The sequence below is a fragment of the Pieris brassicae genome, chromosome 4 (assembly GCF_905147105.1).
Source record: "Pieris brassicae chromosome 4, ilPieBrab1.1, whole genome shotgun sequence".
NCBI lineage: Eukaryota > Metazoa > Arthropoda > Insecta > Lepidoptera > Pieridae > Pieris > Pieris brassicae.
The window spans coordinates 19,662,301-19,734,389 of NC_059668.1; the positions used below are offsets into that span (position 1 = coordinate 19,662,301).

Here is a 72,089-nt window from a genome sequence, read left to right on the forward strand (position 1 = left end):
TATATGTATTTTATTTGAGGGCCCTACACTCCTTTGTTGCTGTGAGGCCTTTAGACTTCCAAATCCGGCATTGACAAAACTATGATGTACCAATTTGTAAATGAGCGCCAATGTACCGATAAGCACACACAAGTACCTCATTAAATTAAACAATAAATATTAATAATTCGGCCAGAAATATTCGTTGGGTTCTTTTAAAACGTCGGCTTTGTCATCAAGTGCAACATCGCTACTACCTTTTAAATAATTATTATTTATTTCGACAAGCGTTTTAATAAACCTATAATATTTAAGTTGACGATCGAACTTTTTTGTTGCGTTTTTCTTGTTGTACTTTTTCATATAATCCTTGTATAGTTCTTCCGCTTGATCTAAATCATACAATTCAGCTTTCTTAATTTCTTTGTTTTTAGCTCGTCCAAGATACTCAGCATCATTTTTATTTGATACTTTAAAATCTGAAATAAATAGTCCCAATAATATTTGATGTAAATATAATAAATTTAGTGTTACAAAATTTTGAGTGTTTTTTTACATTCCTTAAGTATAAATAAATATTGAAAATAAAGCTCACTTATAGACGCATTTTATTTAATCTTGCAGTAGGGTAAACTATACACATAATACAATAATTAATACATAACGCCGTGCTTTAATTTTTTTTTAATATTACACTTTATAAACTTACATGGTTTGACGTTGATTGCATAATGCTGACTTACCTCTTTTGGATCTAAGTCAGCATATTGATTAATAATATAAAGAGTATTCCTATCTTCAGTTACTTCGTTTAAATGAGCCACTTTATTTAAGTTTAATACAAAGTTTTCTAGTCCCACACGTTCTTCGGAAGCGTTATTATATATTTTGTTATATTTTTCTTTAAAATATTCAAAAATTTCAGTGGCGTTGTCGATATTATAAATTACGGTAATACTAAATGGTAAATTAAAAAGTATCATTAAACACATATGCAGTAAGGAAATCATATTTAAACTTTAAACCTGCGGGAATTTCGTATGTTCTTTTTCTCTACGTGTGAATTGAGAAATAAAAAGTAGGGTACTTCTTTTAAAATCTCTTCTTATCTACCATAGACAATGCGCTTTGATGATAAACGTTAACACGTTCGCTGCATTGCGAGATCTATCAGATATATCTTGCAGAACTTTTGTAATTTGCGTTGAACATAATCGTGTTTTTTCGAAAATATATATATCTACTACACCGACTATACCTACCTGATCCTAGGACACCTACTCGTTGGTTTTGTGGTACTGTTTCTCTTAAACGAATTGCTACAATTTGCGCGCAATGCAAGCAATCAATGTGCTTACCATCTCTTAATGAATAGAATATAAGATATTATTTTATTCTCATCACTATTTACTACACATACTATCATCGGTTGCGGTACGACATACAATCCATATCAATAATTTTTTGTATTTTTAGTTAATTACAAAGTCATAACTGCGTGCGAACCTAGCAAAATATAAAGCAATAGGCACTTGCACTCACAAAACTTCAAAATGCGTCATAGTTTTTTTGAAAGATATAAATTATTTTCAAAACTTGGTCTCAAACGCACTAAATGGTTGGTTTGTTTCGAGATCCTTTTGGTCACCAAACCACCAGCTGAAAGTTCTTTGAAAATGATGGCGCAGCGAACGTGTTAATTAAACATAGGCAGATTGATTATTTTGCATGAAATTTAATTACACGGAATAGCAAATTATTATTTTTAAAGACGGTAATGCACACATTTAACAGATAAAATATTTCATAGACCGAAGATATATTAGGTCCTTACATATGAAATTGGCGTTTTGTATGGGAGGAACAAAAAGTCGAATATTTTTAAATATAATATATTTAATTAATCCAAGTATGAACTATTGTTTTCTATGCACTTTTGCCATCTCATAGGTAGTCATTGATATAGCATAGGGCATTGATCCCTTTACTAAAAAAAACAGTCGGGACGGGAATCAATAAAATCTTTGAAGGCGATTTGGACTGCTCCATCAGAGTTAAATTTTTTCCCTTGCAAGAAGTTGTCCAAATTTCGAAAAAAAAGGTAATCTGTTGTAGCAAGGTCCGGGGACTACGGAGGATGTCTTAGACATTCCAATGGAAGCTCTTCTAATTTGGTAGCCGTCTGTTGTGCAGTGTCAGTGGTCTAGCGTTGTTGTGAAGTAGCAGTGGCGTGGAGCGATTGACCAGCCTAGGTTGTTTAGCCGCTAGCTTTTCCATTATGGTTTGAAATTGCTGACAATAGACATCACCCGTAATAGTCTGGCCAGATTTGAGAAAACTGCAATGAACAATACCGGCAATAGTCCACCAAACGCTTACAAGTAACTTTTTTTGGGGTTAATTTTCGCTTGGGGCAGGATTTGGCTGGCTGGCCAGAATCCAACCATTGCGCTGAGCGCTTCCGATTATCGTAAAGAGTTCATTTTTCATCACAGGTAATGATTCGGTTTGAAATATCTTCATTATTGTGCCGGTTCAGTAATGCAACGCAGCAGTCGACGCGCGTTTGCCGGTTTGCTTCAGTCAATTCGTGAGGTTTACCTTTCAAGCTTTTTAATCTTCCTAATTTGCTTCAAGTGAATTAAAACAGTTTTATCACTAACACCGCAGCCTGCAGCGTGCGTAACTCGGACGTGGTTTGCGATGGATCCGCTTCCACAATAACCTTCAATACTTCATTATCAACTTGGGTCTCAGGCCGTCCACGGGGCTTGTTCTGCAGGTCGAAATTTCCAGAACGAAAACGTTGGAACCAAAAACGAACTGTGTTTTCTTTTGCAACATGACCGCCATACACATCATTCACCCTTCGAGTCGTTTCCACAGCCCTAATGCCACGGCGGAACTCGTATTCGTAAATAATGCGATACTTTAAGTTTTCCATTTTATAAAATGAGTGACGCAAATAGAAAAAAGCAGAAGAAAAAAACAAATGAATGACGGTCATCGAAGCACAAATACATGAGTAAATAGCTATACAAATTTGAATTTGGAATTCCTTACCAAAGAGGAGAACATCGCGATTAAAGTGGCCAGTACAATATACGCCAATTTCACCTAATATTTAGTTTTTTTTGTGTTAACATTATGCAAAATATTATATAAAAATTAAAAAATAAGTGTTCTGTCTTAGCTAATGCTACGATCGAGATATCTATGACAGCTAAAAAAGAGATACTTCCATAGAATACTAAGCACTAACACTAATACTACCTTTATAATCTATCTACGCTATAGTTCTAGACATGTTCAAGTTCAAGTTTGACAACGTCAAATATTTTCTGACGTTTCATGATGTTTTGTCAAGCATCGTAACTTGGTACATTTTCCATCATCAGTCATCAGTCGTCAGTGTAATTTCTTATTTCATAAAAGCTAGCACTTTTTTGAATCTCAAAAAAACTCGCTTTTTGTTTTCTCAACATTCTTAAAAAAACGTATATGTTTAAATACTTTATACGAAAAATCAAAGGAAAATATTAGTTAATTCGTTAATTATAAAATGTTTTGTGATACTAAAAGTTGTATTTTAATTAAATAAGAATAAAACTTGGGAAGCTTACTGTAGAAAGAAAAAGTTACGAATTATACATTAAAGAAGGTATGTACCATGTCTTTCGCGTAATTTAATTTGATTAAATTTTTTTAAACTATGTTACAATTTTACACTTAAAATATGAAAATACAATTTTACACTTAAAATATGTATATTCAATTTTAAGGCTGAATGATAATTTGTTGATTGCTTTCATATATACAGTAGGTATTTATCAAACAACCAATAAAATATATTTTTAATCAAAAATTATGTTTTTTTATTAAATCATTATGGTGAATTGTGTAAGATATTTGTCACATTAACAAACAATTTATAACAACTAAAATTAAAAGACAACCTATCGTAAATAGTTTTGTCTGATTGCAACATAAAATTGAATATTCTATTGGTATTAATATATATTAGTTTATGGTATAGAATCATATTTTATATAAATTGTAATATTATGCTTAGTGAGTTGTAGTTGTCCTGACCTTATGCAGGATGTAGACCTCAGGATTGGCACAGTATTGTTGACATCCCTTAGTGAAGTTTTTCATACTCTACTCTAAATCAGTTACTCTTTACACTTTGCTTGTCTTATTCTGAAGCACTTTATTAATTACAAACAAATAAATATTTTTTCTCTCTGTAAGTGGAGGTTCAATAATTAATTGAAACTAAATAAATACATACCATTTAAAGTACATAAAAAAAAAAACTGGTATGAGACTAACTGACTGGTAAAAGACATCTGTGTAAATTAAAAACATATTTTTTAGTTATAAAAATATTGCTTTTCAATTAATTTCATAACTACTATTGATGTTAATAAATCTCCAATTCTGATAATATTTTAATTAAAAAAAGGATAAACAATGTTTTATTATGCTAGAAATATTATTAATTGATTTTGTCTATGTCTACATTTTCTGGAAATAAATAAATTCCTTAAGAACTGGCAAAAAACTCTTAACAAGTAAGTTCGAAAGCTCAATATTTGGCTCCAGAGTGTTTTGTTACAGATAAAGACTTCATTTTATGTTGTTTGAAATATATTTGTGTCTATGCCTTAGTCGCTTACTGACTTTGATTTCTAGAGAAACTTATTCAAACTAACATTGTGTACAATAAACCAAAATCAGCTATTTGACCGTTGGCCCTAACCATTGCATGTAATACACTGCATAGACAGATAATTTTTCTGCTAGAAGATGATCGCCACCTACATTGAAAATTGTAATCTACATAATTTTATGTAACCAAATTAAGCTACAGTAAAAATAGAAAAGTGGCGAATAACATATCTAATATTTTATTTTCACTTGAACTCAAATTTATTGCAAGTTATATTTCATTTGAGTAACTGTTACATGCTTCATTAGTTAAATTTTTATTAATTTTTAAGGTATTGTTGTCACTGACACAGTGTATGTATGAAGTGAAATCAGTTTCCATCTTTAGATGCGACTTCTGCTTTCATTTGTCATTGGTAATTTTTATCTATACCAATAAAGTTACTTAAATGTTTGTAATACCTTGTAATAAAATCCGGTTGTTTATTAACCAACCATTAGATTTATGAAATTTATTTAAATACATAACTATTATGGCCTTGCGAAGAAATCCTACCTTCAATTAATAGGCTGGCCTACAATTGTAATTCATAGAATGTTTTTGGTTTCGAATATTTGCGTGACTTTTCATAATTCTATAATTGTTTCATGGTTAGTTTGAGCTAAAGTGTAATTTGAATGTTAACTTTACGGTTGGCTACGCCGTACTAGTCAAATAGACAAGGATGTTGAATAGTTTCCTAACCTTTCATTATTTCTCTACCTACTATTGGTTATGACTTGAAAATTTCATGTGTTTGTAACGAACGGCACGACAAGGCTCGTTGACGCCGTAATCTGGTAAACTAAATATCTATGTGCGTAATCTTAAGATGGGATTTATCAATTATATATTAATGTGTATATGCCTTCATACAGCGTGATACTTATAGTTAAATATCGTGTGTCAGGAACATAAAAATGTTCACTTACTTACCTATAAGAACAATCGAAGTCAGAAGAAATATACAGTAAATACATCTCATTTTACATTTACTGCCAGTTCTCAAATCAAGGGCGTAGAACGGAAGAGAAGAACTGGCAATATACTCTCCGCCACTCTTTTTAATCGCCAAGTTTTTTTTGACAATGATTAAGACAACAAGACAAAGCTGTTCAAAGTGTGTGTCACTGAATTTGTATTATTCATACCGTATATCGTGAATCAAATCAAACATTTATCCCCGGAAATTATTAGTATACTGTAGGGTATTTCAATACGTTCTATTGTATAAAACATTTACACAGGTACTCGGTAATTTCATTAGTATTACATTTAAGCGTGATTTGCAAACATTCTCTCATAGCATTTAATTACAGGTGATGTGATGGCGTCTCCGTCCAAGCATAGAATGAAGAGGCAATCGTGGTATATTCGGCTTATGCACAAGAGATTGCCTATCACGAAATGGCTGCCCGAATATAATTCCCAGAAAGCCCTGGCCGACGTTATTGCCGGTATTACAGTGGGACTAACAGTAATTCCACAGGCTCTAGCTTATGCGACGCTGGCTGGATTACCACCTCAGGTAATTTGAATCGTTAACTTTTATGCGAATTTTGTTTCAGCTCTATTTAAAATAAGGCTTTTTTTTGCTAAAAGCAATTTTGATAATTTAATGAAATTCTAGTACTTTCTTTCTGTGTGCAAAGATTAATTTTCTTTATTTAAGGTAAATTATTTTTGAAGTGAAACTTCTTTATCGGCATTGTAAAAAAATCAAACGCACCTTTTTCCGTTACGCGCCATATTTTTCTTGTCCCTACCACAGTTGATTCGAAGCCATTAATAACAAAAATATATAATAACGATAACAAACATAATACTAATTCTATTACAATTAATGAAATTCTGTAATAATCTTAGTAGTAATATGGTAAAATGAAATACTTGTATTATTTTCATTCATGTCTATGATAATAAAAGCCTTTTGTTAAACTTTATCTTATTTAACCAATTTCTGTAAAGTTGCATATAGTAGATCATTTTTCAAAAAATAAGGTCTTAAGAAGTGAAACTTTTTTATGTGTACACGCACACATTTTTATTTTATCCTTTACATAGAACAATTGTACTTCATGAATTAAATTTTGTTACGTCACTTCTGTGTATAATTGTATTTACAATTTTCTAAAGCTAAATTCTTTATTTTACCATAATATTATACATTATATATATTATATAGAATGTATATTTAAATAGTATTATGTTTATGTGGGTGCCTTTGAGACAAATACCCACATTTTTCAAAGGTAGAAAACTTTCTTGATAATTAACTGTAAAAACAAAAACTAGCACTAGTAATGCAGTTGTATCATTATAATTCCTGTCGAACAGGTTTACAAAAATGTCGACATGTCTCTCAGGATTCAAGAATTTGATGACAAATAGAAAATTATAATGTTCAAAACATTAGAACGGCTTTTGCAAAACTAGCATGTATTAAAATGCCAAGGCTTCGAATACTATGCCACTATTGAATTGTTATATGTCGTTTCCTTCATTCGTTTTAGGTTTTATACCGACATATACAAAAAAAATGTTTTTTGTTTCCTATCGCAAAACTTCTGAACATTTATTTAAAAGCTTGAATATTTCGTCTACGTAGTTGTAATAGTTAAGAGCAGTGTTGGTCTAGAGGCTTCAGTGTGCCCGTCATCCCTGAGGTCGTAGGTTCGATCCCCGGCTGTGCACAAATGTCTATGGGGGCATTTAACATTAACAACACACAGGAGGCTGATCACCTACTTGCCTACTAGATTGACAAATGATCATGAAACAGATACAAAAATCTGAGGCCCAGGCCTTTTTTTTATGTAATAGGAGGCAAACGGGCAGGAGGCTCACCTGATGTTAAGTGATACCGTCGGCCATGTACACTCGCATTGTCAGAAAGCTCGCAAATGCGTTGACGGCCTTTCAAGAATTGCTACGCTCTTTTGATGAAGGACTCTAAGTCGAATTGGTTCGGTAAATACTTCAGTGGGCAGCTGGTTCCACATAGTGATGGTGCGCGGCAAAAACTAAAGATAAGAATATAACGCCACCGATTTTTTTTATTTTAATTGTAGTTTGTAATATTTATGCTTATCCCGCTCGCCGATGTGTTCACTGACAAACGGGGTTAATTATAAGATGGAGACTTTAAAATATGTTATGACATGTGGTAGGCATTTTACCAATTCTTAAAAGGCCGGCAACGCGCGAGCCCTCTGGCATTGAGAGTGTCCTTGGGCGACGGTATCACTTAACAGCAGATGAGCCTCCTGCCCGTTTGCCCCCGTTCTATAAAAAAAGTAATTTCATGCTAATTTGTCTCTGAATGTAACCCTTAGTGATAACTGTGACTTGGGTATGTCAAAAACGTATTTGCTTTCGACGGGAGTCAAGTCTGAATCTATCTAATTCTCCACCCCAAACTTAATCAAAGGCTTTCAACATTAATTGAGCAATTTGTTTCAGTATGGCCTCTATTCATCGTTTGTGGGTTGTTTCATGTATATTGTGTTAGGTTCTTGCAAGGATATAACCCTGGGACCAACTGCATTACTTGCTCTAATGACGTATGAACAGATACAAGGTCGCAACTTCGATTATGCCGTCCTACTGTGCTTCCTTACTGGCATTGTGCAGCTCATCATGGGATTATTACATCTAGGTAATATATTAAAGTCTTTTTGTTGAGAATGCATTCTGAATTTTCTTGAATGTGGATTAATATGTTATTAATTAATCTTAATAATGTTAAAATTGGTAGCCTTTTCTTTATTATACATTACTTGTTTAGTAACATAGATATTTGGGGATTTATCTTTCTATCATTGGACACGCAATGAAATATGTTTTGAATGACCTAGTTTTAATTTTCCGGTAGGCAAATGATGCCTTTGTTTCAGATAATATATTAGTTTAATGTATTATAATATAAAACTAAACAAAGATAACTAAACAAGCTCGACGGTTTAATTAATAGATATTTAGATAGATATAATATATAGATAGATAGATAGAAATAATATGTTATTGAAATCAAATTCCATATTATTTTCCTTCCTGATAGCTCTGAATACATTTTTATTCAATGTGATTCATACAGATTAAAAAGAATATTCTTAATATACTCTTCTGTATTTATATAAAATTCTCATGTCACAATGTTCGTTCCCATACTCCTCCGAAACGGTTCGACCGATGCTTATAAACTTTTTATGCATATTCAGCAAGTCCGATTATCTGTTACTATATATCTTTCAAACCCTTAAGTGGTCCTTACCACCCCAATTTTTATTTTTTAGATGTTTTTTTTGTTATTTTTTTTACGATACTGCATACAAAAATACATACAACCCTCAATTGTTAACCCTTACTTTATTATAGTAGATAGGTTATTTTTATTGGACTTAAAAAAATGTTTCCTGGAAATAATATACATGGCAAAACGACGTTTGTCGGGTCAGATAGTATTATATAAAACTATCAAAAACTATATTGTTTAAAGCACCTGTAATTTAAAAAAAATAACTCTCTCCATAGTAGCTTATGATTAAAAAAAATACTCACAACTACACGCAATACTCGTCGAGCGAGTTTGCTTATCTTGCCGAAGCCGCGCACAAATTATTTGAAGAGGTCAATTTGGTATGAGGGTGTGCATTTATTTAATCAATTATCTAAAATTCGCAATATTAGTGCGTTTAACAAATTCAAAAGCGCTTTAAAGATACATGTCAAAGTGAATCTACCAGACTGAAATTGGGACGTGTATTTTGCTCGTATATACATAATGTTAAGTTACTCGTGTAAATAAAATATAATTTTGTAATGAAAAATAAAGTTCTTTAAACTTATTTGTTATAAATATTCAAATTTAAATAAATTGCATTTTAACTGTATAAAAACAATTGAATACGCCATACATACATACGACATACAGCTGTTCAAATTAGTGTTATCGTGTTTCGACATAGTAAATTTAAATTGTACTTATGGTTCATCGAGGAATTTTAATTGCTTTAATTAGCTCTTATCGGAAGCAGACTAGAACATTGATACGGAAAATAATATTGACATGTAGTTCGCGTACAACCAACTTTATCGTATGATACTGTCACACTATAATTACAGTGTTGTAAACTGTGAAAAAATAAATTCGGAAAATACTTTTAATTATTGTTAACTAGCTTCGTCGCTAGCCCGCGAACTTAATGTTTTTTGTACTTAGCCTCTTTTTAGTACCTACGTAACAGTATATGGAACATTTTACCCTGCTATGCCATAGACACATGTTCGCTTGTCCGAAATAAAAACTTAAGTACTAATTTTTTCCATTTTTTTAATTTAATTTTTTTAACTCAATTTCAAAATATCTCGTTGGTCCAGACGTCGAGTTGTGCGTTTTTTTAACGTAGTTTATAATTCATTTTCATTTACATGGCTTAAGTACAGATTAACTTTTGATTGATAAAATAAAATATTGCTAATTGTATATGCTTTATTTGGTGGTGTATCTTTTGAAAGTACCTACAAACTGTAGCCCGTGATTTCACCTGCCTTTATTCGAACGTAGGAGGCATGCACTGTTGGCTGAAGTCCCGTCGTTTGATAACGCAAACCTCCAACAGGATTAGGAATGGTAGTGGAAGAATATATGCGATTAACATATAAGTAGTAAGACCACAAAAGCCACGGGCTGACGCGCTGACGGACACGAAGTAATGCAAATAATAACCAAGCTAGGCTAGGTGTATAATACTAAACAAAACTAACACCCATTTGATTAGTAGATTGTACAGTATGGAGTTAAACTGGCTTTATTATTATTATTATTAGATAAATATAGTTTAAGTAAAATGTATGCTAATACTAATCGAATATCACTATCGAATCCAAAACAAAGGGACGTTGACCTTAACTTCTTAACGAGAAAAAACGCGGATTCTATATTTATATAACTCATTCCAGTGCTTTTTCATTATACCATTCGTATAGTATATATATTAGGGTGGGTAAAAATATATTTTTTTTAATTAATTGATTTATAATAGCGAAAATATGTTGTAGTTAGGTATCGTAATAAACCGCTTAAAGTATTATTGAATTATTTTAAGTGGAACAGCCCGCGTAACGCCGTTGAAGTTTTGAAAAAAAAGCAGGTGATAATTAAAAATAGCCGTAACAAATAGCCTGCGTGTGCAGAAATTGTAACGCAGAAAGTTGAAGGAGTATGGAAAAAGGCATCAATCCCTGTAGTCTCGCATACAAGAGTAATTCAGCTCCTGAAAGAAAATCATTCCAAATGCATAAATGTTTGTTCGAAAGCAAGCTTCAACAAAAATCTGTCTGAAGAGCGATAAAAACCCATCAAAAGTGCCAGAACAGGAATTAATGTTATCAACAAGTAGTGATTCTAATACAAGTGTTTTATTTCCGGAAAAGATACACAAAAATATACAAGAGCCCTTACCTTCTACCTCAGTAACTATGGAAAATTTGAAATGCGTGAAAAGTTTACCGGTATCCGACAGAGCTGGTGCTGCGATTGCTTCTGCGGTTTTATACCAACTTTCTTCAGATATCGTAATAGATAAATCAAAACTGCGAAGAGAAAGAAGGAAAACACGTGATGCGCTTCTGAAGAATCAAGCGCCTTTAAACTTGCCTGTCTTATATTTTTATCGGCGGAAAGATAAAACCCTGAAGATAATCGAAAAGGGAACCAAAAGGTACAAGCGACTAGTTATTGAAGAACACGTTTCTGTAATTAAAGAACCATTACAAGGAACTGCAAAGGCCATTGAGATATCAATAAAAGCTCTTCTTTTTGCCAAAAATATAAGTGCTGTTGACCTCCTGGCGATTGGATACGATGGAACAGTGACAAATACAGGTAAATTTAGTGGTGTCTTAAAGCTATTTGAAAAAAGACTTCAGATACCTTTGCAATGGATAATTTGCTTGCTTCATTAAAATGAACTCCCCAAAATGAACTAAAAAATGAAGTCATTTGTTTGATTATATGGATGGTAAAATTTTTGGTCCATCTATGTACTATGGTCCTATTGGTAAGTTGCTGGATAAGTGTGAAATGCAGCTCGCGTAGTTGAATTTGAGTCAATAACCAACGCTAAAACCTGATGACTTAAGCACAGACCAAAAATATTTGTATGAAATTACCTTAGCAGTCATTATTTGAAGTTGTTCACAGGACTTAGCAAATCAATCCCCTGGGAAAATGTCATATGCTCGTTGGTTGATCAATTACTTTAATAATTTTGGCTCAATACATTGTAAAAGTATAGGCCCCTGTGTAGTTCCAAATAAACACTCATCATGCAAAGACGTATCACGGCACCTCTGGAAATTGAATGAAATTTCGCGATTTTTATCAAGTGCATTAAAAGCAGTCATAGATCCTGTTATATAACGAAACGCATATTTTGCTCACCCTGAAAGTCTACTATTAGCGATGTTAACTGATGGAGAAAATTATATAAGAGAACCTGCAACTAGAATTCTACCCACTAAACCCCTCCAACCAATCAGGTCACTGTTGGGGTAACTTGGGGTCGCGGAAGCATTCTACCAAGAGACCCCGTGACTGGCTGCTAAAGCATCTTTCATTACATTGCATTCGCCTTACAAGTCTTTACAGTAGGGTTGCAATTTCTTGCACCCAATGCGTGATTCGCCGGCATAAATGTTACATTGATCTAATAAACTGGAAGAAAACAATTTTATCCACCTATTCTAAGAAATCAAACGAATGACGAACTTATTCAGATAATAGAGAAAAAAGGTGACGAAAGAATGTTGTTTATAAGGCTGCCTTGCTTCAAGGAAAGTTATGACGAAATTCGATATGCAGGATTTTGTGTATAAAAAAAGATAACCTTTATGTGCATTTGTTTAAGTTTATTGTTTTAAACGTTAATATATGTATTTCACTAAATATTTGTAATGTTTCAATAGTAGTTTAAGTAATTTCTAATAAAGTATTATGCCACTTTGTAATATATGTTTTTCTCAAAAACTAATAATTTTGAAGCCCATGCGCGGGCTGAAGATGTATGTTTCATTATCGGTTTTTTAGCTAAAACTACTTTTTATAGTACACTACAGCATAATATTACTATTAGAATTTGATTCATCAATTATAATTTTTTTCCTAACTAGAGTGATCCACCCTAATATATATATTTAAAGCCTTGAATAATCACAGTTATTTAAACTATATAATTTCATAGTATTTAGAGAATGTTGCTTTCTTCTGGTCGTGAAAAATTCAAGGAGTAAGTCCTATTTCACAAATTACCTCTATATATAAATAATCTTCTAACTGAACACACTTGGTGGCACGAGAAAACCAGATAGAACGGTGGTGTGATGGAGGTGTCAAGGACCTCGAAACAAGCCCGTGATCGATTGCAATTACGAGAGGTTCTTACAGCGGCTAAGGTCCGTAGGGACTGTACAGCTCTCTAAATGCCACTTGATTCTCTACCTTTCCGCTCGAAGCTTCTATTGCCCATTTACAGCTAAATAGTTTTCTCGACTCCTCGTCGGAGACGCGACCTAATTGTGAAGCGTACTTAGAAAATGTTAATGTATAGCAATTGTTTTCTAAGTACGCTTCATACATCACTTAATTGTGTAATATTTTTAGTTAAAATTTGGCCATACATAAACCGTTCCACTATATTTAAAAATTAAATTCATCCATTTCAATCATACTTATAATTTTTATAATACAACAAGATAAGTAAGAAGTAACTAAATGTTGTTATTGTCAACAGGTGTTTTAATAGATTTCATCTCTGTGCCCGTAACGGTCGGTTTCACATCGGCGACTTCAGTCATAATAGCCGTGTCACAACTCAAGGGCTTGTTAGGTCTGCAGTTCAAGTCCAGAGGATTCATAGATACAGTCAAGAAGGTATATATTTCAATTTAAATAGAGTCGGAGAAAACCTATAGAAAGTCAGTGAGTTGTATGCGATGATGGAACTTAGAATATTGAACCCGGATATAATTATAATAACATAATGATTATATAAATAGTATTAAATGTCTCTACTTTAAATATTTATAAATCTTATATTATACCTTTTTGTTGGTATGTATTTTGAAACTAATTTGTTAAAGGAACCTTTGTTGAGTTTTTTTGGCCTTTAAAAAAACGTAGAGATGATTTTATACAAAATTTTACACGTAATTCTGATTTTTAGGTGATTGTGAACATTCCGAACGCGAAACTAGCCGACAGCCTTCTGGGGCTGACTTGTATAGTCATACTACTTTTAATGAGAGTGAGTTTTTAGTCTTAATCATTTCATTACTTGATATAACTCTATTGTTCTTGTGTTAGCTATGGTATTTGCATTGACATTTCCTGTAACAAAGAAACCAGAGCGGTGACATAAACAACAGACAAACGATAGAACTGTGCGTTGATTGACACGCATTCGAGAAGAGGTCTCACTTGACCAATCAATATAACGTACTCGTTGTCTCTATTTTTCAGTTCACGTTTCAGCCCTCAGTACTTACATACGTTTCATTCACAATAAAACTAAAAATGTACTTAAAATCGTTTAGGAAGGAAATCTACGTTTCTCTCCTTATATAAATCTAAAGAAAAACTTAGAAAAAATTTGCAGTGTTATCGACAATTATTTTAATGTTTTATATTTATTTGTAAATCATATATCCATTATAAATCTCGCTTTCTATAGATTGATAAATTAATGTTATCTTAAGTACCGCAATACTATTAATGTAACTGGTACTATGAGGATTTAAATGAGGAAATGTTTAAAATTAAAGGAAATGCTAATTTAGCAAAACAGTATGTTTACTTATATAATAATGGGAATTTTTAACAAATAAACTCAATTCTGCACGACTAATTTCACAAATCCTTTTACCATTAGATTGATAGTCTCAGCAACATTAATTTATTAGCCTTATATAGATTATATTTATATAATATATATTTACATAATGTTTTAAAACAAAGATATGTGAAGCTGAGACCCTCCGCAATTATGTTTTGAGTCAGACAAAAATATTTATAATTATTCAGATGTAGTTCTATAACCGAAACCAACCAACTGAAAATTGACGTCAATTGTGTATTCAAACCATGTTCTTTCATCAGAACCAGTGTCAGTTATTTCCTACTATCATGTACATTACAAAATATGATTCTGGTTTGAATAAGGCCCAAAATGGGTGAATTTATCTATTAAGAATATTGTATTTTAAGTAAGATAATTAAAATTAGGCCTCAGGTGGGCGGGCACACATCATTCCGTGTATCAACAAAAGTCCGTTCGAAATTAAGCAGTACAAAAACCTTTCAGAAAATCAAGGATCTAGACTTGCCTCCTCATAGAAGAGGCCTCAAAAGAGCTGTATGGCTGTTCTCTACGTCGAGGAATGCAATAGTCGTTCTAGTCTGCTCGATAATGGCATTTATATGGGAAAATAATTCGGAATCACCATTCAAACTTACTGGCACTGTTAAGTATGTTTTATCAATGATAATTTTATTCAATACTTTCGCTTTTAATGTGTGATATGATGATTCCGCTCAGAACCAGATAGGAAGGTTATGTAAATATTTTTGTTCTACCCTCTTATAAGACCAATTTAGAAATTCTAAATCTTCATTTGCTATCTACGTTACTGTTCCTATATTCGATATTTAAATCAATATTCATGTTGTATTTGCGTTATTTACATAAATTTGTTTTTTCATAATGAATACTAAGCGATACAAAAAGATGTAAATTAAATATTTTAATTTATTTGTTTAGTGGAACAGGAAACTAAACCAGATTTTAAATACAACTATTTAATAATTATGTTTTATTGTTTTTTCGATAGACTTTTTTTGGACATTATCTGTTAGTCTTGTATATAGACCGATTGTCAAATTTCCTAAAGTATGTTTGTATTTTTGGCCAGAAATTCTAAATGTACATTTCAAAGTTTAAAGTTTCATTAAAATCAGTTCTGTAGTTTTTAGTATGGATATCCTTTCGCTTCCTGAAGGATTCTTTATAGCCAGATATTTTGATTCAGAACAATTTTTGTATATATTTGTGGCTTCCGGGATCTAATTAAATAAGGGTGGAGCTAAGTAGAAATGTTTTGTAGAGAAGGTCTACCGCCACTCAGTCTACCCCCATTTGGCACAATGGTGGATGGGAGGAATGTGACCTTGCTGGAGATGTGTGCGGATCTGGGATCATCCATTGTTCTGGTTCCCATCATTGGAGTGCTGGGGAATGTCGCTATTGCAAAAGCTTTTGGTAGGACATTTATTTATAGAACATTGTATTAAACACGAATAGTATTTACTATGACAAATATAATTAAAAGAAACAAGTGGGCTACAACTTATTTAGGATTGCTGTTTCGTGATTTTTTTTAAACCAAGTAGGTAATTAGCTTTCTGTGCCTAACATTCCATCCACTGTGGTCTAAGGCATGCCGGTTTTCTCGCGATGTTTTCCTCCACCGTAAGACCGAGTGTTAATTACGGACATAAGTATATTGTTGCTCAGCTGTCGATCGAACTTACGACCCCAGAGATGAGTCCCATGCTGAAGCCAGTCCAGCACTACTTCAATAAAAATTGTTTATGTAATAATATTGTTAATATGCAACGGAGTTACGACTTTACGCTAGAATTTCTGAGCCAATTTTGGTTAAGTAATATATTATATAATTATCAATGTTTATTTAAACGTACTCGCGTAAATTATTATAAATTAGTGCCAATTAACATGGGTAAATATATTGTTATTTCAGCAAGCGGTGAATCGGTTGACGCGACGCAGGAGTTGATAACGCTCTCGTTCGCGAACATTCTCGGATCGTTCCTTAGTGCGATGCCGATCACTGGATCATTCTCCCGTAGCGCTGTCAACCACGCCAGTGGAGTCGCTACACAATTTGGAAGTCTTTATACAGGTATATTTTTCATCCGAACCTCACTCCTGTCTTCAATAAGTAAGATGGTGATACCTGTAGGGACCATTATTTGATAGGTCCAGCTAGTAGGGGATCGGACACGAGGTCTACGTAAAGGAAGCGATAGGTTTTTATGTGCAGGGCAGCGCTTTTGGAACTTGAAGCTCGTAGATGGTAATAAAATTTAAAAAAAATATATATATATAAATATATATATATATATATTTATATATATATATATATATATATAAATTGTTTAATGTCTATTTTAGAAATTTATATATGACAGTATTTGACATAACAATGTCAAATTAGCATCCATGTCACTGAGTTTATGATAGCTATTTGCCGAAAGTATTTCCGATGATTGGCTGATCTTATAAATTTCTCAGTTAAACAGACGCAGATATGTTCTCTACAGTTTCGGCTTCGAGAAAAACTGTTTTTAAAGTTTAAAAAACTGAAGAAGTTGTTGAACTGTGTTCCTACAAATATCTTAGAGTAAAAATTCTAGCTGAATATGGGATGATACATTTTTTTTTTAATTTGTGCGACCTTGTACCTAATAATTTAACTAATATTTTAAATTATCACGTGTTTAGATTACGTGGACGCGTGATTTACCGCCATAGACTATGACGTGGCGTGTTGTGACGTTAGAATTCTACAGTTACCAGTTTCTTTTTTATTTTTCATCGGAATTTAATATCGTTTAATGTTTGTTGATGGCAGCTATTTTTAAATGATTTTTTTGCTTTTATCAAAGTCCAAGGTCTTTATATTAAACTTTTTACGAAGCATTTTTGAGTAGGTTTATTGATTACATAGGACAAAGGTTCATATTTAATATTAAACATTTATAAAAATGTACATACGGCACAGACAATATACACCAACACAAAATTCAGTACATTTCTTGTAGATTGGTTAAACTACAAGAATATTAAAGTATTTATAGCACAGAATTTGTTAAATTTATTAACAAATACACTATACAGTAATATTAATAATGTTAGCGCGGGATGGCCACAGTTATTTATTCAACATTATTTATTATTTACGGCTTAACCCAAAAAACGTCGAATATTTACGGGTATGTTTGTAACTAGGGCAGTGTTGGCCTAGTGGACTTTCTTTCTATGGGCGCATTTAACATTCGCTCGAACGGTGATGGAAATAATCGTGAGAAAACCGGCTGACCACCTATTTGCCTGTTAGATTGCTAAATGAAATAAGGCCCAGACCTCAAGTTGTAGCTTTAGTAATCAAAGTTACATTAAAAGCACAATATACCAACAAAATATCAAATTAGATCCTGCAGTAATATGGTTAAACTGGTAAAAACATTACACAAGAATTGTACTTATGTTTTAGACTTTAAATCTTAGATTTTAAGTTTTAAACTACTACTACTTGAATTAACACTTCCTTTTCTTAAAGTACATAAAAATTATCATAGAAAATTATCGAATTTATAATTAATAAAACGTATTTTACATTTATATGAATAACACGATGACAAATCTACGGCAAAAAAAATACATTGTTCCAAATTTACATAATTTTTTGTGAATTCTTCTAAAATTCACAAAAAATTATGCGTAATTAACGCGCGTTCTTATCTCTCTCTCTCGTTTTTGAGATGATACTACTATCCTACCATCCATGAAATAGGAAACATATACTCCATTTACAAATGATATGTTTTAATGGAACAACAATGTTACAAAATTAAAATTGTAGGTACATTATTACGTAGGTACTAAGACCCTTACATTCTCTAAATTATTTATAAAAGTAGCGCTACTAAAAATTAAAAGAATTAACCTTATTGTAATTTTCAACAATATTAAGAAAATTGATGTTAATAAATATGTGTGGCAGAATATTGATCGGTGAGGTAAAGCAACTGTTGTTGTGTCCTATATGTTGAGAGACGTGATTAACATAATTAAATTGTAATATTTTATGGAATTTATTACTAAAGCTTTCTTTCAAATTTTCGTAAAAAAGACATTTTTAAATTGACCTTGAAAAGTTAGTAAAATAGAATGTGCAAGTACGTCGTTTGGCTATTAATAGTACCAACGACAGAAAGACTCATACATGGATAACGTTTTATGACGTTATAAAAGTTGTCATTAAATGGAAAGAAGAAAAACGTACAGATAATCCATGACTCCTACTTAATAGTCATGGTCTATAACAGTCTACACGTGCAAGCAATCCCAATTTTAAACAAAAGAACAAATTTCTTAGAAAGTTCGTATGCATGATGCCGATAGTCGAGTTTATTGCGGGCTAGGATTATGAGCGTACAGCGCAGTTTTTATAATTTAGCAACTTTAAAAGAACTTTATTACTCAATTGTTGACGTTATTGAGAGTGGGTCTAATGCTATGTAGAGTGTATCATTGTATGGAAGACAAGCTAAACCAACCAAAGCCAAATGATTTCGACGCTTCAGGGAATGTATCGTAAAATCGAGGGAAGTTACATGGACTTTACACTGTATATTAATTGGTGATTAGATCTTTATTTTCTATTATTTCAGTAAATTAATACTAATACAATACTTATTAATACAAAAATTACACTGGGAGAGGAAACATAACAACAACAAACAATAATAAAACGTTTTTCTAATAAAAAATGAATAATAATTTGTGGATTCACTAGAACAGTCTCACGTTCAATACTATTGAGGTCCGCAATAATGTTATTAAAGTAATAAAACTTAAATAAACAGAAATATACCTGTTTCATTTTATTTAGGCTCTCGAACATCACATATGTCAATATGAGAACAATCGAACACTTATGTAAATATGTTAAAAAAGGCTTTTTGTATTATAGAAGTCGCATAACAAAGCAAAAGAAAATAATAATCGTAAATAATTAACAATGCAAAGTCGATAAACGGCTTGGAGAAATCTGTGGTATATAATATGTGCAAAGACAAAATAATTATAAAGATTTAAACGTGAAGGAAGTCTAAGGAATAGGGATTTTTCGAATTTGTATGTTATTTCTAGATTCAGTGTTAAAATATCACACTTTTCTTACGTTAACGTAAGTTTATTGTCGTTTGATTAGTGCTCAGAGTTTCATGAATTTATATTAGCCTGCGTGGTGGTTTGGGCAATCAAACCGTTGAATGCAGTATCGCATAAATTACAAAAAAATTAATTAAAATGCCAAATTTTTTATATACACATAACAAATACATTCAGAGCACCAGTTTTTTTATTCAGTTTATGTTTTGACGAATTCCAATTGTTTCCAAAAATCCTTTGTGCGCATACTTCAACATGGCTTTTATCCTATTGTATATTTTTCAGGTATATTGGTACTACTAGCCCTAAGTCTTCTTACTCCATACTTCTATTTCATTCCGAAGGCATCGCTGGCTGCCGTCATCATTTGCGCTGTGATATTTATGATTGAGTATGAGGTAATATCATTATTCAATATATTTTTTTAAAAACTTGTATTTTTTACGACTATATATTCCAAATTCACAAATTTAGTACCATATTAGAGAACCTTTCAAGTGCTTCGCAGCAGTCTTTTGAACAAGGCTTTATATAAAAATAAAATTAATTTTATATTTGTAGTAATTTAAGTAAATTATCTGTTTAGGTAGTGAAACCAATGTGGCGTTCGCGTCGTGCGGACTTAGTGCCCGCTTTTGCGACGTTCGCCCTTTGCCTTGTAGTGGGTGTGGAATTGGGGATCGTAGCTGGGGTTCTACTCAATGTGATACTGCTACTCTACCCCAGTGCCAGGCCGCAGTTGGAAGCCGAAATTGTTACGGTAACTATAGATTTATGAATAGAATTGTTTGAACATGCCTATTTTAAAGTGTCGAGCTTGTGAGACGAGATTATATTTGTTATACTTAACAACGGAAAGATGTGTCTAATTGGTTTTCCTAGAAAAAAATACTATATACAACCTATTTTACCGCTCATATACAAGATTTTAAACTATGCAGTTAATAAAATATTTTCGAAAAATTTAAGCCAAAAATATAATTAATCATATCCTGAATTGTGATAAAAAATATTCTACCCAGAATAACTTTACTTTTAACTTTACAATTAAATAGCTGTAATTAAACACAAAATTACCATAGATATGAGCTGTCTGTCGCTTGACAAACAATTTGTTTCGATTTCGGAATTTAATATAAAATCTCTGCATAAAACCTTTTGGTAAATTCAGGGTAAGGCCAGGTATATTTTGAGCAAAGCCTGTTCGAGATTACGCCATTTGCTATGTCTTGGTCGCTTTGGGTTTGTATCTTTTTTATCGTCATGTCACGAAATTTTTATGGACTCACATATGCCGGCTTATAGCACGCATAAAGAATATGTTTATTATGGAATATAAGATACAGGTATCAATTATTCCACGTCATTAAATTTGTATAACAGACAGCCCTACTCATCGGCAAAGAAGACAGGTGTAGGCCAAGAGAAAAATCTGACGTAAAAAACTCCTTTAAAATATCAAATCAAAATTTGTGACATAAGTGTTTTCTTAATTATAATATTGAATAATAGTGCAACACTACTAAAGTATTTATATATGTTTGGATGAGCGATGAAACGAAGTCCCCGATACATTTGAGTCGAAAGTTTTTGTATGAAATGACTCGCAAGTGAACAACGTATATTATTTCAGAATCACTACGGCCTGAATTACCTCCTAATAACGGTCGGTAATAGCCTCTACTTCCCGGGCGTGGAATACATTCGTCAGTATGTAACGAGAGCTGCGAGCAAACAGTCCGGGAACGTGCCCGTTGTTATCGACTGCAGATACGTATTGGGTTCGTATTTTACAATTTATACAAAAAATGTGTTTGTTATAAGTATGCATTACAATATGTAAGATCCCTTTTTCCCAGCTCTTTCATAACAAAGTCTCCATTACGTGCTTTAATCCAATGTTTTCATTATTCTTTCATAGCTGGTGCGCAATCCCCCCGTAAGATTTGTACATGAAACTGTTCTATGTATGAAAATATTTGTGTGATTAACACGTATATTGCATTTTCCTTTAGCTATTGAATCGGTCCCAGAGGAGATCTTCCCGAGGCGGTACAACCTCGAAGTATATAAACAAAATAGCGTTCTTTTAAAGACCGGCAACGCACCCACTAACCTGTGTCATTTGTCGTCATCGTCCCCCCCATATTATGTAAAAAATAATATGGGGGGGGGTATAATTTCTTGATCCTAAACTGCTGATATTTTATCTTTATACCTTCGTTAAATTTAGATGTTCTGATCTGAGATATCTCTCCAAGTAATTTGGCGACTTCTTGTAAAACCATGAGGTTTACACATGAGTTTAATATACCTTTAATGCCGGTTTACAAGTGACCCAAATATTATTACAATACGGTATAGTATTGACCGAGTTAAAGGAACTTTTATACTGAAACTAATATAAAAATGTTCTTTTAGGGGCAGACTTCACAGCTGCCAAAGGGCTGTGTGCATTATCAAACTCGCTATCTGCTCGTGGCCAGCCATTGTTGCTTCTTTCGCCTCGTGCTAGTGTCGCCTCAGTGTTCAGTGGAGCGGGGTCCAGCGTGCTCGTAGTACTTAACGCTAACGAGCTGGATGTTACACTGCAAGGTACAAAAATAAAATAGTCTTCAGCACTCATGATTGGTCGAAAGGATAACGGAACGTTATCAATATATTTATAATGACCCCTTGTTAACGTTCCGTTAAAAAAAAACTAGGATTTGCACGTACGAGGCCAAATAAGCCTCTGTAACAATGAACAAGTTTTTTTTATGATTTAAGTGTTTTTATTGGAAATATTAATAATAGTACCCCACATTTAAACCATTCTCGAATCTATTAGATCACACAAAAATTTCATCAAAATCGATGAAGCGTTTAGGCGTTTAATTACAAACGCACGTAAAGAAAATTTATACGTGGGTAACACTGAAAATGTTTAGAACTGGCCAGTTAGAAACACTGCTTATGAAAACTTTTTTGGAATTTCAATTTTAGAACTCTTTGGTAACCTAATGTAATATATTGCATTCATTTGTCATTTGTTTTTGTGAATTGGCGGCAAATCTAAAACTCTTGTTACACGTGAAAACTACTATGGGGGGGTATATATGGATATGTTCGGTCAATGATTTATTATGACTTTCGTTGTGGGCTTACTCAGCAACAAAGCTATGATAGGCTGCGATTAGCAGAGGCACAGGCGTCAGAAAGCTTTGTACTAGAGGATTCTCCATACTTTAACCGACGACCAGAAACACCTTCGCATGGACTGGAGAATATTTGACTTTGGCAGGTGTCGAGGTAATGAGTCATCCGCCATACAGTCCTGACCTGGCGCCCAGTGACTTTCATTTACACCCAAGAACTAAATATAAAATTCGAGTTATTGGCTTGACGAGCCCTAAAGATACGCTGAAAGCGTACGAAAATGCCTTAGAAGAGAATTAAGGAAGAATGGGCCCACTGCTTTTCTCAATGGTTCCATCGAATGCGACGATGTGTGGAGAGGAACGGAGATTACTTCGAAAAACAATAAAAGTATTGTCTACTATCTACATTAAGCCATTTTTCATTTTCTAAATATTTTCAGTGTTACCTGGGTATATATAAAGATTACTGTGCTTAAAATATTTTTTTTTAAATTAGTCTATGTAACTATCATATGTTCTATAGATATTTGTTGGTATTATTTTTATTATTTGCTTATTTAATGTATGTGTATGATCGTTTTTATTGCTTATGAAATATCAATTAAAATAAAATAAAATTTATTTTCAGAATTAACAGGGCAAATTGCCCTCCCCGTAATCCCGGATGAGCCAAAACGTCCATACACGTCATTGAAGCAAGATGAGTCACTAGAAGTCATCGTAGCTGATGAAAACGCGTCGCCATTACTAACCACAGTGTATAGAAAGAAAATCAGTGAGGTAGATGACACATAATCACAGTGTATTTAGTTCAGTAAAGTTTTGTAGAGGATTTTTTATAGATTTATAAGAAGTTGTGTAGTCAAATCAGTGAGCCACAGTGCACCACAGTATAAAAATAAGTTACCATAGACAATTGCACAAGAATACTGGTAATAAGCTTTACAGTGCTTACAATAACCCTTTAGAGCTTAAACAATTGTTATACCAGTGATTTTATAGTTTTTATCATATCGCATTTAAAAAATTATATATATCTGACGGATATAAAAACATGACGCCATATCTGTATGTCATGTTATTTCAAAAGATTCTTGCAATGTTGAGTTTTTGTATAACTATTATAATAATGAACCTTCGGCTATTCCGGCCTTTGCCCTTTGCCTTTTATAGCACTATTTGTATTTTTAGCTTATACATTTTTTATTTAACAATGACATGAATTTTTTGTATCATTTCTAGAATTTATAACGGTAAGCTAAAAATAGTTCCTAGCACCTACAGTACCTATATTTTTAAGTCTAATTATTAAACGTGGTATCTGTTATTATGGTTACAGATGTTTATGTGAAAACCATAGTAACAAAAATCTTCTACCCGCGTAAAGATGTAATGGTCTTATTCATAAACGTATTAGGATTGATTACTTAAAGAATATTTTGTCCATATATTACCGAATTGGTGTGAAAGAAAAAATATTCTTCTTTGATAAGTAAATTTTTGAGTGAGTGTAAATTCCATATTCTAATTGGTATAGAGTCACTATTTAGTCTTAAATGCTCTCAAATTTGGGAAACTTCATAGGAAAAGTGGTTTTACTCTAGGTTAAAGGCTTAAAATATTAAGATAACCGTTTTTAGATAGAACAATGAGAAACAATACTGCTAAGAAAATTTTCCAAATTGATAATTGAGAAGCGTATAAATCACAATTTTAGTGTCTCTGCCTTTCTCTTACGTACACGTTAAGCCGGGTGTTATATCATTAAAAACTCGAATAAATAACCGAAACAAATTAAAATATATTAAATTTAGAAAGCTCTCTATGTCCTTAATTCATAATTCAATCAAATTGCCTATTAATAAAAATTAACTTATTCTGTGCAGGCATGACTATTGCGAGTCGAATTAATGTGACAATAGTGGCTTTAAGCTGTCTTTCATTAATGTTTAATATTCATTAATGGTTATCTTAGATCAGCATTTTTTTGCAATATATTTTTTATTTTTACATACTTAATTGAGGGGAAGGGATATCGCTGTGTTACTGCCGTGCCTCAAATCACGCATAGACATGTTTTTTCCTCTCAATCTAACGAATCTCTTGAGAAACTAGTGATTTAAACGTCTAAGCTGTGACTTTAGTTTTCGGAATTTATCTTAATTGATAATCACACGATTCAACTTCTAAATAAATCAAATAACAATAAAACATAAATCGTTTTATATATAAAACATCTTATATTAAAATCATCGCCGCTAATTTGTCCGTTGCGATCTGAGAGTCAAATGAATGTAATTATAATCAAGAACACATTCATCATCTAGATAATTTGTTTTAAAATGTTAAGCACAATATTCGTATATATATTTGTATACTATATAACTACCAGTTTGTATTAATTATGTACTTAATTTGTTCTCTCTTATGTGTTTTGTGCAATTGTTTTTACCATTATAATAAATAGATAAGAATGTTTGAAAATGTGTTTCATATACCTTTAAATTTAATTTTTGTTACAGGTTTAGAGTTGTTTGTATTGTAAAATAGAAAAACTTGCAGTTGTTTTAGTTTTTTAACTTAAATAATTTTTATACACTTAAACCTCAGATGAAACGCCAAGAATAATAAACAGAAACTTTTTGGGACACATTTCCGACCCGAAAAAGTAATTATTTCTCTGGGAATGAACGAATTCCTGATATAATAAAACCTTGTAACTTAGAAATGGAAGTGTTAGAATAAAAAAAATACGTAAAAAATATATTTAATATTTAAAAAAAAACTTAGCACCTTAGTTTACAATAAATGCATTTTTGACTTATATTAAATTATTAATTTTTAAAAACTATTTTATAAATACTAGTCCTTACCAATATACCATAAATAATACGTATTAATGATGATCTATGAATGTCAAATCATTTGAAAAATTATTGAATGATGTGCTTAATGATGATTTAATGATAAGCTTTATAATGAATACGAGATCTAAATGATGGTGACTTGGTAATGAATTTAATGATATGGTTAAATGATAATGAAACGGTGATAAGTGATTTCACTTCGTCCTTGGATGATTAATGATTGTGGAATAATTCAATTGACGTGCTGATTAAGTAGAGATATTGTTAAAAAAAAGTTAAAAATATACTTTAAAGGTCATAAAATACATACATTATCGACTATTTTTACGTTTACATCTTAATGAGTCTTATTGATTGAAAGTATGTTTAATGACATTTCATTATTTAATGACATTTTATTATTTAATGAAATGGGAACTACAGGATAGTAATGATTTGTGATTGATATGATAATGATCCGTGGATGAATATTTATATAATCTTATTGCAATACGATGTCGTTTTGAAGTCGATTCGATGCAGTTTATTTCGAACCCAAGACCCCGAATGAGACTGCATCGAATCAATGAAGATACAATATAGTAATACCTAACTAATAAGCTTTTAAATAGACTATTGCCTTACAACGCCTTGGTGAAGGAACATGGGCTTTGAAGCAGTTCTTAACTTTTCAGAGACAACGTGGGCGATTCTGGCACTCCTCTGCCAAACCAATTCACGTGTTCGCTCGTGGTTGCTGTCGACACGGACCTATGTTAACAAATGAAAAATTTGTTAAAGGATGTCAAATCAATACTAATAAGTTTAAAAAAAATTATGTAAATTGTGCGCTGTTTTGTGTCCGATGAACCTAATATTTATTTTTTTAGATTTACCTAATATTGATGTCTTTAGAGACAAAAAATATAATTGTGCCACAGTACACTGACTGAACCATGTTCGAATTTAATAAGTGCAGACCAACTGACTTATAAAAGTTACACGTTTCATATCTGTATAATTGACAAATTTAACGCCTTTATTAGTATTTAAATTTAATAACGCTTAAATATAACAATGTAATTTATTTATTTATTCATTTAGGAAATAAAACAATAAAGTAAAAAAAACATAAATTAGAAGTATATACCTGTTTGGGCTGCAGAACTTTGATGGAATGTAATGTTGCTACGCCTTGATTGTTGACACGAAGCGTCAATTTACCGTTCATTTCGGCCGTTGTCGCTGTTGCAGATTTGAGCTCCTTCTTAGCACCTCGACCAACCTATTAAACACATTATGATCTTAGGTTTTCACTATACGATCAGCTATCGTATAAAAATATACGTTATAGAGCATGAAGATTTGCACCTATGTCATGGGTGACTAACAGTGATTTGCGACTTTGTCGTAATGGCACGGTTGCACCAGCGAGCAGGTTATAATTCCGCACATAGGTAGAAAAAAATGCAATACATTCTAATTTAATGAATCCCAAAAAAATGTATGAAATGAAACATTTAACTAGATCTATGGACAGCTAAGTAATATTTAAAATGAAATTATTAGCACACATTAAATGTTTGCCTTATACTCGAATAATATTGTCTAAAGCTTGAATTGCACATACCTCCTTTTCGACTCGAAGTATCAAGGGTCCGACCGCGAAATTACTCTTAATGGTTGTATGGTTTGTCATAATGCTAACGGCTACATCACCACTTCTTTTAAGAGATGAAAGGCCATACAATGTACCCTTTGCTCTTGGCTTGCTCTTTTCGCTTTTTACCTTGTTCTTGGTGGGCTTCTTTGTATTTTTTACCGGAGCTTTCGCTGGCGGTTTTGGTTTAGGTTTAGTTGCCTTAGTAGGTTGTTTTGGTTTTGACGATGGCTTTGCTTTTCCACTTTCATTTCCAGATTTCTCCTTTACAGCTCGCATTTCGGTTCTCGCATTTTCACTGTTAGTTTTTTGATCGTTCAAGCTTTCATCGATTTTGTTTTGCTGTATTTCCTCAACTTTTTCTACTGTTTCGTTTTCGTTGACTCCACCGCGCGCTGTGTTTTTCTTTTTGTTTGAAGTTTTTCTGAAATATTTGTGACGTTGTGAATCCGAGTTCGTAGGTTTGAGAAATAACATGAATTTTATCAATACTTACTTTTTGTTACTAGTTTTGGTTTTATCTTTCTTTCCCTTTGTATTTTTGCTCGCATCTATTGGCTGCAGTTTTACGTTCACTGGGTCATAGGAACGTCTTAATATGTCATTCATTTTTTCAAGGATGTTGTCAATGAACTTATTGTATTTGATTATGTACACAGCAGGCACAGGTGCTGGTTTTTTGGGCGGTTCCTCAGACAACGCACCTGTTAGAGGAGACGAAGATATAGTTGGAATTTTTATTAATCTCCTATTTTTTTTTAGTATACAGATACGCTTACCTTTTTATTAATAAGCCGGAAGTTTTAAATTTACTTTTTTTCCATGTTATGCCAAAATAAGTAGAAAATTTATGTTAATAACATAATTAGAATTAATAGATAGGAAATGGTAGTAATAAACGGCTCTAGTGTAGAAAAGTCTCTTCCTATCAAACTAGATAAATATTCTATTATATCTATTTTGATTAAATCTTAAACTTGCATTTTGTCTTTAAAATTTCTCTTCGATCTCAAGATGGTAAAAGCCAATTATACATAAAACATTTTCTAAAATAATTGCACCCCATTTGTTGCTTAATCGTCTATTAAAAGTCAGTCAAGGAAAGTACAGATTTGGAAAAATAGTTTATTTAGTGTCAAGTCATTGTTTTCATAAAGTTGCGAATAAAAGTGACAACTATCAAATTTCTCTCTCAAAATAAATATATGATAAATTACATTATTCATGACATCACGCACTCGGTTGCAGTGTGTAATTAGGTATTCACTAGGCTAATAATTCATACATTCACACGTGCAATTCGAATCACGTATCGGAGGCACGCGAACAACTAACTGTTTAGTCTTCAAGCCTCGCCTGCATTCTAATAGCTTCTAACAATTAATAGGAACAGTCATCCATGGATTTTCTATTTTCTATACATGAAAAAGAAACTGCGTGCCGGAATACTTGCAATCAAAGAAACTATTTACTTATTAGGAAATGAGCCAATATTTATTTTCCGTCAGCAAATTTAATTACAGTTTCGCCTTCATATCAGAATCTGGCATTTCATATAAGTATTTAAATGAAGTCTGAGAGTGGCAGATTTCTATCGAAGAAAGGAAATAGAGACCTCAGACAAGCGAGTCGTTTTAGGCGTAGCCGGTAACAAACTAGTTTAATTTAGGTCGAGTATGACTCCTCGCGGCTCTCCTACAATTTCTCAAACAACTTTGTAAAAATTTCTCTTTTCGCATTTCATTATGTCGTTTTCACTAAAAGTGGACACGCAAATTTTGTGACCGTTTCGTAATTTCGAGAGTGAGTCTGAATCTATTTACTTTCTTTTGATGGAAATTCCTTCAGTTTTGTCAAGGTCAGGTCCTGGATACGGTCATGACAAGGTCAGAGAAAGTGTCAAGGCTATAGAAGAAATCGGATGGGTTCATCGAACTAGGTCCGGATGAGAAAGTAACCGGGCTTGATACCCGTTTTCGACCTCATAACACACATCCAGTTCAAGCTGGTTCCTCATTAATATTCTACAAAGAACTCATCCGATAACTGTCAGTCTTCGTCAATCTATCGTTTATCAGATTAAAAATCTAAGTGCTTTCAATTTTATCGCGTAATGAAATCTCAACCATGGGAGGTATGTTTATATGATAAATGGGATACGTCACGGGAAAGGAAACCAGTTTGTGCGTAAATTACATAGAAGTACATATATCGGTCAAAAAGCTAGTTACTTATATTACTTTTAATATGTACAAATCATACTATGTACTATTATTCTATTAACAGATATATAGATATACGTTGTTAGAAGCATATAAATATCATTTTAACACAGGCATTTATGGATGAGGAATATAAGGAATTTTACATAAATATATTGTTTGACTAGTATATATTTATTTTCTGACAATAATAATTAAATTAAGACTAGATAATGTCACTCTTTACTGACAAAAGTTTACTAGAATTCTGACCGACATGATATCGTTGACGAAGTAGTTATTTTACGCACAATTCGATTGAGAGGTTTTTAAAAAATTTAACACAAATTAAGAACAAACAGTTTTATTTCAAAATACTTTGCCACGGATCTGATGTGACATGATCTAGACATTAATTTAACTTTTACTTTCTCGGGTCCATACTAACACTCACACATCAAGCACACGCACTTAATAAATAAAATAAATTAAATAGAATAAATAAATAGTTAATAAATAGCTAAGCTAAAGGAGGGAGACCCCGGAGGTCTCTCAGGTGGATGCGGGAGCCAGGCTTGCCCGTTCACTGGCGCATTATAACTATCTGAACTTTTTGTGTTCTGGGACTGATGCAGCCGACGTTGCTTTGGTTTTCTTTACTTTAATGTGACTTGTTTTTTTTCCACTCTTTTTTTTGAGCGCCGCAACATTAGCCTTTAATTTTTTAGACTCACGTGATTGTTTGGCAGAAATATTTCTGCTAAAAGCGTCGGAAACGTCGTCTTCGTCGTCATCATCATCGTCTTCTTCCTCGTCATCATCTTCCTCATCATCATCCCCTTCGAGTACGTCTCCAATTTCCTCGTCATCATCATCGTCATCGTCGGCTTCAGCGGCTGCAGCCACTTCGGAGCTAGCCGCGGGAACTTCAACTTCAGCACTAGCGGGTTCTTTTTGCCCAGCTTCAGGTTCGTCACCCTCTGCCACAGCCTCGCCCTCTGCTGCTTCGGTTTCCTCTGAAGCGGCAGCAACTTCTTCTACTGAGGCGGCTGATGCAGCTGGTGCAGGGGCCGCAGCAACTGTATCGACGGCAGCCACAACAGGCTGTGCAGCAGCTGGTTCGTCTTCATCCTCGTCATCTTCACCTCCTGAAATATAAAAGATACGTTAACTTTGTTCAAGAAAAATCGTATGACAAAAAAAGAAGAATTTCAAACTATGGACCTCCTAATATGTCATCAAAGAATCTTTCCAAGTAATCATCATCTTCGTCATCATCTGCTTCATCCTCATCATCATCATCGTCGTCGTCTTCATCTTCGTCGTCTTCGCCTAAAAGAGAGAGTTAAAAATTAAAACATTTGTTTTCCGGTACTGTATTAAATTAGACTAATAGTCGTACTATTAAAAGTAATCGATATTTCTATCCATCTGCAATTATACGTTGTAATTTCAATTAATATAACCTTGCGTGATGTACTAACTTATGAATCTCTAGAAGAAAGCTAAGTAGCACTAATTTCTCTGATTATGTATTTCTTCTAGAATCGATTAACTAACGAGAGCAGTTGTCACGCTGCACGATTCACATTCCGTTTGCTCGCGTCCTGATTAATAGGAATTTGTATTGATAGATCGCCACACTTTCTATATTGTATATTAATATCCAATATTGTAATATGATTTCCCAAATTGATTGTTATAATCTCGTCTCGTAAATGTAGAGTCATTTTTTAACTAAAGATCTCCGGTAAAAACATAGAAAATAAAAACTAAATAGTTTTTAGTTAGTTATAATGAAAACGATTTACCATAAATCAATGTTATCATAAAATAAAACTTTAAATTGTTGAATATAATCGTTAAGTTCAATTTGAATGCTTACAACTCTTTTAATTCCCTAGAAAATATATATGAATATACGTAAATATAACTTCAGTCAATTCACCGTAACGGTAAATTTACTTGTAAACGGTAAATCCTACGCGCTAAAAGATTTATTTACGTAGTGTAAATAAATCATGACACCAAAAGACAAATAATTTGTAATACTTTACTGTAAATATATATACGTTTTTTACTTATTTATTATTATTAGATTTAGGTATTTAGCAATTACCTCCTAGGCCACCAAGAGCATCTTCATCGTCGTCGTCGTCATCGTCATCATCATCATCAGAAGCCGCGGCAGCCGCAGGCTGCTGTGCCGCCTGTCTTCCTACCTCCTTCACCTCACCATCCTCAGACCTGGTGATAGGGCTACAGCTCCCCAAAATAACTAAGCAGCAAACCGCCGCTAATAACAATAACGACCTCATCTCGTATCTGAAACAAACAGAGGCCTTTAATCATCACCGCCAAATTTTCCAACAGAGCCGTCGAGGATCACGATATCACAGCACTAACACAACACCACGTGCACTGGATGTCCTTCACACTTCACCTTTTGACTTTTCACTGTTGAGTCCTAAGGGGCTCTGCGGAAGAGGTTCCGCCCGCGTCCTTCAATGTCGAGGGTCGAGACGCTATGGCCGAGCCTGGCGTGCGGAAACGATATAGCGGCGGCGTCTTCCACGCGCACTCTTTTATACAGTTACGTCACACAGCTCAGGAAGAAAGTAGTGATGGTAGTCGAACGGACATAGATAAACTGACCTGTAGACTTTCTCTGAGCAATTCTAAGATGTATCGTGAATAATATGAACTTTTTATGTATTTTATAACGATCGTAAAACAATATATTTTGTTATTTTATTAATACATAATTCTTTAACTGCCTGTATTTAAGCGGGGAAAGTTTGTATCGTTATGCGTACAAAAATACGTGACGTTATATTTTATACCGAGCGGCAGGTCTGTGTCGCAAACTAATCTATTCGATGTAAAGAGGGGTTGGTGAAGTTCGATTAACTAATTTATTCAACTTATTTGCTGACGCTTGGTGCTTCACTGGAGAAAAGTATGGGCAAGCGTGTGGAATCGGAATTTTAAAATATTTCAAACATTAGTATGTGGTGACCAGAGCCATACTTTCACTTAAGGTTATGTATGCAAACGCGTCTGGTGTAATTGATAAGGTGACGTAAAAAATAATGTCCCATCGAAGGCATATTGCCACCAAGTATTTCAGTATTTATTATAATAACAATGTACGCTACTAAATATTTACTATTATAAAATGAACTTTATATTGTACGAGATTATATTGTATTCTTAGATAGAACATTTTATCACAAAACATTTCAAGGCAATAATATATATAGCAGAGAGTAACGCAATTTTCCCAGGAACCTATTATTAATTGAAATTTGTTAAAGCAGCTTGTTTTTCGTCGAAAACTAACATTGAACATTTCTCTTCTTCGTAGAAATATTTTTTCTTAATTTTATAAAAACTAAAACCAGACATTTGTTTATGGCATGTCACAGATTACAGTAATATTATAAGTTGACTTTTGTAACGGACTGTTTTGTCTATTACATACGTCTAAAGTACGCTTTTAATTCATTTTCAGTGTTGTACTTCAATTTATACACTTACGTAATCAATATCCATACGTTTCTGTATTTTGTCCAAGGCATTGGTTTCAGCGATGCCTTTAGATGTCTATAAAGATGCTTTTTAAATTTATACAGGTTAATATCAAAGCGAGAAAGGTCTAAACCCGTTTTTGGTATTGTAGGCGGGCACAAATATTTGTATGCTGTTTGTGAATGGGTTTCGAGGACTTTCACCACTCCACTTGCGTCCGATGCGATTATAAATATTTTGTGCTACTTTGCGTAACTAATAATGACTTATGTGTTCTTTGGTATTACTTAACGTTACAATACGTTTTAACCTACGCCCTAAATAAAAGAAAAACGTTTTCGTTTGCTTGAGATGAGCGGTTATTGACTTCAGAGTTCATTTTCTATAGAAATATTAAATGGTTAGATATGATCAGATGAGCGCTCATGTTTTGTTTGCGTACTTTACACAACGTGGGTATTATGAAATGTAATCATAGTCAAGACTTAGTAGGAAATAAAACTTCGGTATGTCTACAATACGTTTTTTAAATACGGGATAGTAATATCCATAGTGAATTTTAGTTACATGTGATATGTTTAAGTCAGATACTAATCAAAAGATCAATTCGGTTCTTGAGATTTAATCTTAGATGCTTTGATAAAGACGTCAATATAAATTATCTACATGCGGTTGTCAGGAAGAGATTGCTTATTAGGGCTTTCTCTTGCCTACATTAGACTTTATTACAAAAATTACATTAAAAATTTGACCTGATACCTAAATTTAATGTTACGCAAATTCTATAATTTTATAGTTTTTACTTTAGTACATAAAAGCTGTATTTACAATGTTAGAACGGCTATAAAAAACCGATATAATGATAGAAACGAAAACCCGTCTATCGAGGGTCAATGTTTGCAATTACGATCGCCGAAGATTTCGAGAAATTTAACTTTTACTCAAATATTCGGCTTAATGTTATTCAATTTCGCCAACTATTTGCCATAAAATTAATTTACAAAATGGAAAGTTATACAATCTGCAAAGTTCCGTTAAGATGGTTATGTAATTATTTTCGAAGGATATTGTGTGAACATTTTGACGCTTTTCATAATTATAAGTAAGAACTTTTTTTAAATTTATATAATTAGCTACAAGGTTTTACTATCTGTAGAGCAATGGGCTATCCAACATATGATATATAGAGTGGCTAAAATACATTATAATTTTATGAGGGAATACTGCTGTATAATAGAGGTGCTCTGTAGAACAATCATGGTTGTTATGTCATATTTTAGCATAGTAGGACACTTTTAGGCAAGTTTTACTGTATATTATTCCATTATCTGGCTTCTTCAGACTAACCCTACACTGACCTGCTATCCTGGGAACGTATGGCTTGTGCTTAATTGTTGTAAGTTAAATGTAGAAAAAGGAAAAACGTCAATATTTTATGATAAGCTCACTTTTTGGAAGTAATTTAAATATATTGTAATTTTTTATACATTGTTCAAATAATTAAGTAATAACACGTAATCAACGTTTTATAATTAATTACTTAACACCATTACAAATTATCATAATTAGACGTATAAAGAGTTTTGTATAAATTGACAATTACAATTCGTATTAATTACATTAAATATGAGTTAATTAAATCTTGTAATTAAAATAATTAAAGTCTATCAAATGCTTCGTTGGTTGTTTATGTTAGAACTATTATATATTAAGTGGATGATTTTTAATTCCTTATAAATAAGTGGGATAAAATCATTATTTTGATTCTAGGCTGATTTGAGGCTAGTTCATATCTGGCCATCACTAGTTGGTGTCCCGTCGATTCCAGGATGACGTTCATACTACCTAAGTCGAATTGCTTTTTATTATTGTTAAGCTTTTTTGCTACGAAAAAAAAGGAACACAGTTTTTATCAAAATCAATGAGACAGGCTCAGAATTATTTCTACCCATTATAATTTTTATTATTGCTTCGAGAGGGTTTGGTTTTTGTTGATTTATTTTCTCTCTATTAAATAGAAGTAACGAATTAGATTTTCTACGTATTAATTACAGAAAGTTTATGTTTCGAATTTGGTTTGTTATCGAGCATCGAGAGTTCCAAACTTTCTGGTATTATTGCTTTAATGACTCATATTCATGAATAAAACTGTTATTTTCCAACAAATTTGTGTTGTAATTTTGGTGTAACTCAGATCCTGTCCTACATAATTTGTTTTTTATTCATTTTCCTTAAACGTTTATATTTGCACATTCAATTCTGGAAACAAAAAATATTCTGTTTATTTACTTACAATTTATCGTTTATAATAAGTATTTAGGCGCATATGCACTTCAGTGTATTGTTGTTTCTATTATCACATATGATCTCTTAGGCTACTTGTTCTTGATCTTACGTTTAGATATCCCATTGTTAACTAGATATTAATGCCAACAACCTTCCGTATGCGACTTTAGTATCCATATAATTTTTATTTTATAGTTAGTTAAGTAGAACATTATACTTAATGACAAAATAGAATTTATAAAGTAGAGAAACAAAAAAAAGCTATATCTGACATACGAAGTCTGGACGTTTGACCAAGACGAATAGACAATACAATATTTTCCAAATCGATCTGGTATTACATTGTTTCTTTAATTTTGATTACTAGGTATATTAAATAGCCATAACTAAAATACGTAAATGAAACCAGCCCTGCCAATCTTGATGCAATCGCTTTCTTTTCATTTATTTGTCTTTAATGGCTATTAGAAAGCTTGTTTAAAACGAGTCCGGTCTAAATTGTACTACGGATTATCTTAAAACTACGTTGCTAACTACATACGCTATAATTATCGGATACTCGTAAGCATTACGTATGAAATTTCCAAAAAAGTAGGAGGTTCTATTAAGTACTACGGCTTTTAAACAGCCGACAACGTTCTCGCGAGCCTTCTGGCTTTCTTATAATTACCGAATCTGTATGACGTCTGTTTTCTCATTTTGTTAATATCATTTAGATATTATTACGTAAAACAAATAAAACAGAAATGCATATAGTATCACTGTTTAACTAAGATATAGCCTCGTAAAATTCATTCTTGATGTCCGCTGCAACGGTCGAAATTAGTAATATGTTTATTATTAAAATATATCTGTTTCATATAACGTAATTTAAATAAATATCAAACAGTCAACAGTGACTATAACTGAATCGAAAACCGATTCTAGGCTAACCAGCAAGTATACTATTACTTCAACAAAGATTTTAACGACATCTTAAATGTTCTCTACGTCGAAAAAGTGTGAAATCTCATATTTACGGGTAACCGCCACTGTTATAGATAACACTCAAGGAAGTATAATAATGAATAAATATCAAAATTTCAATAGTTCAACAACAGAGTACCGCTAGGTTCTGACATGACAATTGGGTATGTAATATTAATACCAGCACTAAAAAAAAGCAGCACTAAAAAAAACTGAGCCGTCACGGGACGCCTGGCAGATGTGAAACATCGACATTATTTTGTAAAAGTAATAGCAAGAAAAGAACATATTGTGATAGGAACTAAATATGTCATAATGATAAAATAAAATATTACGATTTTTTCCAGACATCGATGACTATTTATTGAATAAACATTTATTTTCATTAAATACAAAAATTTACGAATTTATTTCAAATCGTGACTACTCAATTAGTTTAATCAGTGACTTCAGTAATAGTTATATTCGATGTTGCCTCTGAGGACGGTATTACTGTGACAATTGGTCGATGGTAACTGAAGTATGTTACAAAAGTATTGGACATAACATTATCAAGATATCTAATAAATACAGCATCTATTGTTGTTCCGCGCTCGAACATGCCAGCGACGCCACGCCAGAAAACGGTTTTACGTGCGGCTATAGATGTTTCACATCAAAAATTGCACGAATCGTACTATTGCTAAAGTAAGCCCTCTCTAGTGACACTACAGTAATATACATTATTAATATCGACACTTTCATATCCTCTTTCTGATATATTTTATATATTTTTAACTTATCTTAGTGTAATAGTTTGGTTTCTGTGTAAGTATCCATTTGCATTGTTATTTTCAAAGCTTCCTTCACTTCATTGAAGTGAATGCAACCCCGAGTCATGAGTTTTATTCCCAGTCTCACGAAAACGTGTTTGTTCCGTTCCGAACTAAACAGTTTATTTATAAGTTAATTTACTATAATATTTCTTCTTTTGTTTAATATAGCATTAGACCAAAACAATGATTCTCAAGCGTAAATGCGTTCGTATCTCCTGAAGCATGAAACATTACAAATGCAACGTGCAATAAAACGTTGAATTAATTATAACTAACGGTTAACCGTTACGTACGTATGTTTTTAAGGAATTAATAAAAATGAAAAAAATATTTGAAAAATCTTAAATTCAAAAGGTTGAATGAGGTAACGAGGCATTTGTCGATATTATTAAAAGTATATTAAATATAAGACCCCAACTATAAGATTCCTATTCTCAATCAAACAAGTGGAAAATGAGCTTATGAGAGTTATGTGTGAAAATAGAAATGTGGACAGACGTAATTACTACTAGAACTACTCAGCTAGGGCAAGATACATTAAAAAATATCTAGAATATTTAGTTATTCGTCTACTTTTGAAGACACTAAGCTAAAAATTTGCTCTTAAGAGATATTATATTAATTTTAATTATAATAAGGAGTAATGTCTATCTATCCGTCTAAGTTTTACACCCGTCCGCGAAGCGTCCGGATATTTATACAAATATCTAATATATACAGTTACAGGTACAGTTGTGTTAAATTATTGCGCTTTATTGCGTTTTATTCTATTAATATATGGTCACACATATGGGGCTCTACTCACTATTGATTTTTAAAGTATTACACTGTACAGGGCAGTTCAAGGAATAATTGAAAAGAAAATAATTTGTCATGTAAAGTGTAAAGGGTTTTAATGTAATAATTATAGTCTAGGAATTTTTAGTATGTGGCAGTGTCACACGTATCAAACGTGTAGTGGAGTGTGGCCCACTAATGCAACCGGTCGGACTTTCTTCGAGCCTTCTCACTTCCGCCTGCGAGCCTCCACGCGTTAAGGACTTAATAACTAGGTGTAACTTCAAACTAAATATTTGCATAAATATTCATATGCCATTACAATTGAATTACGCATCAACTATTAATAAGCTTTGCGTGCACATATTAATTACTGGATCTGTATAAATTATTTGAAGATAAGCTGCGACGAAAAAATAAATAAATTACATGTCAACATTCAAATCTTATAAAGTTCTTTTATATCTCAGGCGTATTTAAAATAAATTATTTAGGTTGTATTAAAACACCCAATAAAATATATAATTATTGTACAATTTATTTAAGAGACATCTATTGGTGTGTTTTGACACTGTTACTAAGTAAATCTCAAGTATTTTACAGGCATATTTATTGAAGTGGTATCCGATAGATGGCGCTGAAAAAATACATTAAATATTGATCGTAACTGCCATCTACGTAATATAAGGCTAAATCTCAATGTATATATAGCGTTTATACACAACTTTCTATACTTCACCTAGATGGCATTGTTCACTTATCAAGAACTGTTTTGTATAAACTTATTTATAAAAATCAGTAAGTGATTCTTTAGTAAAAATTTGATGCGGGCTTTATGCACTAGGAGGGTTCTGATATCTTGGGGTTGCGATAGACATATTAGTTCAGGTAGGCTTCCAATAAGTCTTTTATATAGCAGACCCTGCGAACTTCGAACCACCTAACAGTCAATGAAAGTCGCGTTACAGATTACCTCAAATTATTTTTTTATTTTATGAAAGTAATACAATTAATTATTTTTAATACGTATTTAAAATACGTTCTTTGATCAGAGGGGAGGGTTTATTGTATCGACGGGATGATCATTATATGTTTGATAGTTACAAAACCCATTAACATTTATTAAATTTTTTCGTCAATTTTCCTATAGTTTTAGTAATTGTTCTGCTAATCGAGACAAATACAACAAAACAAAATCCATGAACAACGGTCCTGCCGCACTCAAGTTTCGAATAAACCCGGCTTTGTTTTATATATCAAGGTGGTATGTTGTCGTAACAACGAATTAATTTTTAAGGGGCTATTAGTCTAAATTATAAACAATTACATTTATACAGTCTCAGCCATAACAGTGCCAAACTAGCTACATTAAAAACAAAATACGATGCGCGTTGTTCTTCGAAGTAAATCACGTTTCATATATAAACGTCACTGAACTTAAGAAATGTTTTTTTTTTAGTTTTAACGGCTTCGATTCCTGACAAAAGCCGTTCATTTTTACCATTTTTTATAGCAAATTAAGTATCTGTTAATTGAATACATTAAAAACTGATAGGTTGTTATCCTAACGAAAAAATGGATATTAAGGAAAAAGTATAAGTATAGAACAGGAGTTTACCAAGCGATTCAAAATGTCTGTGAATATATTTGTGTAATAATAAATTAAAACATGATACTTGCGTAATTAAACATTATTTTAGCTAATGGATAAAATCCATAAGCAAATGTTTTACCAGATTACATAAGATTAAGGAGTAATCGTCTCATGTGACGAAGTCATGTGATCACAGACAATAACAGCCTTGACATTTTCCAAGAGGACGCTGAGAGCTTGCCGACCCCAACTTATACTACCTATACTAATTCTTTATATATTTGTATACATACTTCATCTATAATGTGTGAACCTACGTGTTTTAATTTGAGCAAAATAGGATATTTAATCTCTTAAGAAGTAAGGCGATGTACTAATTTAATTTTGGCATAATAAAGTACTATTGTCGTTATAAATAAATATTTAGTTAATAAGCTTAAGAAAGCTTATTTGGTAAACATGTGGTGACAAACCGATTCTATTCCCGGTGAGACCATCGTTATTTTGGCTTGACGAGTACAGACGGCCTATGATTGGTAATAAAAGACAAAAGGTTTTGGAATAAGGCACTTCTTTGTTTTCAGTGTCATTTATTGTTATTACATCTTATCGTTATATATGTAACGTTGGTGTATTGAGGATTTCGTGTTATTTAACTAGTAGAAAATTTGCACCCAAAAATGTATACTAAATATATTTTTATTTTTAATAATATATTTCTTTATGCGTTATTAGTTCAAAGTAAAATATATGAATGCGTTTTTTCGTACGACGACTTATTAATACAAAAGAGTTCAACGCGCCACGCTAACTTTGGTAGTATTATTTATATATACAGTCGTATACGAGACTGATTAACAAGGAAATTAAATTTGAAAGATTTTCGTTAGCTTCCGCTTGATATGGTCCATTTAAATTTAAATTATGTGGCTTAAGTAATCATTAACTCGTAATGCCGAGTTTGTAAAAGTTGAATAATGTGTTTTTTTTACTAGTACCAACAGATATATAAAATTACGTTTGAAAAAGGAAACTTCTTTTTTATAATTGGAGGCAAACGGGAGGATCAGCTGATGCCACTTACATTACCAGAAGGCTCGCAAGTGCGATGCCGGCAATTATCAGCACTAGATGTTTAAACGCCGTAATAGAGACATTAAAACTAGTCCTTTTTTAACGTAACCAATACGCACAATTTAATTAGTATTGTGCAATATTTTGTCAATAAAACACTATACAAAATACGTAACACTAATATTACCCCACTTTAAGTTGTTGCATCCTCAATGTCCTCTAAACGTTTACTCATAGAATTATTACCCTTAATACCATTATTATACAGTCTAGAATTGAATGTGCAAAATTTCGCTACTATTGCAATATAGCGAGTATCGACTAGATTTTAAATTAGATAGGCAATTATGGTCCGTACCCGCTTGTGTTGGGAGTTACAATCGTAGGGCATGTTGTATACGACTTCGACCCCAACGATCACATGACTCCAAGTCACATGCTCCTCCGTTACGGATGCAACACTTTCTCCCGCCATTATACATATACGTACATAAGAAAATGCTTTGTTACTGTAATCATTAATCACATAATTATTTATATCACGAAATTTATTTTCGTTTATATATTAAAATAAAGTAATCGTTAGACGTTATTTAATTATTGCTATTTTGTTTAAAAAAGTTTAAGTTATATGCCGAGCTTGAACATATGAATGTGAAATACTTTAAAAAAAATGTTTTTTACATTCGGCCACCATACTAAACCAGTTTCTTATTATGAATATTGTGTTATTAATAACATTTCATATTAACATAGAATTTGGTGTTTTACCGAATTTATTGGCACAATTGGTGTTTTACCAAATTAATTGGTACATTCGGTGTTTTATCAAATTTATTGGTACATTTGGTATTATACCAAATTAATTGGTACATTTGGTGTTTTATCAAATTAATTGGTACATTTGGTATTATACCAAATTAATTGGTACATTTGGTGTTTTATCAAATTAATTGGTACATTTGGTGTTTTATCAAATTTATTGGTACATTTGGTGTTATACCAAATGAATTGGTACATTTGGTGTTTTATCAAATGAATTGGTACATTTGGTGTTTTATCAAATTTATTGGTACATTTGGTGTTATACCAAATTTATTGGTACATTTGGTGTTTTACCAATTAATTGGTCAACGGATTTATATATGAATGTTAACTAAAACTTATGCAAATTTTCCGTGACTTAGACTTAAACATACATGCTTATAGTAAATTATTTTAATAGTGTACCTCTTACTTCTGCAAAAATTAATGTATTAGTCACATATTTCTGGTCACGTAGGCGTTTGCTATTGCTGTGTTTATAACATTAAATGTAGTTTATAGAACTCGTCATTTTACACTTAAACTGGATTTGACAGTGCTAAGGACGTGATTTGGAATTGGAAGTACTAATTAGAGTTTTGATAGTCGACTCTTTGTATTTTATGATAAAAAGCTTACTGTTTACCTATAGGATAAAAATACAGAATTTCTGTAAGTCTAGTACATTTAAGATAAATATTTAAAAAATAAACATGCCATACTTTTTTGCGAATTTAAAACAGTCGAATCAACAAAAAGTCTTCTTAGTAACAGAAAATCGTTGGATGTAAAAGATGGGTAAAAATAATATCATTCTAAATCTACTGATTTTTAATCATTTTCCTGGAAGAGATTCAACAAATACAACTTCACACGTTGTGTTAAAGATTATACGATTGTCTTTTGGCGGCAATATTAGTCCTCTAGATCCGGTTGGATGAACTCGGAATATTAAAGAGAAACAAAACACATGTTTTAACTTTTTTATGTACATAAATAAAAATTTATCGCAAAATATGTTGCTAAGCGCAGAACTCGACCGATTCGAGTATTCGTTTTTATTTATTGTTTAACTTTAGCATAGCAAAATGTTCCATATGTTGATATGTAGATACGAAATAGGTAGGCTAAGTAAAAAATATCATATTAAAGGAAAACTACTAGGATACAGCGAACTCATGCCTGAGGTCATAGGTTCGATCCCTGGCCGTGTACTACACATCTAACACTCGCTCATACGTTGAAGGATAACATCGTGAGGAACTCGCATGCCTTAGACATAAACAAAACACGGCGTGTATAAGACACAGAAGGCTGATCAAGGCATAAACAAAATACGGCGTGTATAAGACACAGAAGGCTGATCAAGGCATAAACAAAACACGGCGTGTATAAGACACAGAAGGCTGATCAATGCATAAACAAAACACAGCGTGTATAAGACACAGAAGGCTGATCACCTACTTGTCTATGAAATAAAAATAATAACATCCGTTATTTCGATCAAGGCCAAGGACCTATTAGGGTTGTATCTCCACTGTATTATTATATTTATATATAACTGTTATTTGAATTACATAAGACACTACTAATTAGTTAAATAGTAATCAGTCTTTCATGATTTAGCTGAAATAAATCTAATAATCAAAAGTATACAACAAAATACAAACTTCAAAGTAAAACAGACAATTAAAAGTACATAATGAGTCACACACAGTGACAGAGGCAGTGTGAAACTGCAAAAATTGGTTTATACAGGAATCGTAATTAGATTATCCGTTTTGTTAATAGTCCGTACTTCTTCTCAGTATTCTTCATTGCTGAAGGAAACTTTGTTCCGTATATAGCATCCCTTACCACAGCTAGTATCCCCCCATATCCTCACACCAGTGAGTTTTCGATCTGTCCCGCGGCCTTTTGCCTTCCACCTTGCCGACGACAACCGGCTTGTCCAGGTTATCTGATTCACGACGGTCGTTACGACCAAAATAAGTTAGAACGAACTTTGAACTACTAACAGCATTCCTGCCTTGCTCAATTCTTTGGATTGAAACACTCCGAGACTACGACATTGACTTTCACTATAGAAATACCATGTTGGTTTAAGTTTGTGATCAATATGACAGTGCGTACTTAGATAATTGCCCCTAAATGATATTCAATGATTTCTTTATGAAGCATTTATACGTTAACCACAAAAGCTAATTTAGTATAATAATATACCGTATGTAAAGAGGGCAACTGATGGTGCGTGGTCACGATTTGTCTTCGCATCCTTGATACAAACAATAGACCCTTCTCTGTGGACCTTCAATCAATTGGCTATCAAATATTTACATGATCTTCTTTGAAGTAATATTTGATTGTACATCTGTGTGAGACAGCACTAAGATCATGCTTTTAAACCCTAACTGTGCCCCTATTGAGGTCATTACTATGAGACTGGCGTGTCTTAGATTTTAAAACCCAATAAGATTTGACAAGCGTAGATTTATTTATCAGTACTACTACATCATATATTATGCATTTTCTATAGTATAAGTTACAGTCTATATATTCTAAAACACAAGACAATTACAGTGAACATTCAACATCTTGATATGACTTTGATGCGCCATCATTGATCGTGGTTCCAAGGCGGAATTAAAATTAAGCGCTATGTTGTAATAAACTTTGCAACTGTCAAGTAGTATATTCGCGAAACAATTACTGTATACGTTACTAGCACTGCATATACTCTATATTGTTAAATTTATATTCAAATAGTCTACATAAATGGGTCAATTACAAAACGGTGGCGCACCAAGACCCTTTCACCCAAGCACGTGACGATTTCTCGTAACTAAATTGTTCCTTTATTGATTATGACGATTTGATTAACGTGAATTAGTTTGGTATTTCAATACTTAAAATATATACATGTCAAATCTTAAGAAGTTGATGAAATGGATACAACTTCTCACTTTAATTATTGTACAAAAACACTCATTTTGACAGCGTAAATATAATTTATATTAGTGATTTTTAAATTTATTTCTTGAAGTTTGGCAAAGGTTTTTATGGACTTAGGTTTTTTTAATGAAAAGCGACTAACTTCTATGGGTTAGCATAGCAAAATGTTTCATATGTTGGTATGTATCTACTAAAAACGTAGGGTAAATAAAATATTAAACGAAACTAAGTTTGAAACAAATTTGAAATATAAAAATGAATTCGTCGTTTGTGATACTCAAGAGCATTGAACTCTTTTACACCTGCGTTAAATATTAAGTAATAAGTATATTTAATGAATAAATTAAACAATTATTACAATAGGTCTTAGTGAGACAATGCTGACTTCATACATCACAAAACTATACAAATTTATATATTAATTTCTTAACTTTAAAACGATAAATTAGTCTTTAAAATCAGTTGTAACAGATAAGACAGACACTCCTGTTTAAGTTTCAGGCAGGCAGAGATCACTATTGTCATTTGTTTCATAGAATATTTAAAATAATACACAGTTTTGTCATTTTAGTAAGAATCTATATTATCTTTACGAACCGTAGTCCGTAACACTGATAACGTAGCTAAAGGTAAAAATAATTTCGAATTGAGTACTCGTTTTAAATTATGTTCACCTACATTTAAACTTTTTTTTTATATCCGAGGTGTATTCATTATATAAGCGTCTTCACTGCCCCTGAATTTAGCCCCGCGTCAACCCAAAATCATTGATATTCAGTAACTGGCTTATCAGTATCCATTACAATAGCTCTCACAAAACTGTGTTTGAAAGGTCTAGGATCGCTTTTTCAATCCATCAGGGCGAATACTGAAATCCAGATTTCATAAATTAAGTTTCTTTTTTTAAAAGTATAGTTGGCGAATTCAGTGTTTTAGTAAAAGCGGCAATAAATAACAAAAGACGAAAACTCCTTTGTAAGGTAAGAAAGCTTGACGAATTTCCACATCTCTGTATAGTTTAAAAGTGAAATTTTCGCCAATATTTACTTAATACTAAGAATGCCTATCGTAAAAGTTATGACATAACGTTTAATAGTTTGCTTATAGTTTTATATTCGACATAAGACCTTTGTACTTTTATACGTTTAAATATTAACGACACACATAACTTCAATACATTTTAGAGAACAGAGAACAAACGGGTAGAAGTATCATCTGGTGTCAAGTGATTATGGAGTCCCTTAAAATCACAATTAATGCGTATCAGCCATTGGATATATGAACCCTACCGTTAATCGGACAAACATTATCAGACAGAACGGTAGCTACCACTGTAAAACTTTCTGTAATTCAAAATCATTTATTCATAGAGGTAACACAGTTCTAAAATCAAGGGCGTAGAACGGAAGAGAAGAACTGACAATAAACTCACTTAACACTCATAACACATACACTCTTATTAATCGCCAAGTTTTTTATTTTACACGGTGTTTGTAAAATAATTGGTTCCATTTTTATAATAATAAAAATACACATATTCCGCTGTTCATAATACATTTAAATAACATTGAAAAATATCTTATGTTTATTTATACACTCACGCTTTTTTCCCGAAAGGTTAGGCACAAAACTGACCATTAATCAAGAAGTTGACTTCGGCTGTTATAACGTCGGAATATGACCCTGGCATCTTATTTTTATTAAATGATATAATAAGAAAGAGAAGAGAAATATTTATTTATACATTTCACCCGAAGGTCTATGACCACGGATGTCTACTTGCTACAGTCCTCATACACCTCTCTAGCTGCATCTACTTTCGTGACGTGGATGTCACATGCACCATGCATCATGCATGCTCGTCGGTTATGGCTATTTTTGTCTAGGTCACGTTCGTAGAAGTAACCCGACAAAAATATCCCTCCCCTGGATTTGGTCGAGGTAAATACGATACCTATATCTTCATAAAACCTATATAAATACCGCACTGTTTTATTTTCACCACAGGAACAATTAGGAGGACTAATTATTAAAAAGGACAGCTACAATTTAATGGTATACGTATATAGAAGTTCCCTTGTACCTAAAAGTCGACCACATCAAATCCGATCCAGTATTTTAGCCGTGAAAGACTCTACTTTCACGATAATAGTCTGCTATATTCATTTAATTCCATATTACATAATGCTTAACATAATATGATGTCATCGCAGTTCCGACAGGTTTTTGTTATTCTTCCACTTTCACTCGCTCATGTCATCTCGACTTGCTTTTAAATTTTCATAAATTTATTTATAAATAAATTATCTAAACTAATAAATAGAGCCTTGCAGTCGAATAATTGGGTCAAATAAGATATGTAATGCTAATGATGAGAAATTTAATGTACTGCGTAAAAATAATGATCTAAAGTTATATAACGTTTATTAGAAATATTTATAAATATTTTTCTTAACCTACATAGTAATAAAAAAAAATTAGAAGTAAAACTAATTTAAAAAGTTTGCTCCCTGTAGCTAGTGTACCTTTAGTTTTACATTATTTAAACTTAATAATGGCATGTATGTAATGGCGATAAATACAGTTTATTAATAAGTAATTTTGACACATTTATATAATGTGAATTCGATTATTTACTTCGCATGAAAGTTAATAATGATAATACTTGTTTAGCATAAATAGACTTTTTGTGTTGAAAAACAGTACATAACCTTATTTATTAATAAATTAATTATATAATAAAGTTAAGAGTAAGATATTCATGTAGTATTTTTTTCTTTATTTATGTAATTTTTTAAGATTCTAGACACCGTTTTTGACATACTGTTAGAATCGTTATTTGACAGGAATTATTGAAAAAGTATTATCGCCGTATCTAACAATATTTGCCTAACACGAAAATAGCCACTGTCTTATTTTTTATATATAATCACTTAAAGTTAAAATCAGCTAATTATTAGGTGATAAAACCTAAGAATATTACTGTCCTTCATTCGGCCCCTCACTCAGTTTGCATCTAAATAAAAACAAAACAAGCGGGAGTCGCTAAACAGTGCCCGTTCAGCATGTCAGTAGCACAACTCTAAATTGAATTTGTCACTGAATACGCAATAGGGAAGCGTCATCGTTCAACGTAACCAAGTTTGATAACTTAACTTTCTCTCGGCTCAGAGCCCGTTGAAGGAGGCATCCAGCTTCATTCCGCGATTGCCAGCGAACCAAGTTGTTCGTGGCCGCTGCGCCCGCGTCTCACACACGTTGTTCAAGTGATCCATGGTTTATTAAGTGACATCAGTGATTAAAACGGCAAAATGGGAACGTTTGTCATGTAAGTGTTTTGAATTTTTAAAGGAAATATTGCGAAATCTATTAAGTTTATCAAATTTGCATAAAGCACTAGACGAAAATATTTGTTAATGACATACAATGTGGTGGTTGAAAGCGATCGACCTCGCTTTAACCTTCGGAGCAAAAAGTTATTTATTTTACGTAATGTAAAAAGGAGCAAAAACGCTAAGGTGAGACCCATTAAAAAAATAAAAGTTGATTTAAATTCGCGAAATTCTAGTCTGACCTACTTTTTTCAATATTCAATTTGGAAATAGTAATATATATACATATATTTCAAATATTAATCTTGATTTTTTAGAACATTCATTTTATAAATAAATATAATCTTCGCAAAAAGCATGTTAAATTAACATTTAAATGTTATATTTTTCATGAATCAAAAATACATATTTATTATTGATAGAGTAACATAAAAAGTAAAAAGTGAGTTAATAAATCTTATACATTTACCTATATAAAATTTATTACTAGAAAACTTCTTAGACATAGTTTTTTTTTAAATAAATGTATGTTCCATCAAAGTTTGTAAAAATCTTTAAAAATGTTTAATTGTTGAAGAGACAACAATTATATTACATGACGGATGTCGTTTAAGCTTGAATATCGGAGGTTTAAAACGATGTATGTACAGAGCCTGTGAAAAAGTATATTTGACATTCTTTGTGGCCGTAGAGTATAGAACCCATAGACTAAAATCTTAAAAAAGATTTGTTAATAATTAGCATCCAAACACAATAATCTTAAAAAAGATAAAATTAATACAAATCGTAATTTATATTTGTGTCATGGCCTGGCCGTGAAATAATTTGTATAAACAAAAGCGAATGAAACTTTTAATATCGTTTCTTTTATATCCAAATTTTAATTTTCTAAACTGCCAGTCATTCTTGAGAAGTCTATAGCAACTAATTCATTCAAAGAGTTTTCATTCAAGTTTCGTTTATGGTAGTTCGACCTTCATCTGTTTATTAAAAATAATTTCATATATGTTCGGTTGTTTGTAACATTCGTGACATTAATTCGCGTTATATATGATGTCTTCTTATATAACTGCATATGTAAATTGATTGATTGAAATAATTGTACTAAAAATGTTAACATTGCGCGTAACAAGTACGCTTAACGAATTATTGTGCCAATACTTACGTAAAGTTTTCTAAAACGTTAGTGAATAGTATGCTTTGTCTAAGTTATGGTAGATACTTTAAAAGTTAAAAAACAACAGTTGACCATCGCCATAATTTTAAAAATCACTATAGAACTGACAGCATTTAATTCTATTGTCTTCGACCAAAGTCTAGGCACTTCTATCTGTTCTCACTGCTCTATTTTCAATAATAATATTCCTTAATACCGAGGGGAAGATTTAAGAAAACAAGTAGAACGTTTGAATAACATGTGAATTAGTGACCGAAAATAAGACTTGGCTTAAAGGTCTTGTTACCAGGCTATAAAATTAATGTAAAAACATATTCCGTATAAACATAATCATTATGCTTATAATTAAACTTAAACTGATTCAAAATATATGGTTTATGTAGATTCGAAATAGAAGTATTTTCAATAAGTCTATTACGTACTTTAATATTTTATTTATTTTATTCGTAATACATACTTTTTTTTAAATTTTTATCGGTAATAATAATTTTTGATTGCTTTTATTAGGGGCTTGGTAAGGCGCGCTTGTTTCGATATTTGCATTTAATTTAATTTTTAATTTAGGCCCTCAATAATATTTTAGCTCGTGTGAGTTTTGTGCGTATCGTGAAATATTTGTGATGATCTGAAAGGCAAAGTCTTATTATCAGTGTAACCCTTCCCGTCCTGTATAATACCCTTATCCCACTGACAACTCAGCACCATCTCATCTAATTGAGCTGAATCAATGATACATGAAGATACACAAGCCTAAATTTATTGTGAAAATCTGTATCTTTTATCATTCTTTACACAAAAAAGGTTTTTTAAAATAGATAAAATTGTTCATTTCTAATTTAAAGAAATAATTTTTAATACGACATAGGCCCGGAACGTATTAGTTATTTTCGGAAGAGATATATATAAAAATATAGTTATGACATAAAAGATTGGTTACAATTCTCGTTACAACGGATGTAATATGAGAATCATGATGTTGTTGTATTACCAGGAAATATATGGAATAATAATTTTCTTGAACAGGTTATATAGTGTGATTTAAAGCTAACAATTAATTCAACAAGGTATCTTCATTTATTAATAAGCCCATTACCTATCGAATAAATGAAACCACTTCCTTAATACTTATTCTGTCATTACATTGACTATATTATTAATCTTGGTGTAACAATATATTACAAAAATAGATTTTACATGTGTTTTAGTAGTAGTTGGGGGGAAATTTCAAAACACGGGTCGCCTAACTAACTGTAACCTGAACTAACTATATTGTTAATCATTTAATTTATAATAATTTAGTTGTTAGTTTAAAAGAAAACTCCCTTTTTTATTAAGGCTAACGTATTTATTTCTAACACGCCAAAATACAGTATAAACAATATTATAAATTAAAATGAATGAATAGAAAATTAAAATTAATTAAAATTTAGGTCCCTGTCTGTGGCAGTGTAACTTTAAAGCTGGCACCATTGCTCGGGGTATTGCGATATTTATTTGTTGAGCGGGTAAAGCGCCAGCAGCTAGCGGCTCTGCACTTGAACCACACGACCCAAGAGTAGAGACTCTGCAAAGGGATAATAAAACATACTTGAGCCGTTCATTATATTCTATGGCCGCGCCAGCTTTTATGCTTGTCCGCGGAAGATGAGATGCTTACGTGTCCACACAAGTGGCATCATTTAAAAATAAAATGGTTGTTTTTTTTATTGTTTCTGGTTTATCAACAATAGCAATAGATCCAAAGCTCCAAGGGATCAAAGACATCCCATCCGCCCGCTTGCCATCTTGTCTAGAGATGCCTGTTAGCATTGTTTTTATTATTTTACACATCGAAAGTTTATTATTACACATGAGAAAGCACCTATACTTACAAAACTTCAAGTATTTAATTTAATTAAACAGTACTTGGGTTGTGATACATCAAAAATCACAGCAAGAGTGAAATCGTTTGTTGTATAAAAGATATCAGATCAAGGTCATTTGTGCCAATAAATATTGAATACGCAACTTATCCGCATGTCTGTTACACTTAGATCTGATGTAACAATACATAAGAATGCAGGTCGCCATTAATACATTAACCACGTACTATCAGCGATGCGTCAATTGTCATATTACGTAAATGGCAGTATAACTTCAATACATATTTAAGAGACTAAAAATCGATATTCCAACTTTCTCTTTGTTATACAAGCTATTGTTAATAAACCTGAAAGAATACATAATTCAAAAAAACAATTTTTATTTTTAAATGAAAAAATCTTAAATCAACCTTTGGGTAACAACATAACAATAAGGCTTTTTTATAAATTGACGAATATTTATACTATTGTAATCCTTGGGATTGATTTGCTCCAGTTCAAACAATTTGTATGACTCAAAAATGAGCGATTAAAAAGAGTGGCGGAAAGTTTCTTGCCAGTTCTTCTTGCCCTTCCTACGCCCTTGACTTGAGAACTGGTAGTAAATGTAAATTTAGAATTAATTTAACTTCTTTTCTGACGTTTATAAGTGTATTTCTTTACCTATATGAATAAAGTTATTTTGACTTTAACTATTTAAAAAAACACAGACCAGGACCGCTGTAGTTAGTTCTCTCACTTAGATACATTTTTCAAACAGCTCTACAGACTCAAACAAGTTTAATTGAAATAATTATTCTAAAGTCACCTTTTTATAAAACATAATTTGAATTTGTTATACCTTAAGAAGTATTTTTATATTACATGCATTTAATAATCATCACGATGACTGGTCCGAATGCTTCTTGAAAGTTGTCGTCTTTTGAGTCTACAGCATTAGTTATTATTTATTTAGCCTTTTAGGAATACCAAACCGAAACAATAGGTTCCCAGTAATAAACTTCCAGTTCAACCTATTGCCTCCGCATTATACACTTGAATTAACACAAAATTACGAACATGTCCAAATTCCTATAATTTTATATCTCCTTGTCATAGACAATGATGAATTCTTACGTTCTGTAAGTCTGATATTCATTAATTAAAAATTACGACTAATTTACTTTATTCAAATAAAGTCTCTTGCTTCCACTTATTCGTGTGACTGGTATTTTACGCAACTCAGACCTCAGCCTTAACTTTCCGCTTATGTAATATGTTTGTCGATATCACCGCAGTTCCTACACCTTGATTACTTATATGAATAGTAAGTCAAATACGTACTTGATATGTTAAAATGTTTTGTTTTAATCGGTAATGAAAAGGTTGTAAACGTAAACTTACATAACGTTTTTGACATATATCACGCTAAATCTTGACCCTGAGTCTTTCATTAAGTGAAACGGTTTTGTAAAATATTGACCGTTAAAGTTACGGTCATACTTAGGTAATATGCATGCTGTACATTACGGCATAGTGCCTCGGGTCGTCTTCCTTCCTCTAATATTACACAATGTTACTGCACGCCACTTATAATTACATACATAAAACGATGTATAATTGTAGAAAGATGTATAACTAATGTGTAAAAACTAATTACGAGCAATTATTTCTGAATGAATTTGTTCTATGGGATGTTTTTGGCATTAATTTTATAGGCGAGCGTAATCAGTAAATTTTGAGGTTAGACCAAATCCGATTAAGTATTTCGTTCTTTAACTACGTTTTGGAGGTAAGTCACGTGTTTTCTAAAACTAGGCAGAAATTCTAAGGCCTCTTACACACCTCCACTCTCATAATATTCAACAAACAACATACTTTAGTAGATTATTTTTCGGCATCACTGCCGGTTTCGATGTTAATCTGAATGTATTAATTTTAGCGTAGACTAAGTATGGGGACACTAAGTGTTTCAAATATCAATTTTTTATACATAATTGACTAGAATGTAGGTGGTATCAGAGACCCCAGGGCTGGTGCTCTCCTTGCCTGACGAATAAGTATCGCAATACAGCGAAATGTATTCTGCATATGAAGGTACACTAGGGCCAAATGTTTTAATTTTGTATTAAATTTCTATTTATCCATATTTAATTATTCTTATTACTATGAAGGTTGAGAGTGGGCGACATAAATAAAGAAACTTATTATATACCTTAAAGTAGAAATATATACGTATACGATACGATATATATACCGTATGTCTAAAGTTTTTATCGATTAAAACGTTCTATAACACTGCTGTGAGAAAACGTTCAATCATTCTAGGAATCTATTCACTCACTATGCGGATATAGATTATCCACGCGTCATCTTTTCCTGATTCCATACGTATAATCTTACATTCTAATTAATATTAAAGTTTTTTCATTCATTTGGGTCTTTATTTAAATATTTTAAAATCTTAACGGCTCTATTATTTAATTTTAAAAATCGGTGCGTAGAATGATGTTGAAGTATTCAAATAAATTTTGTTTCAATTTTTGAATATAAAAACCACATTTGCGTTACGACTTACGACCGAGATGTCAGTGAGATTTAATCAAAAACAAAATGTTTAATGATGATGACTCTCATCACATCTATCAAGTTGAACTCACAAACTACGTTCGTATCTCACCGTTACAGTACTTAATTAATGTATTAGGGAAAACGGGAACCCAGAAGGCGTGAAACGATACGAAAACGATTCGACTTCAAGTCAATATGTTTTAATAAATAAATCTTTATATCATAATATATATATAACTAGTCGAGTTATATTGTATATATTGTGTTATTAAATATTAATTAATTTATAGCCTATATTCCATACAATAATTATAGACTAACTTACTTATTATCGTTACCTACTAACAATTTTTCTACTTAAATTATAAAAATAACATCCACATCTCAGTCTTTCCTAAGCTGACACAAATACAGTTCTGACCCGGAAATAAGGGAAGTTGGATCAGTGACTACTAGCGGAGGATTCCTCTTAGATCTGGAATTATGTTCTGATAAATACAATCTAAGCAATTTCAGAAGTAGACCTGGCCCATGTTGTTTATGTAGTGTGTTCTATAGAGAGAGAACGAGGGCAAAACATTCAGTGCAAAGTAGTCTCAATGTACCCAGATAAAAAAGAAAAACACTTTTTCTAGCAAGAAATAAAATACTACATTGTGCATAACTTTAAGGTTAAAATAATATACCAGGGCCTTGTAGTAATTGCAGTATTACCTCTGACCCCAGTCAGTCGTCCCGAAGGTTCTTTGTGTTATTAACCTAAAACTAACAAATGGCAGTTACCATCGTGACTATACAATGCGAGATAATGAAGATTAAAGTTTCAATGCTAACACTAAAGCATTCGTTTTACGAAGTGTTAAACAATCAAGGTTTCATTATTAAAATACACTTTATCGCTTGGTATCAGAGATAAATAAGTGATTCCTTTAGCTAGAAAGAGACAATAAACTATATAGAAGAAGACAATAAAGTTTTCCTTTGGTGATATATATATTATTTCATCCTTGTTATGTTTATCTTGGCCAAGAATCGGTAGAAATAAATATTGTATGGACAATGGATTTGGCAGCGCGCGTTTTATTGACTGTTTAGAAGCCATTCTTATATCTTTTGTTTTATAGGACAGCCTTCGTCTAGATTACTATGACGTGTTCCTTAACAATTTCAACTTTATAAAATTAAAAAAGGTCGGAATTCAAAGTCAATATAGAACAGTATCAATAATATTCTGTTGTTTGACATACTTTATGTTATAATTAGTGTTCAAATATATTAATTTCATGAAATAAACTAATACACACACAGATTATATGTCCCTCGTTATTGGGACGACGGTTTTGGTTTTTGAAACCGACAATTTTTTTTTAATGCAATTCTATAAATATTATATATGGATGCTTTTACGTTTACTACTCTACACCGCGTGTATTAGCCAGGTGTTTTTACAACTCGAATGCTTGTCTCGCAAAGGTCACGACAATGTTAGGAAGTAATTAATGATCTATCAGATACTTACTATCGACAGTTTAATTGCAACTTCAGTTAAGTTGTAGAAATTATCACCGACTGAATAAAGAATGTTTTGTGCCTAGTTCCGTATTTCTCAGTATTCTATTAATTCATTTAAACCCTTTAAATTCATCTTTGCTGTTTTTGTTCGTAGCACCTTTAGCGTAGTGGCAAATCTTTAAAATATGTGACATTTGATCCCCTGCGGATACATATATACCGGATTAAACAGTACTTATACACTGGATTTATTCGGTAGTGGGCTGATCGGTCTAAAGAAAGCATTGAAAAGTAGCCTAATCCGCTGTTTTACTGGTAATATTTTTTTCTTCTGATTAACAAAAAAATCTGGTACTTTTATGTCGTATTTTTATATTACCTTGAATATATTTTTTTGTAACATTTATGTTTATCAAAATTGTCATACATTACATAAAAGAGTTTGTAACATATACCGAAGATGTAGTACTATGTATGATGTGGTAAACATTAATAAATAAATAAATCTACTGTTTACTGCCGTCAGGCTTCTTCGATAAATTAACATAATACATAAAAAGACTCATTCTATTGTTGCATTATTTTCCAGACGCTGGTCCACACACTTAGACACTCCGGTGTGTAGATGACCAGACTTTTCCGATGTACATTAAAATAAAGAAATTAGTAAAAATATTAAAAGATTTTGATTAATTTGTGAGTGCGTGATATTAATGGGTGTGTGTACTTGTATTAATCCACATAATAATGATACTAAAGGCTCCTCAATTACACAGGATAGTGCTAACAAAATACTCCTTCAGAACTACTTACCTCATGAAATCAGACGATCTCAGTCTTTAAATTCATTTAAGAATCTTCTTCTTGAACATTTTTTTCCATCTCGTATTTTATATACGTTACTTATTAAATAAAATAAAATATGTTTATTATAGAACATAAGATACAAGTATCACTTATTCCACGTCATAAAATTTAAAACGGTAGACATCCCTACTCATCGCCAAAGAAGACAGAGGAAAAAGCCGGCGAAAAAAAATCTCGGTACTCTTTTAAATAGCAAATCATCAAACAACACTTATTATAGGCACTTTTATCAACTAGATAATCGTTAACTTTGTAGAAAGTCTTTTTATACAGTATTTCTTTAATGCATTTCTTAAATATATTAAAGGGCGGAGATAATAGAGCCTCTGGTATTTTATGAAAGAAGAGAATCCCTTTATTTATACATAATATAGATTCATTAACACTAAGTTTTCCTTTACTTTTTATTATATTTTTTTAAATACTAGTTCAGTATTATATTCGTGTGTATAACATTATTTGTTAGAGCAATTACTGTCCTTTACTCCAGTAGGCCGACAGTTGCCTAATAATTTATGTAGCCTGTTTTCTAGGAACGAATAAATTTACAAAAATAGTTTAGCAATAGAAGTGCGATCAAAATAATATTTAGCTATAATATGTACGCAATAGTACTCGTAATACGTATTGATTCAAAACATTACGATATTAACACGGAGGGTCGGTATTGTGAGAGATGAAGTAATCGTTCCATAGCACTGTTTTCGCAAGAACATTGCTTCACGAGAGCCACCATGCTAATTGCTACGTGCAACAGTGCTTCATCGAACATTTACGATTCTATGTACATAGAATAACTAATTATTGGTTCTATGTTATGACAAATACTCTCGGCTATGGCTATATTATAGTTAACAGAACGTTAACTAAGATATAAATAACACACGTATGCAGTATATATATTACCATGTATAACTGTGGATGTATATACTAAAATAAACCGTACAAAAAGCATTAAAAAATCCTCTTTTCAGTCATATGTATTGTTATTTCATTGATTATAGGTATTATCGATCTAAAGCTAAATTACTAAGTAGCGTTGACAATTTTGATTACATACTACCCGCATTACGTTTTGTATTATCGTAAAGGTAATAAAATGAAATAATAATTTGTAAATGTTTTTTTCTAGATTATTCAAATCTTTTAGAAAGTATTTTGTAGTTTATGTAATAGTAATATTGGATTCATTAAAACAAACACAAGAAATTACGTAGATATTTGAGATTTTACTAGCTCTGATAAAAAGAAAAAAGGTTCTAATAGCCAAATAATAGGGACTCTTTATATAATATCTTAAATACTGTTATTATAAAATATATATTACTGAACAAGCACTTCAAGCCGAGACTAGGAAATACTTGTACACGCTTTTATTAATCTTATACGGTTCCAAAATTCAAGACAACATTCGATAGAAGATATATTACTTCACACCTCTCTTATATAACCTCTTGCGAAAAAACTGCTATTGACTACAAGTGTAAATTTTCCTATGACAAGGTAGAAAAATCTGTTTTTATGAGCTTCGGCAACAGATTACAGAGGCATTAATGAATTAGTTTACTCTTCGTTGTCTGTATCCATTGTTAAGCTAATTTTAACACGGTTAAAATTAGTACGAAGAGAGGACCGTCACTATTAATATTTCTAATGTTAACTAATATTGCATAGCATATTCTCGTTATTAACTAAATCATTAATTAATTAGGCAAAAACACGCCCCCATACAATTTTAGATGTAGATATCAAACGGCCTACATAATACAACAAAAAAGAAATATTGTGTACTGTAAATATTTACCCACGAATAGGCTTTTGTCTACACGAGTCCTAATTCACACTCAAACCACGTGATTATCTTGTTATAAATCAAACTATTAACAACAGGCAAATCTTGAAGGAAAGAAAAAATATCTAATAGATTCACGAATTACTTTATTCAAAAATGGGCCCTACTCAACTTCAAGTTACTGACAGCGCTGATTTTCAGTGCTCTTTTCTCTTTGAATGACAACTATAAACAATTAATAACACAAAAATGCTGTCGATTAAAATAAAATTGTTTAAAAACAAACTAGTCTTCAAATAGTTAATTTTTAAGTTTGAAATATAATCCAATTGGGCATGAAGCGGATACATTTCTGAGTGTCCCAAGAGTCGTAAGGCAAGTGGGCGATCAGCCTCCTGTGCCGATACGAAACCATTCTGGTTTCACCGGATACCGGACCCTGAACCTCTGTATTGTATGCCATGTGATTACCATAACGATTGTGCTGTAATAGACTAATAATATACTATTAATTTATTTAACAGATGTCAAACTATTAGTGTTTATGTAAATACATACATAAATGTTTTTTAATATACTTAATTAAATTGATTTATCCGAAAATGTACCAGGCTAAAAATAAACTTAATTAGTAACTAAAAACTCAGATATTCTATAGGGGGCTTGACTAATAATAATAGTGCTCAAATGACAAATTAAAAGTAATTTGGTCGTCTTCATTATTTTAATGATTATGGGTACCTTTTACAAATAATTGATCAGGATGTTTATAGAGGTCACCAGGTGTCCGGATTGTGAGGTCATTCTCACATGACTGGGCAATCGCTTTTTTGTTCCGATACAGACATCATCATCTGATTAACAATAAAATTTAGATAAAATTATGGCAATTTAGCTCTGACAGACCTTTTAATTATACGAGTAGCTACTCTACCTTTTTTTGCTTTATTATTACCGAGTTAAAAGCGTGTGTGACGTAGCTCCGTCATACCTTTCTGCATATTCCATCGCTTACTGAGGAGTTCTTCTTATAATAAATAGGCCTTATTGTTACTACTAACTAGCTATACTAATAATAGCCTTTCTTAACTGAAACTGAACTACGCGATGTCCAACTGGTTCAGGACGATTGTTAGACTTAGAAAACCTAACTTTAAATGCATTTTTCATTAATTATTTTTGCATTAGATAAAGTAAATATGGAACTAGGACGCTTAGAAGGTTTACGCGTCGCTAAGCTAAAATTGTAATCGATATTGTATAACATGTTAGATTACAATTAATACACGATGTCATTGACTGTAGTAGAAAGTTTGATACCGGTATCAAATAGCCTAACCTTACTTCACATAACGAAAGTTATTTGTGGTGACAGTTGAGAGATTCATGTGTATTTCCTGTATACATCGATACCTCCTTAAGCATTTACAAAATCAATGGCAATATTCGAAAATGTATTGAACAATCAAATCAAAAGAAACAAATTAATGTTCAAATTCGTATTTCGAAACAGGTCTTTTCTTTTTTATTAGGTTGAAAAAATGCAGATTGTAAACACATTTGGTTTTAGAACTCGTCTCGCAATAAGAATGTCTATGTTCCATTTATGTCTATATTTATTATCTTAGATAACTTGTAGCTTAAAGTCAAATTCTTATAAAACAATATACGTAATTATTTAATGGAATAGGTACGCGACTACCCGATTTAAACAATTCTACATTATTAATTCTTTATCTACATATTTTGCTTTTTCGAGTTCCGGTTTATTGAATTTTAATTATAATATTATCCAGCACAACACAATAATATTAAATTATATGCTAATATTAGACCGAGTTTAAAGAAAACAAAAAAATATTTTTATTAATTTATTTAAAATAATTATTGACCGCAAAATGTTACGATAATATCAGTGTTATATTTTTGTACTGCTTTGCTCTTTTACCTTTTACTTTATGCCAGTTATCACAGCTTCAGTAAATTTTCTGTCACTTCCTGGACCGGTCACGTGGTCGACGATCAATCTTGCAATACTGTGGCTACAGTTTATTAGCCTCTTGCGACATCTCAGTAACTATTCAAAATTGAGACACTTTCAATATAAGTGTTTGAAGAATTCTTAATATTGATTCATTTTGACTTGCTTTACTTTGCTTAATTTTTTACACACTACAATTATAAAGACAAAGAAAATATAGTTATTTATTGTTTTAACTAGTATGTGAATGGGGTCCTATATGCTATATTAACAAATTATGAATTGCTCAACACACAAAAATATGATTGTATAACAATGTATATTGTCAATACCTATAAATATTTTTATGAATTCTATAAAAACATTTTAATATAACTTAAAACTACAAAGAAAATAATGCCAACTCCATATTAAAAATAATAATTGCAACATACATGCATGCCTATTTATTATTCAAAAGCCCCTAATAATTACGAATTAATATAATAACGGAAAGACACTCACAAAGTGTAATAATTGTACGTTCACGAAGTTTTTTCCTGTCATTAAACCACTTCATTGACTTTGAACTAGTAAATTACACCAAGGTTCGTGCGGCGTTCGGTCGTTGCTCTAAATAGCCGTAATCGTATATGAACGCATGTGTTAATGAAAATATTAGTTACCTTGTAATTGGGTATAGACTATAGATGAAGGTGATTATTAAGGGACAGAGCTTTTACAGTTTGGACGTGTATCTCTGACATAAATTATTCGGTCTTAATATTAAAATAACAATTCTTAGTATTAAAACAATAATTCTTAGTATTATAATAACAATTCTTAGTATTAAAATAACAATTCTTAGTATTAAAATAACAATTCTTAGTATTATAATAACAATTCTTAGTATTATATTAACAATAATTCTTAGTATTATAATAACAATTCTTAGTATTAAAATAACAATTCTTAGTATTAAAATAACAATTCTTAGTATTAAAATAACAATTCTTAGTATTAAAATAACAATTCTTAGTATTATAATAACAATTCTTAGTATTATATTAACAATTCTTAGTATTAAAATAACAATTCTTAGTATTAAAATAACAATTCTTAGTATTAAAATAATAACATTAAAATGAATACGAGTATATTTTTCTTTGACATATCCCATTGCACTCATTAAATTTAGATACACAAAAAATAGTTTCTAAATTAATTAAAATATAAATAATATCTTTAAGTCTCAGTATTGTAAATAAAGTAATGAAAAAGGAAATGCATAGAAAATATTTAAAAATGTAATATATTCATGAATGATGAATGAACATCCTTTACCAAACAACAATTAGTACTATCTAAACGATTAAAACATACTAAAGAAAGAAGAAATGAAATGTGCTACTAATAGAAGTAGTTCTAAAATAAATCTAAAGTATTTGTAATTTATAACATTACTATTTATTGCAGGTTAGGCCAAAGTTTCCTGATTTTGGCGCTGTTTCTATTAACAAACGCACAGAATCTGGAAGAAAGTAATGTTCAGACAGTCCCGAGTGATCTGCGTCGGGCTGTCAGCGAGGCGCTGGCGTTGGAGAGAAGATTCTCACAAGGAGGTAACATCCCGTAAGTATTGTACCAACCAATTACATTTTTCTCACTCAAGCTGTCTTGAAACGTGGCGATTTTCTAAATTTTCGGAGTTACGCCCCGAGAGTATAGCCCGACGTAGGCACTTCAGCTGTTACATTGCATTCATTCGTTAATTAGCAATTAACATTTCTTTATTTCGCTTATATTCTAGTGTTGTACGAGTGGTTAATATAAAGTAATTATAAAACCCTCTATTAGCTAAATCACCCCGATAACAGGAAACGCACATATATATTGAACCTATTTCCTTCATTCTAATTTCAAATTTATTAAGCTTATACGAGTACTTTTTTAATTGTATTCTATATTTAAAAGTAATAGATTAAATTTTTAGTTAATTTTAAATAAAGAATTTCATTTAAAGAAAAATCAGTCTGATGTCACTGTTTTAACTTAAGAACTGATATTTTCATCAGCGTGTCAATTTGACATGAAGAGACGAAATAGTACTTTAGATACGAGTGCAATTTGCCAATTTTTTTTTAATAATTAATATGAAATAATTAGTATCTACTGTGGACAATTATTTATGGAGCAGACTCCGTTTTCTTTTGTTTTCTTTGAATTTATACATTTCCAGACAAGACTGTTCATCAGAGGAAGACGAGGCTAGCAATACCCCGTGTCCCCCAAGCAAGTACCGCAGTGCAAGTGGCGAATGCAACAATGTAAGACACAGGCCATGGGGCAGGCGAGGCGATGTATTCTTACGCCTTCTGCCACCGAAGTATGCTGATGGTATGTATTCTGAACAAAAAAACGATACATACAACAATAGCGAATTTAATTATTATAAACATTCGTCTCTGTACACTATGGCTTTATAAAACACTCATAGGATTATTTTAAGATTTATTAATAAACATCTTAGTAACAACATTGTCTTTTGTTAACATAGCTTTTACACGCGAACCGTCGGAAAATATAAATAAATTTAAAATTATGTAAATAATTATAAGTTTATAATAATAATACATAGCTTCTATCCGTTTAAAAAGTGTTTTCTTAATAAACAGTCTTACTCATGGTAGAAATTAAAGAATGTACTTTTACATGTAATTTGAATTTAAAGTTATATTAATGATATTACATAAAACTTTTTTGGTATTATTATTTCAAGTCAACGAATAATATTTTTATTTATTTAACGAAGCTCTACCGGAAGTCAATATTGTCTGTATTGAAATATATGAGTGGTTTTTCGAACAAACGTTTAAGCGTTACATTAAGAATTACATAGCTTAGTAATTAAAAGGTCAAAAAGGGCAAGCCTTCATGCCGAGTAAGTGATATATGTTATCTATTGTTTTTATTGCAGGTGTATCTACACCAGTATCACCGCCTCACATCCCAGAAGCCACTTTGGCAGTACAGGCTGTGTCCCAATTAGCTGAGCCCAAAGACAATGATTTCGTTACCAGTATGCTGGCTGCATGGGGACAGTTTATTATGGATGACCTCATAGCCACGGCAAATGGAAATAAGGTAATTAATTAACATCATGTTTGTTTTAATTAGTGACTGGTTATCAATTGTAGTTCGATGTTTTTATTATTTTTCAATCAGTAACTATAACCGAACTAGTAACTATTGATTTTAAGTGTTTTAGAATAAATTTACCTATACTTTTTAATAATAATAATAACTTTCCCTACCATAACAATTACTTATATATAAACCAGAATGCTAAAAATACTGCATTATGTAATAATTTTAAAAAGTTTGTATCTAAATTGGGAACTGTTCAAATACATTGTTAAATCAAATTACATGCGCTAACGCTTTGCATTCCGCAAGAGACTATTAATTTGGTGTCTCCCATTAAATTGTCGTAAGCAATCACGCTGTAACATAGTCTGTGGTGAGAACCACAGCCACCGGATGTGGGTTGGAAATAGTATTCTTCACTACAATACAAAATGTATCTCTGTATAGATAGACTTAATATTTATTATGTGACGAATTGTAATCGAAGGCGGTAACCGAATGTTCTTAGCCCCAGGCGCTTCATTTGCAATATAAGAAACAATTTGTAGAAAATAATCTATATATATATATATATATATATATATATATAATTTATATAATTTTTATAAACAGCCAGTCATAATATGATTTTGACAGATAATAATCGACAACTAATATTAACTGTCAAAACAAATTGGCGGGAAAGAGCCGTGAGTTAAAACGTTCATTTAAAATTATTTATGATTTCACTTTAGTAATCTTATAATTTGCATAAAGTGTATTTATGTAGTTTAAAAATAAAATGCTGACGCTGTTAGCAACATAATAAGTTCGTGATAGTTCGAGGGGTCGCATTATCGCATATAGAAAGGTTACATCGAACAGGTATTCAGTGAAAGTTATGACATAACAGACAATTTAGTTCCTCGTATCATATTACCAACTGGAATGTGATATGTATTATCGAAGTTATTAATGATTTTCGTTTAATTTTCCTATTGCCTGTAATTTTTAATTCGCTAATTTAACATTTAGCGAATAATAAAAAATAGAAAAATAATTAATATGAATATTATTATATCCGTCATACTATTGAGTAGTTTCAAAGATCAAGGCTTTTTACGTTAAGTACTATCCTGTATATACAATTATTTTTATTAAACATAAATTGTAAAATTTTAAAGAAACTCATAATAACTTTATGTCTAAACCATAAGTTTAATGTACGATACTGAAAGTATGTACATATTAGACTAACAATCAGTTTACTTTTGCATGGCTAAATTAACGTTATATTATTTAACATAACTCTACAGTCTATGGCAGCACCCGCTTCAGCGTCTACAGTGATCTTATAAGTTATGGCGCCATTCAAATTTTTATTGGTTCTACTGAACTTGGTGGTAATTTATATTTAAAAAAAGGCACCACTGGCCGGCTACAAGGCGAAGAAAAACTTTATTATATGATGGAATCAAGACTGTATCAAATAGAAAAAAAAACTGTTTTCGGAAAACACAATATTGTCGTAAAAATTAATCCAAATTACCTATTAAAATACATTTTAATCAACTATATATTATTTATATAAACGTCTAGTTTTACTCAGATTGTCGAAACGTAAACTATAATACTCTTTTAAAATATTGATTTATTTAGAATAGCGAACGCTATGTAAGTATTTACAATTTAGTACCTAAACAGAGAGAGAACGAGACATTTATTTCTACGATTTCAAATAGAATGTTATTTATTTATCTATTTCAGAAATGTGACGGGTCAGATTGTAAATACCTAAGATCGGCACCAGCAAGGAATTTCGATTCTTGCAACTTTGGTGAGTAATTGTTATAATCCGATTAAATAAAAAAGCATTTTATATTTTCATTACTTATTATAGTACTCTAACAATTATTTATTTCTAGGTAATAGCTTCTTTTATTAAATATAAAATAGGTAATTACAATAATAATTATTATCAATTTACATTTGATTAATTCTAATATTAACACTTTCTGGATACTTTGAAATCTGAGCGATGTCCTATTACTGCCGGTGTTCATAGTTCTACTGAAGCCTTTTGAGAGAACACATACGTTCGGATAACTACTTTTACGACAGTCTCTGACAGAGGATGGACTCAGACAAGCTCGATTCCTGGTGAAACAATATCTACCTCGAGTTCGTAGGCACCTTAAGAATACTGTACAGAGTAATGTGCCCTGTACATATGTGTATATGTCACAAACCGAGATTTGTGGTTTATTTCAGAACACAGAGAACAAATGAATTTGGCTACATCTGTGCTCGACGGCTCTGCCATATACGGAAGCTCCGAAAAGGAACTACGCTCGTTACGATTGTACGACGCTGGCAAAGTCGACCTTGCGTCGTGTCGAAAGTAAGCCTTCATATATCACGACTTATCTCACGGATGTTGTTAGATTTAATTAACATTAAACTCTATGATAGACCAAAATGATTCAATCAATTTGGCTAGAAGTTCAAAGTTAAAAATTCTAAATGTTACAAACAATGCAACAAAGGAGTAGAGCCCCTCGACCCAAATAAAATAAACAATTTTTTACACTCAATAATTTATTGTTAAACCAAGTAGATTATTTAGTAATTAACAAACATATAAAAATATAAATATAGACCAATGATTTCTGTTAATATTTAACATGTTTTGTACAAAGGTGTTTCTTCGTTATTGTGGTGGCACTGGGGCTGTAGCCCCAGTTGCTTTCCCCTAAATCTAGGCTCCAGTGCAGATAGACTATTAGGTACATTTACACATCTTGAATTTTTAAAACTGTTTTAATGAATTGTCTCGCCACAAAGACATCACTTAACTCTACGATCTAGCCTAACTTAATACAAATAAACTAACCTAATTTACTAAAAAAAATATTGATCATAGGAAAGTATCCAGTTACAGTCTCTATTAAGGGAAAGGCACTCTGTTTTGTGTACTTTTTTCACTTACCACTGTTTAAAACTTAAGTAATGTATGTGCACTCAGAGTAATTCACTATTTCGAGTAGTTTTGTCTTCTCACTATGTCTTTCTTGAGGAAAGTCGTTTTTGTATTAAAGAATTAAAATTAAATTTTCATATCAAATCGGGGAAAAAAATGTAAATTCTGAATTAGTCATTGTCTGTAAATCTTTGAGTCATGTGTCGGAACAAGGAAGATCCGTTTTTCTTATGAGGAAAATTCTCTGCAATCACATAAATGCTAGTTAGCTAATCTAAATTATTAAATCTATATTAAACACAGGTGTTTACGTAACCTATTGGGTATGTGAATTAATTCTAAGAATAAAATACCTGGGTATTGGCGCTACAATCTTTTTAAATCTAGTCCTCAATTGTCTGTATCTGTTTCATGATCATTTGTTAAATTTATAAGCAGGTGATCAGCCTTCTGTGTCTGACACAAGCCGTCGACTGTTTGGGTCTAATTCGAGCCGGTTTAGAAAGTCCATTGGTGCACAGCCGGGGATCGAACCTACGACCTCAGCGATGAGAGTAGCATGGTGAAGCCACTAGGCTAACACTGCTAACAAATATGTAATAACGTAGTATTTCGACTTGAATAAGAAGGTTTTGTTACATTTCTTTCATTCACATAAAATAATGTTATGCATTCATTATAAAAGGTCAAGCTGTTAAGTACTGTGGCGTTTGAGGCAAATGTTTAAAACGGAGCGAAAATTTTAATTAAATTCATATTTTCTTTATTATAAGCAAAATTCACAAGCGTTTTTATTTTTTTTATTTATTACAGGTGCAATGATGGCACCCCAACAGCGCCCCTTTACACTGCGTTATTATCAGAACACAATCGTATAGCTGGTGAACTATACTCCTTGAATCCGTTCTGGGAAGATAACGCGATATTCTTGGAGAGTAGACGAGCGCTCGCAGCCATCATACAACATATTACATACAATGAGTTCCTACCCGTTTTATTGGGCGAGGTAAGGATATTTTTGAAATGCCTTAAATTTCTATAAGATGTTTACAAAATATTCTCTATGGTTTAAAGGTTACTATAGATTGTGCTCTCGGATAGAGAATTTAAAAACGAAAAATCTCATAATATTTTTATTTTTTTTATTGTAAGGTTGGTATGGCTAAAGCAGAGTTGAAGCTGACGTCACTGGGATTCTGGCGAGGCTACTCGAGCGCAAATCGCGCCGGCGCATACGCGGAGATCCTCTCCGTTGCGCCCATATTCGACGCTATGATGAATGAGAAATTGGTAAGTTTGAATAAAACAGTTCGTAAATTTAGCAAGATATATTTAATTAATTTACACTTGCATAAAGTTTGTTTCAATGCGAGACGTAAGTAAATTTGTTTACGCTCATTCGATATTAAGGCACTATTCGAGAAATCTTTGAGAAAAATCTATAATATAGTAGGAGGTATGTTTCAAAGAAACGTTTACGCGAGCGAATTTGCGGATGAAAATATAAAATAACTAATTTAAGGATGTAAAGTAATTAAAAATATAAGTCATTAATGTCAAGTATTTAAATTTCAATTATCCTATTCTTATGCATCTAAAACGGAGGTTATGTATTTTACCTGTATAAGAAATTGTTGGAAATCTAATACAATATTTCATTATATTATTTAGCCTTCTTAGGTTATGTATCCTTTTCGGAAGACTATGTATTGTTTATCAAATTCTTTCAAGCCCGAATGTATTGATTTAAATTCAAATATAGTCTAACTTAAGAAACCAAAGTTCAATAAAATTCGTTCAGTTCTGAGATTTGTTCTTACGCCTATTTGGATGCGATATATAATATATATGTGTATAGTGTTATAGACGGTAAAATATGTTTAAATTGCTTTTATAGATCAACGAAACAATATCAATTAAAGATTTAGTTAAAACGACTGCTCATAGCGTGTCAAAATTACCGCCAACTGCTCAATGGGACCTCAAAAGAAATCGGGATCACGGAGTACCGACTTATCTACGAGTACTTAGAATGTGCGAGCCAATGCTCTCTGTAAAATCGTATGGTGATTTTGAAAAATTGGGCTTCGAAAGGACTCAACAGGAAATGATGGCCGATATGTACAGGTAAATAAAATTGTATAGAGTTCTTGTATACAAAATGTTAAATAGTGGTTATTATGATTTCAAATTTAATAAATGTATGTAAAAGTAATAAATAAATAAATTAACGGTTGACCAGCTATTTTAGGTTAGTGACGTTGCTATGCGTGTGAGCTTTATGGTTAAGCGTAGCTTGACTACCAAACCCAAAATTGTATCGCCGGGAATCGAACTAAAGAAGCTATAAGCCACGGCGTTATACAGACTTTAAACTAATGACAAGTGATTTGAAAATTTGCAACTTTAAATTTTGCATTAGAAAATTTTTATATATATAAAATAGAATAATTTTCGAACGGCTATTTATTTGTAATAAAATTACAATATTATTAAAATAAAACCTATAGAAATGCTGAAGATGTTGAACTAATGGTGGGTGGAGCCATGGAGAAGCCAGCGACGGGCGCTGTCATCGGATCAACTTTGGCTTGTGTGCTCGCAATGCAGTTTGCCAACCTTAAGAAAAGCGACAGGTGATATAACTATTATTAATACTCATTTACGAAACACTCTCAAAGCGAATTAAAACAGTTATTTTCAATTATTTGTAAAAAACAAAGGCATCATACAGATAACACATACTATTTGTCTTTATCAAGAATATTTCAGCTCTAAATGCTCCTAGAGAATAAAAAAAAATTAAATTAAACAATTAATTTGTATTCTTATTAATATCTTTTTCTTTACTACGTTTACATGTTTTATTTATTACACAGTCAAGACCGCGTTGAAGATTTGAATATGGGCCGGCGACGCCCTCAAAATATTATTGTAATGTAAAAAAATCACCACCGTCAAGTACTTTAAAACCCTTAATATAATCTAAAATCGATATAAATCTAATTCGCGTGATATGACTATAAAGTAATAATATTGTATTATGTTACAGATTTTGGTATGAAAATGACATACCACCATCATCATTTATGCCAGAACAACTCGGAGCGATCAGAAAAGTCTCCCTTGCTGGTCTACTCTGTGCCAATGATGACTCTCTTACCAACATACAGCCCAAGGTCTTTGTTAAGGAAGATCCTTACTTGTGAGTATTCGAAGTCTCGTTTTCAATATAAATTTCAAGTATTCATTTTTTACATTGAAATGTATATTACTGAATAATTTTTATAATATACATTTTACCAATTCGTTTTGTGTGTGTCAATATACGTAATAAAATAAATAGACTAAATATATTTAATTGAATCATTATATATTTGTCTTGACGACAACAAAAAAAGTTACAACAACTACATTAGCAAAATAAATTAAGTATATAATATGTTATTAAAGATATATCGTTTAATAGTAGTAAAAACATTTACTGTTGGGCAAATAAAAAACAATAACACATTCCTAATAGAAACGCGGCACAAAGTTGTGGTCAACACGGTCGTTTGGAACTGTCCGTATGGAAGGACGAAAGTGGGGCTCGTGCGGCGGAAAGACTCACACAAGATACTCTAGCTACAGCCTTAGAGAAGGCCAAACAGGAAATGGCTGATCGAAAGAAACTTGAATATATGCTTTGGGAGAGTCGTAAGTTTTAACTAAAGATCTTTTAATATAACTCACTCTGACTAAACAACATTAAGATTGTGTAAAATACACAAAAGGTTATGTAATACATTCGCGTTTTTATACGTAGTATAAGTTTAATCTTTTTTATATTTAGTCTCCGAAAAGAGGCATTTACTTCGCTCCTAATCATGCGGTGCTCCCTTTAATCGGTTGCTCATGTCTGAACGTCGTGGTCAGCAATTAACATCTGGAGAATCTGTCTTCACCGGTTTCTGTACAGCAGTGTCCTGTACATTGACGACGTGACGACAGTGTTAGGGACGATGAGTATTTCACTTGATCGGTCCATCTGGTTGGTCACGGTCTGAACGGCAACGTAATCTTTTGCCTTCTGTCTTACATATCTCGATCAGTATCTCCAAGTTCTCATCGCCTATGCATCATAAACCCTCTGTTATATTTAAATTACTTATTTATATCGGATAATTCACAGGTGGAGGTGCAGATCCTAAATCGCCAGTCGGTACAGCAGCGTCATTTTCCAAAGCGAACAAATATGCGTTGAAACTCGCCAACACCTCACTCTTCTTCGAATTTGCAACTAATGAACTTATTAACTCTGTGAATGGGTGAGTAAATATTTGTAATCGGCTGTTTATATTTAAATAGTTATAATAACTAACAGATTCCATCCGGCTTCCTAAGCATCTAAGGATCCTAAGGATCTATGAACAGACACAAAAATGTACCTGTTAAGTACCTTTAAAGATAACGTAATAAGAAGTAGAAGTACTAGGGCCACAGAAGTTACAACAACTATAATTTACAGGCGTCGTCGCAAACGTCAGGTGTTCGGCGACTCGCTCGGTTTCGGTTCCTCAAATGACTTCGTAGATTCTCTACAGTCCGTTGACATCAGCAGTTTCCTTGGATCTGATCAATTAGGTCCAGCGATTGAGCCCCAATGTGATGATGCTGGAGCATGTGACGCTACTTCTCCATTCAGAACTTACACTGGACATTGCAATAATTTGAGAAATCCTAGTTTGGGCAAAAGTTTGACAACGTTTGCGAGATTACTACCACCGGTGTACGAAGATGGTGAGTTTATATCACACTTTATTATTTATGCCTGCTAGTTTTTAAGAATAAATATTTATGCGTTTATATATTTGTATCGTGAAAACAGTGCTCAAAAGTTTTTCGGATAAGATTAGGAAAAGAGACTGAGCGCTAAGTCTGGCTCCTGTTTGTCAAAATAGGTTGTAGTGTTACCATAATTTTGTCTATGATCTATGGCTATTTTCCAAGACTGTTTTAACCATATAATTAATTAAAATATTTCTTCACGTTTATGTGTTTGGAAATAATAAAGCGATAAAAGCATAAACCAACATCTCTTAGAGTAACATTGAGAAACGATCTAAGTCTGACTACCTTACGTCAAAAATGTATTGAATTTGACATTTCACATTTCGCCTATGTTATTTTTTGACGTTTAATATTATTCCAGGTGTAAGTCGTCCCCGCATAAACACAGTGACGGGTACCCCTCTGCCTTCGCCCCGTACGGTGTCAACTGTCATACATCCTGACATATCCAATCTTCATACACGGTATACCCTCATGGTGATGCAATTCGCGCAAATTGTGGATCACGAGCTCACTATGACACCAATACATAAAGGTGAGTGCTTAATACATAAATTATTTATTATTATTACCAATATCTTAATTTTGTATGTTTATTTGAAAAACTGGCACTAATGAACTGATTTTGATAAAGTTCATAGGTAAACAAAGTTTAGGTTCTGCGTCCAAAGAAACGTATAAAAATAAACACAGTTTCTGTTATTCCAATGTCATTCAATAATATGTTTCCCGTAGGTTTCCACGAGTCAATTCCAGACTGTCGTTCATGTGACGCGCCAAGGACTGTCCATCCTGAGTGCAACCCGTTCCCTGTTCCCCGCGGGGACCACTACTACCCCGAAGTTAACGTTACTTCTGGGGAACGTCTTTGCTTCCCGTTCATGAGAAGTTTGCCTGGACAGCAGCAGCTTGGTAAGTTAAATATCTCAAATCATTCATAATGTATGTGTTTGGCCTTCAAAAGCCTTAAAAAAAATAGGATATAAGACGCCAATATGAATTCAATAGCCCATTAAAACTTAGGGCCCTTCAAGAAAAGAGCGTACCAATTCTTAAAAGGCCAGACGGACTCGCGAGCTATTGAGTGTCTATGGGCGGAAGAACCATGAAGTTCAGAAAATATTCGGAAATTTAACAATATAACAATTTCAAGTTTTAGAATTCAGTTTTATAATATTTTACTTTTTGTTCATGTGACCTATAAGATGGTTAATAAAAAAATGCTTCTAAATTTTAATGTAAATGTTTTAAAACTCTTGTACATAAACATCTCTTAACCAGATCTCAACCTGCTCAATCGTGACTTTTGTAATTCGTCAATTTCTTATTCTTTTGTATGCCATCGTAATTCATGAAGCCGTGAGATTAGCTTTATAGTTATTAGTTTATTTTATTAAGTTTTCTTTTAGATTAAAGTTGGTGATTCTATATTTGTTTTTATATCCATGCGATTAAATGCAAAAAGTGCATCATATTTTTTTACTAGGGTTTCTTAATGAGGCCGCCCGTTACTATCCTTATAATTTTATGTTAATTGTTTTTCTATAAGTGTAACGAATATAAATAAATAAGTACTAGTACGTAGGTCTTGCCAGTCAAATCAAGGGTGTAGTCCAACCTTTCCTAAACTTTTTTGTGCCGTGCCCTACTTTAGCCTTTCTAAAAAACTAATACATTTTACGAGTATTAATTTCCTAGTGGTTAGGAAACAAAATAGGATTGTA

At 32.0% G+C, this 72,089-nt stretch overlaps 3 protein-coding genes and 1 long non-coding RNA gene across 4 annotated transcripts in view; 2 read left to right on the forward strand and 2 right to left on the reverse strand.

Annotated features, from left to right (window-relative positions):
* The window catches only part of LOC123709063, a 1,658-nt gene extending 8 nt beyond the window's left edge, over nt 1–1,650 (reverse strand). The window contains exons 1-3 of the long non-coding RNA XR_006753677.1: nt 1,242–1,650; nt 689–880; nt 1–458 (exon numbers count right to left, since the gene is read on the reverse strand). The exon at nt 1–458 is cut by the window's left edge and continues 8 nt beyond it. This is a non-coding gene — a long non-coding RNA (uncharacterized LOC123709063). The remainder of the gene's footprint in view (nt 459–688; nt 881–1,241) is intronic.
* Nucleotides 1,651–3,384: 1,734 nt separating this feature from the next.
* On the forward strand, nt 3,385–25,323 carry LOC123708642 (sodium-independent sulfate anion transporter-like). The gene is made up of 13 exons (XM_045659452.1): nt 3,385–3,640; nt 6,013–6,221; nt 8,156–8,351; nt 13,486–13,625; nt 13,918–13,998; nt 15,055–15,218; nt 15,854–16,008; nt 16,511–16,672; nt 20,014–20,126; nt 20,315–20,488; nt 21,362–21,509; nt 22,150–22,323; nt 23,497–25,323. The coding sequence occupies exons 2-13, from the start codon at nt 6,021–6,023 to the stop codon at nt 23,661–23,663; spliced, it is 1,875 nt and encodes a 624-aa protein (XP_045515408.1). The 5' UTR covers nt 3,385–3,640; nt 6,013–6,020; the 3' UTR covers nt 23,664–25,323.
* A 1,024-nt stretch (nt 25,324–26,347) lies between these two features.
* On the reverse strand, nt 26,348–32,260 carry LOC123708621 (nucleolin-like). The gene is made up of 8 exons (XM_045659416.1): nt 32,019–32,260; nt 31,707–31,900; nt 30,800–30,907; nt 30,310–30,723; nt 27,871–28,078; nt 27,345–27,798; nt 26,865–26,999; nt 26,348–26,485 (listed from the first exon to the last, which is right to left on the reverse strand). The coding sequence occupies exons 2-8, from the start codon at nt 31,891–31,893 to the stop codon at nt 26,348–26,350; spliced, it is 1,644 nt and encodes a 547-aa protein (XP_045515372.1). The 5' UTR covers nt 31,894–31,900; nt 32,019–32,260.
* Nucleotides 32,261–47,546: 15,286 nt separating this feature from the next.
* LOC123708261 (heme peroxidase 2) overlaps nt 47,547–72,089 on the forward strand; it is a 32,042-nt gene continuing 7,499 nt past the window's right edge. Inside the window, exons 1-16 of the mRNA XM_045658889.1 lie at nt 47,547–47,702; nt 60,903–61,058; nt 61,666–61,823; nt 62,404–62,570; nt 64,320–64,389; nt 64,824–64,953; nt 66,346–66,538; nt 66,685–66,822; nt 67,430–67,659; nt 68,043–68,168; nt 68,585–68,737; nt 69,056–69,231; nt 69,707–69,842; nt 70,043–70,314; nt 70,727–70,900; nt 71,101–71,277. Of these exons, the coding sequence (XP_045514845.1) occupies nt 47,686–47,702; nt 60,903–61,058; nt 61,666–61,823; nt 62,404–62,570; nt 64,320–64,389; nt 64,824–64,953; nt 66,346–66,538; nt 66,685–66,822; nt 67,430–67,659; nt 68,043–68,168; nt 68,585–68,737; nt 69,056–69,231; nt 69,707–69,842; nt 70,043–70,314; nt 70,727–70,900; nt 71,101–71,277 (2,473 nt within the window). The 5' untranslated portion in view covers nt 47,547–47,685. The remainder of the gene's footprint in view (nt 47,703–60,902; nt 61,059–61,665; nt 61,824–62,403; nt 62,571–64,319; nt 64,390–64,823; nt 64,954–66,345; nt 66,539–66,684; nt 66,823–67,429; nt 67,660–68,042; nt 68,169–68,584; nt 68,738–69,055; nt 69,232–69,706; nt 69,843–70,042; nt 70,315–70,726; nt 70,901–71,100; nt 71,278–72,089) is intronic.

Excerpts from the sequence above, each read along its gene's own strand:
- LOC123708642 (XM_045659452.1), top strand. The coding sequence starts at position 6,021 with ATGGCGTCTCCGTCCAAGCATAGAATGAAGAGGCAATCGTGGTATATT. Across the intron at positions 16,673-20,013 it reads ATTTGGAAGTCTTTATACAG|GTATATTGGTACTACTAGCC; the intron begins GTATATTTTTCA and ends TATATTTTTCAG. Across the intron at positions 20,127-20,314 it reads TATTTATGATTGAGTATGAG|GTAGTGAAACCAATGTGGCG; the intron begins GTAATATCATTA and ends TTATCTGTTTAG.
- LOC123708621 (XM_045659416.1), bottom strand. The coding sequence starts at position 31,893 with ATGAGGTCGTTATTGTTATTAGCGGCGGTTTGCTGCTTAGTTATTTTG. Across the intron at positions 30,908-31,706 it reads CGACGATGAAGATGCTCTTG|GCGAAGACGACGAAGATGAA; the intron begins GTGGCCTAGGAG and ends TCTCTCTTTTAG. Across the intron at positions 27,000-27,344 it reads TACTTCGAGTCGAAAAGGAG|GTTGGTCGAGGTGCTAAGAA; the intron begins GTATGTGCAATT and ends TGTGTTTAATAG.